The sequence below is a fragment of the Cyanistes caeruleus genome, chromosome 16, assembly GCF_971803275.1.
Source record: "Cyanistes caeruleus chromosome 16, bCyaCae1.hap1.1, whole genome shotgun sequence".
NCBI classification, from domain to species: domain Eukaryota; kingdom Metazoa; phylum Chordata; class Aves; order Passeriformes; family Paridae; genus Cyanistes; species Cyanistes caeruleus.
In genome coordinates, this window is record NC_141716.1 from 13,005,750 (window position 1) to 13,064,673 (window position 58,924).

Consider the following 58,924-nt stretch of genomic DNA (forward strand, 5'->3'; position numbering starts at 1 on the left):
AATAGTCTGGATTAGCAGATTGAGTGAGCTGGTTAATGAAAAAAACTTGCAGATGACATTTATATGTGACCTATGCTCAAAAGGTGAATTATCTTTTAAAATCTGAAATAACTTAAAATTGCTCTGACATTATTTACCTGTTTCCTTCCCCTTAAATGATACCTGTCCAGTATCAGGTAAATTAGAATTTGCAGTGTTCCCTAAGATAAGGTGGGGCAGAAGGGACCAGAAATTTCCAGGGTGCCTGAAATCACACAACCTTAACCAGGAAAAAAAATCCTGCCAAAGTAATCACATTAATATTTAAAGTTTTAATCAGGAGCTGTGTGATCCAAGCCAAGGAGGAGAAAACTGAGCACATCCAGTTGCTGGGAGCCTTTTTATCCATCAGTGAGAAATATTTGCTGAAGGATTGATTTTCTTCCTGCTTAAAATTAAGAGACTGTATTTTAAATGGACAGAAAGAGCCCAAAACTGTAACATTTCTCCTTGTACAAGCATTAGGGCCAGCTTTAACTTAAGCTAAGCTCCAAGTGGCAGCAGCTGGGCACAGGCCAGGTGTGCAGAGGTGAAGAATGGCTGGGAAATGGCCAAGCCACTCTGGCCATGAGCCGGAGCTGGGGGGGAAGAGCTGCAGGAATTGGTGACCCCCTGTGGCACCAGCTCCAGGCTTCCGTGGCAATTTGGCAAAATCAACATGTACTGCTTTACTTAGTGAGATTAGAGTGTTTCCAATACTGCAACATCTATGGATCATCCATTTCATTTATTTCATGTTGATGCCTTAGGATTTTAGCTTGTAAATTTATCATATATTTGTAACCCTGCAATTCTTTAGTGTATAACTCAAAACTCCACATACAGTGCTAGCTGCTGTCTTCACAATTCCTCTCCAGGCCTGGCAATCAAGGACACCTCACTGCCTCAGGCCCTGAGAGATGCAAACCAAAGTGAATGGAGGGGCAGCAAACCTGGGGTAAATGACTTCATTACCTGAAGCTGTAATTAGAAGATTAACCCCCAATGTGCAAAGGGACCAAACTTATTTGTCATGAAGTCCAGCTCTAATGCAAACCATTGATCAATGCTCAATGTGTCAAAGCAACCCTGAAACACAAAAAGCACCTTTCTAAAGTTCTAATAAAAACAACATGTTTCCAAGGGTTTTTTTTTACTTCTTTTTCCCTTCTTTCTCGCTTATAATTAATTCAGAATGTGACAAAACATGAGATAATACAGCTCAGTTTTAGAAGTGACTGTGTTTTACCAGCTGAACTTCCTTCCAATTCCCTGCTAACAAAAACCATTCTTTTCCTGATAATTGCAGGAATGATGTTTTGTGCATCTATGAACTCAGAAATTCCTCTTAGGAATGGCTTGGTGACTTTGCTTGCTTGGAGTATTGCAAGTGTCCACAGGAAGAGAAAATATTCCCATAACCACAGGTGACTTTAATACTTGGGGGAAAATCCACTGAGTGAGTTTTAGGGGTGTTTCTCTGTAACTGCCAAAAATATCTGTTGCCAAATCTGACAATGCAAATGGAATAAAAGCTTTATTTCTTTTTAATAGAAGCTGTGCCCCCACTAGTGGTTAAAAGGAGCTGTTCTGTTCTGTGAGCCACCCTGCAACCAGCCAGTGACTGCTAATAAATATGTCTCTGATGCTGTTTGGGTTTTGTCTTTTTTTCTTTTCTATGTTCTCTGTATTCTTCACACATCTATTTGTAACTCTGTCACCTATTGTATCATTGGCCAGTTTTCCCAGCACTTTTCCATGGCTTTTCCCTAAGCAAAAAGACAAAACAAATTCCAGAGCTCCAAGCCCTGGAGGGAACAAGGCCCCTGTGCTGTCTTGGTTCTTCCAGGTTACCGAGGTTGAGAAGAACTCTCCAAGATACATTTCATGGGCAAAGTACAACTAGAGCCAAGAGGGGGGCTCCAGAGAAGGGGCTTGACCTGGGGGGGAATTGCATCACCACTTGTGCTCCTAATTGTTGCTTTTTATCAGCTATGCTAATTTCCTAAATCCTATAAAAATGTACTCACCCCTGGTGGGGGGGAGATGGGTTTTTGTGGTCATCTTTCCATAACTGCTCCTGAAGGCCTTCAAATAGAGATCCTCTTTTATATTACCTCCTTACTAAAATTATCTCGAGTTTCATTTCCAAGCTGGGCAAAAGGCAACACTAAGTTAATTAATTGTGTTTTTCCTGTTGTAGTTCTGACTGCTGGCCCTGGAGGCACTGAGAGATCAGAGGGAGGCATTGACATTCACTGCATTTCTCTGTATTTCTTCTTGCCTAAGGGAGAGAAAGAAATGACAGAATCTTTCCCAATTAAAAAAAAATGTAAAAATATATACAAAACAAACAAATAAAAAAACATAAAGGGGGAAAAAAGTTGAAGTGGTTGAAATAAGAACAAATATCTGAAATTACAGCAATGCTCCACATTTCCACATTTCCATCCTTATTACAGATGATTTCTTTGATCCTGCTTGCTCTCAGCTGAAGCCTGACAATTGGTGCATCCCCTGCTCCCTCTGGATTCTGAGTGTTGGAGCTGAAGACCTCCCAGGAGCAGATGGATTCACTCAGTTTTGTACCTTCATGGAAGGGACTGTGCCATGGAAAGATTTTATCTCTTTGCATTTTAAACTGGCCAGCAGAAAGGGCTGCACAGCTGCACATTGTAGCCCCTCTGAAGATCCATTAATGGATTTTTATTCCTGTGTTCAGACTGTGGCATTGTTACTCTGTCATCCAGCACAGCAGCAAGGCCACTTGAAAAAAAAATCATAATCCCACTGGATCCCAAGATTAAATGAGTAAGAATTGTTTTCTATCATTGTCCTCAGCCCTTTCTATCAGATGTAACCAGATTGAAGCCAGCCCTTCCATCAAAGCACTCGAGAAGGGACTGAATTAACTTACTTAAAACATTAAAACTGCTTTGTTTTTTGGAGTAAAACCAGAATTTATAAGCAACTCTGAGTTTCATAATAATTAGTTACATTTGTTTTCACTGAGCTTCTGTTCATGGGACTCAGAGTTCCAACCTGTAACTGGGATGTAGCTGTGAATCAGCAGATCCTGCTTGTTTCCACCACTGAATTTCCACATAAAGGTCACTCCACTCCTTTTTTGTAGTGAAGCTGATTCCTCTGTGCAAAGCCTTTGGCAATCTGAGGGGTACAGATGAAATATGTGCAGGTTATTCTTAAAGCTTTAGTGCCACATGTCAAAGAGTCAGAGAGGGATGCAGTGTGGTGCAAAACGGTGATGGAGAAACTACAACCACACAAACCAAGGGTGGCACACTAAATAGCTTTAAAATGAGCAGTCATAAAATCAGAATCATGCACAGTTGGAAATGAAGAGCTGTAATTCTGGCCATATTTTCATTTTCTTTTAAGTATGTAGACTGGGAAAGTATAAATCAGGATGGAGGGAGAGGGACAGGGGAGAAATAATTGGTGCAAGACAAGATAGGGCTGAGAAAAATCCATCAGAGGTGGTTTTAGAGAGCTGAGCACAAATCACCTGCGTGATCAGCAGGTCCCTGTCTGTGCAGGACACAGAAGAGCCTCTCAGAAAACCTCAGCACTTGTCAGACATGAAGATGTGGCACTGAGGCCTTGGCAGTGTTAGGTTTATGTTTGGACTCAGTCTTAAGGGTCTTTTCCAACCTCAGTGGTTCCATGATTCCAACCCAAATGAAAATAACATGGGAAAATTACATAAATGAAACACAAGACAGAAATAGGCAGAAGAATACACAGGGCCCTTCTGAGAGCTTGGGGCCAGATTGAAGCAGTTAGCAGAGCTTGTAACAAAAGTTTTACACAGAAATAAGGAAAGTCTTTATATGGAGCCTTCAGATTTAATTACAGTTGTTCCCAACAATAACAAAACTGCCTTGGACTTAAGAAATTAAACATTCAGATGCACAACAGTCACAGACAGGACTCTGCCAAAAGCCTGCCCAGGTTCACAGGGATGATCATTTAGCACCTTGGGCATTGCTACAAGATGAGCTGGAGCAGAGCAAGAGCAGGTGACAGAAGTTCTTGGTGGAGCTGCAACAGCTGCGGATTGGATTGCTTCTGCACAGAGATTAGGATGGGTCCTAGAAAAAAAGATATTTTCCCTAAAAGCCTTTTTATGAAGGGGGAAGAAAAAAAAAAAAAACGGCAAAAGCACCATCACCAAACAACCAGTCAAACATTTCAGATCACTATTCCACAAAAAACACAAAGCCAAGGTAAGAAGATATCAAAAAAAGCAGGCAAGAGCTCATCAAATCCTGGAAGTGCTTTGGAGAAAGTTCATTAAGATTCATATATTTCTGTAAAACTTTTTGATTTTATGAAGAAGTATTTTCTGATTTATACTTAACTGACACAGTATTCCCTAGTCCTCATGTTCAGCGCATCCAAAAAGTCAAACCCTGTGCTTCAAAATTCTTCATTATAAAAAGCATAAAATAAATCTTTTGAAGTATTACTGCTTGATTCAATAATTCCACACACACAGGTTTTAAAACAGAACCTAGAAAAGAATAGCAGAGTATAAAATTGCATCAGAAGACAAAGAGATATGGTGGCAAACATGCAAAGTGTCCTAAGATTGGGAGTGGAAAGGAAGAACAATTACAGATTATTTCTGCAAGTCCAGAGAGTCATAAACACCAGAACTGCTGGCAGTAGAAGAAGCAGAAGATTTCTAAGAAACCAAAGACATTTTAAACTGGGGGACTTGGAAATAGTGCTCCTCAAGTAGTGTCATCATACTGGTAAGGGAGTAGCCAAAAAGTTATTTATAAGTGCCTGCAATAATGTGCCAAAGTGCTTTTTTTGGCAAGGTAATAACAACCACAGGAACAGCCTCAGTGTTGGCTTTCTTACTAGTTCTCTTTTCAGAAAAGACTCCAAATCCTTGTATGAAATGTGCATGAAACATAATACCTATTTCTCTTTAAATCTGGCTAACATGTGCTTTTGAGGTGACCTGACCTGGACAGTACTTTTAAAAAAATTTGCCTTACAGTGACAAAACTCCATGCAGGCTGCCGGTTTGGATGAGGGTGGGTACAAACACCATCCCTCCTTTCTTCTGTTCCTGCCTCAGGAAGCCAATGAAGAATTTTTTTTCCTTCCTTTACTTTCCTCACAGTACTTGAAATAAAACAGCATGAACATGAGTCCAGTGAAACCTATGCCACATTTTCTGTGTTCACAAGGAAGAATTAAACTTAATGTATTTCTTCCTCCAACACCCATTCTTTCAGTAAATAAACAAAAATAATATAAACTATTGAAAAAAAAAATTAATCTACCTTCCTAGCCAGGAGGGAAGGAAAAGAAATAAGAGCTACATCAGTCACAGACTTTAATTTCTAAAATCCAATGAATTAACTAATAACATCAATGCAGATCTACTGGAGAAAACCTAGCACGTGTCTCCAAACAGAATATTTCACTTAGAGACTTTACATCCCCAAATTTGCTTGCTGTGAACATCGTAAGCCTGGGGGGTGTGGGTGGGTTCTGGAATCTGCACAGCAGTGTCACTCTGCCTCTGTGGCATTTAAAAGAGTCATTAAAGGGCACCACTTTAAAAGCCAACACCTTCCAGCATTACATCTCATAATTCCATCCCACAGGGCTCCAGATCCTGTCTGTCCATGTCACAAGATCACTTACAGAGTCCAAACCTTCACCTCTGCCCTGCCCCATCTGCCTTTATACTCCTTTATACTTTATACTTAATGAAGACAGAGGTTTTACCTCCATTAATGATTGCTGTTAAGATGCTCCTTTGCTTTCCCATTGCTGCATCGATGGCAGAGCCTTCAGAAGCAGGGGCTGTTTCAAAAGTATCTCCTTGCTGCTGAAATGCTGTTCAAAAAGCCTATGATTTCACTGAATTTTGAGCTGTTTTTCCCTTGAAGTATCGGATGGATAATTGTATTAACACTGCAGACATCTGGTTTTATTCGCATTACCTTGTCTCTCTGTAGCAGTAACTGCAGACTTTTACCTATCCCTCACCCCCAGTTGTCTGACTTTGATCTTGAAACTGCAGTTGTTTCAATGCCCACAGTCAAGTATGTGGGATGATTTTCTTGTCTCTTTGTATTAACCCAGATAAGACAGAGAGAAGACAGAAGATAAATGGTTAGGTCAGAAATATAGCTGAAACACAGTCATGGACTGATTTCTGCACAGCTGGATGCCAGCTCTGCTCCTGACAGAATCCTTCCTGAATGAAAATAATCCAGATTCTTCCTCCCTGCACCCATGAGATTGGTATTTTTGAAAAAGGGTTTCCTGGGAACTAAACCACATCCACAGCTCTCATCACTTGAGCCTTTACAGTGAGAAGCATGCAGAAGAATTCTAACACATTCGGTTCTCAGACCTGAAGTTTTCTGTCTAAGTTTTAACCAGCCGATTGGATTCTGGCCACAGACGTCCTTCTCCCCTAATTACTCCTTGAAACAATGTAAAAAGATGTTTCTGTGAGGTTATTTAGGATTAGTGACAGATGCCATGGACCCAACATTCCTGACTCCATCCCCCACAGATGCAGAGGAGCCTCACCCTGCCCGCCAACCTGGGCATTTATGAGCCAGCCCTCAGTAACCCCTCCAGTCATTAACTGGGCTGCAAAAATCGAGACACAACTCTCATAGTTCCAACAAGAACAACTTAAGGAACACACCTTTACAGTAAACAGCATTTTCAGTTTCACAGAAGTAGATGATATTTGATTACAAGCTGGACTACCAAGAGGAAAAAGAAAACTTTAAAACCAAACACACAAAAAAGCACCTGTCTTTGGAAAGGAGTCACCAGAGCCACTTTTAGACATGCAGTAGACTCATCATCTTTTTAACACATCTAGGCACTCAAATGGATGAAGGGCAAACTGCTTCTATGTGGCAATACAAAATCATCCAACAGAAAGACCTGTGGTTGCAATGAACAGTTGGTTTTGTATCCAGGTGTGAAAGAGCAAGGTGTATTCTTTAAATTATCCTTGTTTGATTTACAAGAAGAAGTGGAGTTCAGGTAATGCAGACATTTTGTTTTCTTTCTCTTAAAAAAACCCCAACAAGCCAACAAAAACCCCAAACCAACAAACCAACCAAAATTTCTCCACCAGCAGTCAGGCAGAAAAGCCTGAAACCAAAATTTAAGTGTACACTAAAGCCTCGAAATATAGAAGAAAATAATCCAGTATTTTTTAAATTCCCAAATTTCTGCACAAAACCATCACTTCAGAGCCAGCTAATAATGTTTGCTCTGGGTTTCTTGTCAAATACTCCCTTAGGAAGGAGCTCTGCAGCTTGTAAGCCTCAAATGCTATTGAGTGCAGCTGATTCACTTGGAGTTGCAAGAAGACAGAGTTGATTGAGCTCCAAATTCTCTCCATGGAAAATAAGTGGAATCTGTGATAAAGATTCACTCCAGAGCTGGACCACTGTGAGTCAGTGAGAGAGGCAAGGGCAAGGCATTAAACTGCTGGAATGGCTTTGATAGATATATAGAAATTAAATACACCTTTGTGGTAACAGGTGATATATTAATGCATGTGAGAGAGGCATCCAGCTCCTGAAGGGGTTTGAGGGACACATGTGGGGACACATCTGGCTTTGGCTTGTACTCAGCAGTCCTGAATAGAAGTTAATTGTATTAGGAAGGGGAGAAATACAATAAGGTGGAATAAAGCAGTGTTTTTATACACTTAATCCTTGATGAGGCCAAGGATTAGTGTCACACACAGCTGCCACACACAGCCAGTGATTGCCCTGTTATGCTCCTGCCAGGCTTGCCCCTGCTGCCAGCTCCAAATGCCAAATTTCCTATCCCCACATGGTGCTGTGGCCTTTTCAGAAGGCACAAAAAGCCATGGTGATCCCAGATCCCTTTTCTTTTCCTGTAAGGATGTCTCAAAATGAGTCCAGCTTTCTTCATTGCCCACACCCAGTAATGTGTCTCAGCACCAATTAATTTTATCTTCAGCACCTTGTGATAAAGACATTCCCCCCTACCTCAAAGCTATTTTCATTCAGCATTAGAGCTCTACCTATGTGTGAACAAGACCCATTTTTCTCCATGGAGATCAGGCCCTTTCTGAAGGTAGAGACTGCCAGAAATACCAATCCCAGCCCATGCAAAAGCATTTCTGCCAACCAGTCATTCCTTGGAAAGGAAGTTCTCTTCTCTTTGTACTGAAGAGACCATCAGTTTGGCTACTTGGAATCACAGTCTGCAGGCTGTTCTAACCTTCATTCTGAATTCCACTTTGTGCACAGCTACCATCACAAAAACCTTCAGGTCACAGAAAATCCCTTCAAGGGCTCTGAAGTTCCAGGAAAACAGATAAAGTTCAGATCAGGCAGCTGGAATATAATCACTGTTGTGTGTCTGATTCAGGATATTGAATTGTGGGGCTTGTATGGATGAGAGAGAGATGAACTGGGTGTATCAGTTAGTTGGGGTTTCTTGGATGTACCTGAAAATCAGCCTAATAGGTGAAAGGGGCTCCCTTGGGACACTCATGACTTAATTCCCAGTTCTCTTGACTGTGAGCATTTCAGCACCTGCTGGTCAGCACCAGAAGGGAATTTCTGTGGAGAAGAGAGCTATTTTCTCCTGACAGGCATATTTTTGTAAATGACTATTCTTAATTCTAGCAAAATTTATGGCATAGTTCAATTTAAGATGGGGGAGGGGAAAAGAAACCAAAAAGCCAAGCAAACCAAACATCCCCTCACACTGGAGTCTCACAGAATCACAGAATATCCTGAGCTGGGAGGGACCCCCCAGGATCCCCCAGCCCAGCCCTGGCCCTGCCCAGACCCCCCAACAACCCCACCCTGGGCATCCCTGGCAGCGCTGTCCAAACGCTCCTGGAGCTCTGGCAGCCTCGGGGCCGTGCCCATTCCCTGGGGAGCCTGGGCAGTGCCAGCACCTCTGGGGAAGAACCTTGCCCTGATATTCAAGCTAAACCCCCCTGGCACAGCTCCAGCTGCTCCCTTGGTAGCTTAAACCACTTTGTCCTGACAAACAAGAACTGAGCTGGTGGCAGCAGAGTGACTGTGAGGCTGGGATTGAGGAACAATCAGCAAATGCTCGTGGCTAAATGCTCTTTTTGGGATCAAAATTTGAATTCTGTGAGAGTATTGACCATGGGCTGGGGTGAGAAGGCCAGTATAAATGTATAGATTTTTGGTTGAGACTTTTTCCTTCTGCACTGCTGGAGTCAAAGGAAACTGAAAATTCAGACTAAAAACTTGTCCCATTGGTTATGCTGAGAGACCCTAAGCTTTCAAGAGGACAGAAACACGAAGTAAAGCTTTGTGCCTACACAGCCTGATTTTTGGAAGGGGAGCATGTCCCCAGCAGCAGGTTTACAGCAGTTATTTGTCAGGTTTGGGCAGAGTGTTGCTGGGCAAGTCCCACACATTTCAGCTCCCACTATTTCATTTCAACCCTTCTGCCGAGCCTCATTCAAGTGCAGCTTCTCAAACACACCAGAAAGTCTTTCCATTTGTGTTTGGAGACAGAAGGCTTCGTAAATTATATGAACTTCACTCATCCTCAGCAGTGGAAAAGCTGCTGGAAAACACCAAAAGGTTTCAGGGTTTGCTCATTTACACACAAATGGGCCAATGGAAGAAGGGTGACAAAAACAGTCCCAGCACTGAGCAGTTTTCCAGTGACACATTCCTTGCACAGATACCATACAATCTCATTTCTCACAGGGAGACTCAGCACGTGTCACTTCCAGATGTTGTTCTACTGTGGTCCATGTTCAGTTCTCAGTTGTCATCCACCAGCAGATGTTTCTCTTCATGCTACAGTCTGTAAACATTTTGCCTTCAGCAGAAATCTATTTAAGCAGTATTTTTGAAGTTCAAAGAACTGCTTGATTTTGATCAGCAAGGACAAGCAAATAACTGTAATTTCGTACTCTTTTAGTTCATATGTCACCATCAAGCCTCTATTTATCTCTCAGCTCAGCCTGGGCTTTACCACAAAACTGATTGAGAGGTTACATTTTCTGAAATTGCAGTCAATGATCAATTTTCAAAATGCATATTTAAAACCCCTTGAACTTCTCTCCCATTGAGGGAGCACACAAAACAGCAGAAAGCTGATACTTGAACATAGAGAAATAATACAGGAGCATTCCTTGATGCTACTATCTGCATCTCAAAACTACCTTAGGAGGTTTTCTATTTCCTTGAGAAAGAATTTCTTTCACAATTTGATAAAAAACAGGTCTTTAATAAAGATATTAGAAGACAGATGTTATTTACCCTGCTATTTTTATTCTTCCTGAAGTTAATTAAACTTGCTTCGGAAGGTTTTAATTTACTTTTTATTAAAAAACCCTTCTAATAAATTATTAGAAGTTTAATAATTTATTAAATTTTAAACAAGTTATTAAACTTCTCATAAGTTATTAATATTATAAGATCTTATTAAAAATAATAGGAATAGAGGAGGGTAAATAAATAAATCAAATAAAAATTTACTAAATAAACTTCCAGTGAGTTTAAATTATTAGAATTCAATTTATTTCCCCCTGCAATTCTTATTATTTCAGAAGTTCATTTTCTTTAATTCAGCCAGAATTTTCTATAGAAAACAATACATTTTATTTCACCAGAAATATAAATGTATGACATATTTTTGTTCTTTTTTCTTTTTTGCATATTATTTTACTATTTCTTTACAGATAAGTTTGCATAATAAATAAAGAAGAGATGCAACAAATTAATTTATTGTTATTTCTAAATGGCAGTTTTTGCTGTTCTTGATTATACAGCTGGTTCTATATTCATGGAAATACTGCAACCTCTCAAGCTGTAATTTTGAAAAGTTATAATTCTGAATATTTAGGCTTAAACCCAAGTCATTATTTCATATAATCAAAATTGTTGTTACAGCAACAACAAAGTTATGCAATGAGAAGAAAATTCTAGAGGCTGCTGAGTTCCTGCAGCAATAAATACACAGCTACAGTTCCATGGGCAGCCTCTTTGAATCAATCCAACATGGGGAAACATCTCCAGAGATTTTCAGATTTTTGCTGTATCTGCTCTTGCTTTGGGAGCTGAAAAGAGTTGGTTTCATGCAGTCTGAGAGAAGTCAAAGACAACTTCCCTCCAAAAATAGTTAATATTTGAAATATTTACCAATAAAAGGTGTTGCACTGAAACACACCTGGAACAAGTTGGAGAAATCATTACCTGTTTGTGGCTCCTTTAGGAAAGCAAAGGAAAAAAAAAACTAACACACAGTTAGTTAGTTCAGCTGCTGCTCTAATTTTGTTGACAATTTTTTAAGCTCTTTGAAGTATTTCTCAACCTTTCAGGGATCTTCCTTAGGTCTGTGCTGACAGCCTTGCTGGATGGCATTTCTGGCCTCCTTTCTTGTTTTTATTTTCCATTTAAAGTTTTTGTGTCTGAAGAATGTCTCTTCTTTCCAGGTCAATACACTTAAGCTGGAACAGGAATTTGCAAGCCTCTTTCTCTCCCTGCCTGAAGGCTATACTAGCAAACCACACCAAGGCCTGTATGTCAGTGATGCCCCTCCATCAACACTGAAAACAAATTTGCGTATTGGTCTGTGGTCCTTAAATTCACTTTTTACAAAAGACAGAGGGAAAAAGCCACAAACCTCAATATTTCTAGCAAAAGCAGAAACATACAGAATCACAATATCATAGAATCACAGAATGGTTTAGGCTGGTAGAACCTTAAAGCTCATTCCATTCCACCCCTGCCACCTTCCACTATCCCAGGCTGCTCCAAGCCCCGTCCAGCCTGGCCTTGGACACTGCCAGGGATCCAGGGGCAGCTCCAGCTGCTCTGGGCACCCTGTGCCAGGGCTTCAGCACCCTCAGAGTGAGGATTTCATATTCTCCACTGAGAATGTCTTTTTAATAGCCAAATGTCTTTAAATAGCCAAAGCTGGCAGGAGCAGGAGGGACCTTACCTTGCCACTCACTCTCATTTTGACCTGCTGGTCACCAGATCAGGGTAATATTATTATGTATTATTAATTTGGTTGGATTAGTTTCAGGTAGCCACACTCAAATTATTAATAGAGACTCAGGAAATAGGAATCAGGAAGTTGATGTATGTGGGTAAGGGAAGAGCAGAGAACACTGACTGCCACAGCATCCTTGCATCCAGGGGAGGACATGAGAGCACACAAGTGGTGCTGGCCCCCATGTGCCCTTTTCAGTGACTCAGGATTTCCCTCAGTTCAATGCCCATTCTCAGGAAAACCTACACCCATGTGGAGCAAGAGACACAACCTACACAAAACAGTGCAGCATTGCACAAAATGGAGACCTTAAGGGAGGAGAAACAAGAAAAAAAATGTGTCACTTATTAAAGGAACAACAATAAGCATTGGCCTCTGCAAAAAAAAAATAAAATACAAGAACAAAGAACATTCTTAACGTGGGAATTATTTCTTGAGGACTCACCAGACTTTTGCCTTAAACCTTCCCTCAGCCCCAAAGACTGTATTATTTCAAACTGACTATTTCAGGGAGATGCTGCCAACTGAAAAAAAAAAACCTTATGGAACATCTGGAGGGGAATGTGACCTTCCCATTGCAGAATTTCAAACACTAGAATTGATCAGTCTAGATCTAAGAGGATATCAAGGCCAGATGCTGCTATAGATAGTGCCTTAAGTAGTGATAGTGTTTTCCTTCCATTACCCGTTTCAAGCACGCAGATCTTTAGCCAGCCTTGATAAATCAAGCCTTTCAAAACCTGATCCAAACAGATAAATGAATATTGTTTTCATTTTAAGTCTTAAAAAAATGGGGCAAATCTTATTTTGAGTCCTAGAAAACCTGCAGAATCAAGAAATGGCATGTTAATTACATGCTTGCTAAATGTGTTCCAACAGACCCACTATTCTGTGTCTGGACACTCAGCCTTTGAAGTTTTTCTTCAATTCACTCACTATCTACATTGTCAGACACTCAGAGTTTGAGTTATTACAAGTTTCATAATTTTCACAGAAAGCCCATAAGCACAGATGTCTTCCCACACAATGGATCATTTTACTAGATGCTGTCCTAGAGAACAGATTAAACTGCTTATTGCTCAATGTCTGCCCAACAGAAACCTCCTCCTAGTCTTGTTTATTCTTTCTTCCTTAGTGAACACATATTCACTTAGGCTTCCCAAAACATTTTCTGACAAAACAAAAATTTGTGCATTTGTTAAATTGCTTCATCACTCACTTTGAGTAGTCTTGAAAGATCCCAAGTTTCTTTGATGAAAAGATACTCTAAGTGAACCATTTTCTGTCTTTGGACAGTAAAACAGGGATCCTTCCATTAGATCAAGTTGGTCCAAGCCCCATCTCTTGAACCCTTCCAAGGATGGGGCAGCCACACCCTCTCTGGGCACCAGAAAAAATAACTCCAGGATATAAGTTACAGTCCTAAGAAGTCATATATTTTTAGCATTTTTTTCAGTTTTTTTGCTGTCTAACAGACACTTTGAATACAATACAATGCTAAACATAATTGCTATAACTGAAAGCATAGTAAAATATGTGTATTCTCTGAGTAGGATGATACAATTATAATTACCTGAGTCTTTGGCACAGGTAAGTCATGGTGCAGTATAAAAATGCCACAACATTCTCTAAACATGTGACAGATGGAGCATTGCAGCTGAGAAAACCAAGTTTGTGCTTTAAAACCACACTTGGGGCAAAATGAAACTTCTGGTGAAAATACCAGGTCCAGTGGAACTTCTGCTAAGTAAGGTATTTTTGACAGGTCTGTGGGGCTGCACACAACCTATTCTTCCACTACAAGTTGAGTTCAGGTAGCAGATATGGAAGAGATGATGAAGAAATTGGGTGGTTTCCATGGATTTCCCAGAGCTGGCAATCCCCTCAGAGCAGTAGCCATGCTCCCATCTGCCACCCCTGCAGCCAGGGAGATGCTGAGCCTGTGCCATCCATCGACAGCAGAATGATGTTGTGTGCTGCTCAGGAATGCATTTGTGGTGGAGCACTGGCAGGAACAGAATGTCCCAGGCACCAGAGGTTCAGCTGGAGCTGGAGAAGTGTTGTGGCTCAGATGCCAAAACCAGGCAGAGCCCTGTCCATGCCAACTCTACTCAAACCTCCTACTCCCTCTGTGTTGCTCCTAGATGTTTGTCCAGGATTTATGGACAGGATACAGATGCCCTGTCCTAAACAAAAAGAGAACAGTAGCTTCAGTCTGCCCACTCAGCAGAACTGAAAAACCTCCCTTCAATAAAATCTGCCATTTTGTTGTAGATAATATTGTAGTGTTTGTGTCTAGTCACAGAAAGGGAAACAATGTGCTCCACAGCTCAGTGACGTGTCCCAACCTCGAGCGAGGCTTTTGTTCTTCCCAGTTCCCAAAAAAGCACCAAGGGTGCCCCTGGCCATATAAGCATCATCTTGGCTATGATTAACATTTTTTCCATAGGCACAAAAGAAACTGAGCATCCATTTCTTTTATGCAAAACCTTTCATTAAATGCAATCTGACTGTATAGATGACACTGGTTATAAATAAGACTGACAACCACAGGGATCATATGGAAGCTTGGAGTAGTACATCCCACTCACAGGGCACTTCTGGGAGCACATCTTTTACTCAGGAGTCAAAGAGGAGCTTGTTTAGCTAAAGCCAGACAACACACTTCTTAGAACTCTTCTTAGAGGAGTTGGATGGCAAATAGGAGAGATAAGTGTGGGAACACTGCAGAGAGGTGTTTTGTGCCTGCTCTTTCTGGAAGACACATCTGTGTGGGTCCTGCAGAGGTAAAGGGTGATCCCTTCTGTGTGTCAGTGCCATCAGGTGATGCAGAATCCACCAAGTGTCTCGTGTTCTGCAAGCACCACCGTGGTCATTTCTGGTCCCCCTCCAGCCCCACAGCCACACTGGAGTGGGGCTTCCCCAAAATGTGGCTCTTCTGCTTCTGTCTTCACTGTCCCACCAGTTCCAGCCCTGCAGAGGGGTGGGGGACAGGCAGGACAGAGCTGCCACAGGCACCCCCAGTCCAGCCCCCTTTCCAGGCTGGCTGGAGCAGACATGGGGCCCTACTGGGAACACTGGGAAGGTGGGGACCCCTCAGCACCCTGGCACCACAGGAATTTAAAAATTATGTGACAGGAAGTTCGTGCAAAAATGAGAAAGGTTTCTTGCCCACTTTTGCTGTCATACCAGAAGGACTAGAGGAATGGGATATTTTAATACTGAGATAAAATTGATGCAAGCAGGAGTGGAAAGTTAAAAAGAAATCTCTTTACTCCCTGGATAAAGCAAAGGAGAACATGTTAAGTAAAGAGAGGGGAGCTGTGAGCACCAAGTCTTTGCTGCACTGGGAGCAGAGTGCTGCAAGGTGCAGATCAGTGCTGGCACCCTGCCCTGCCTGTAGCACTTACACCTTTACTCAACTCTTTTACAACGCTTCATACGTTGTCCCTGTCCAAGATGCAGCTACTTTGGCTGGCAGTGTTGTGGTCACATTCAACTGCAGCCAGCTCTGATGGACAAACAGCAATTGTGTCTGCCAGTTGTTTGACATCATCCATTTAGGGAAAAGATCAAAACTGTGTGTCCCTGATTTATCCTCTCACTTTCCACATACTCATCTGAATTCTGTGCCTTCTTTAGGCTGATGAGAACAATCTGAGGTTTTAGAATAAAGCAGTTATTAACCTGCCCTCTGCTCTGATGCTGCTGCAAGCATTTTCAGATTTTCCCAAATATACAATGGCTTGGACAGCCACATGTACCCAGAGCAGGTTTGTGCCTTACACACACGTCAACTCAACAATGTCACTGTGACAGTGACTCCTGGTCCCAAAACAAACCTCTGAGCATGGCTAGTGACAAGGCACCAAAGTTTTCTCTGCAATATGCTGCCTTCACTGGGTGCACAATTGTTCTGATAGATGTTATTTTTCATTGTAGTGCAATCAGCCTAATTAGAAGGGAAATTAGATAAATCCTACAAGAAGAACTGATCAAAAAGGATAGTCAATATTGGCTATTGTCTTAATTCCAGATTCCTGTCCATCAAGATTTTGTCATTTAGCTTTGAAGTAAGTGCAAAGGTAAGAGCCTTCCTGCACATCTTGATGGGGCTGTGAAGTTAACTAGGACATCCTGAGAAAAGACATGTTTTTCCTTGATTCAAAGATAAGTTTTTGTTGCAAATTGGTCCTTTGTGCCCATTTGCACAGGCTTCTCAAACTGGTATTACTGGGAGTTTCTACACTGGCTACACAGGACCATGAGTCAAGATTTACAGGTGGTTTAAAATGACCAACCAAGCTGCACTTGGACCAGTTGACTTCAATCACCTGAAGATTTGGTTCTCATGATGAAATATATTTACTCAGTGCTGAATTTTATTTATCACTTCTAGGCTGACAGAAAAATTGCATAATAAAATTGTGTTGCTTCACAGGGGATGGTAGAAAAACATACAGCTTGAGAGAGAAGAGACTGAATCCTATATAATATTGTATTGTCTTATATTGCATCTTCAGTCAGAATTATAACAGTTTTAGGAAAAAGCAAAAGGATGTTTGTCTTAAAATAGCTTTACTCACAAAAAATACGTAATTACCTTTCTCAGATAAATTTTCAACTACTATGTACCTGAAGAGGCATGTTTGGTGAATATATAACCAAAATCTCTGGGGGGAAATTCCCTGTGTAATCACTGTGATAGGAAGCTGAAAGAATCAGAAGTTTTGCAAGGAAGGCTCCAGCTTGTTCTGGTAAGGTTATTTGTTAATCATATATAAGACCAGGCTCAGCCTGATGCAAATGAAAGAAACTTGAACAACAGAAATATCAAGTAAAAATACTGAAAAGGAAATAAAATTACATGGTTTCCCCTTAAAAATTAAATAAAGATTTTCTGTGGTTGCATCTTAAATTGAAGTACCCTTTCAATTATGAGGGCTTAACTGTTCTTAGTTTTCTATCTTGACTGCATACAATACAAGTCACTACAAAACAATTTCATAACCAGATAATAAACAATATTTTTATCTACTGAAAGCCTTTCTCTCAGCTATAGACCATCATTCACCCAAGGGCCTGCATTGACCCAAAAACTTGTGGAAAAGACCTTTGATATTTCTTCTCACTGAAATAATGCGAGACATTATTTCACCATCTTTTCTGTGGTTCCAATCTTTATGCTATTATCTGCTTCAAGGGGTTCTGTCTTCTTATTGCCTTCTTGGGAAAACTGGAGGGAGTGGATTGCTTACATGTGTAGCTGCAGTGCCCATCCTCAGCACTGACCAACGTGCTCTCCCAGCCTGTGTGTGGCACAGCTGTGGCTGTGAAAAAGCACAGCTCTCCTTGTACAATGCTTTCAGCCCAGCACTGCTGTCATGCTGCTAGCAAAAATAAATAGCCACAAGCATTGCATGCAGTAAAAAGGAGGAGAAGGGTTTTAAGGCTGCACAATACTTATTCATGCTTAGTAATTGCTTAATAAAAATTTCCATTTGAGTAAATGCCCTTAGAATTGAGAAAGGCAGAGCTGAGAAATGGAAATTGAAAAGAACCTACCCCAGGCCCTGGTGGCAGAGGTGATGATCAAGCAGGTCTTGTGGGAGCTGGGCTCACTTCAAAGTGCCCTGCTCAGGCATCAGGGAAGCAGGAATCAGTTTGGATGCTGTAGCTCCAGACTTTTTCCTCTCCCCTTGTCCTTGTGTCATCCCCTTGAGTGTCATCAATACAAGGCCCATTTGGTGGCTGGGAAGAACAGCCTCTCCTCCCAGTCCTTGACTCGCACAACAGGGGGTGATGACCAAGGGCAAGACAGAGGTAGAAGAAAGAACTAGAAGAGTTCTTTCTTCTAGTGTCATCTGTACCTTTCTTTTCTGTGGTTCATACAATTGGAACATTTCATCATTAGAGCACCTCTCCTATAAGGAAGCATTGAGAAACTGGGGTGGTTTAACCTGGAGAAGGCTCTGGGGTGATTTTATTGCAGCTTTCCAGTGCTCTGAGGGAGCTGGAGAGGGACTTTGTACAAGGACCTAAATTGCCAGGACAAGGGGCAATCAGTGGCTTCCCACTGCCAGGGGACAGAGATAGATGGGATATTGGGAAGGAATTCTTCCCTGTGAGGGTGCTGAGGCCCTGGCACAGGGTGCCCAGAACAGCTGGGCAGGATCCCTGGAAGTGTCCAAGGCCAGGTTGGACAGGGCTTGGAGCAGCCTGGGACAGTGGAAGGTGTCCCTGCCATGGCAGGGGTTGGAACTGTGAAGGTCCCTTTCAACCCAGGCCACTTGATCACTTTGTAATTCATGGAAGGAAGGTGCCAAACCAATAGACTTCCTTTTATGAGGAGGGCTTTGCCTTCAACATGTGATAGCTGCCAACACCAAAGGCACAAAACAAGCAACACAACCCACAAGCAGAACTAAGTCAGAAGTCTCTTGCTTCTCCAGAAGTGCCCGTGGGTGGGTCTCCTGCGCCCGACATACCTGATGTACAAACCTCTGTTGTGTAACTAAAGGATGGGATGACCTGGCAGCAGGATTCCCAGCTGGCATCGGACCAGAGAGGGAGGGAAGAAATTATAACCCTTCCAAAGTACAGCCCCTGCCAATGTGTTTCGGATATTCAATATAAGCAACACCACTCGCATCCTTTCTTCACTTCACAACTGATTTACAAAACCAGGAAGCCAGACCAGGATGTTCAAAGTGCAGCCAGAGGAAGGCCCATGAGACAGGTAAATGCACTTGGAGGTTCATCTCTAATTCAGCTAAAAAAAGATGTCCAGAGCACATCCTGCTGTGCTTCCCTGCCATGGGCTGACACCGCAGGGCCAGGAGCCCTCGCGCTTCCAGAGCTCTTCCCTTACCTCCTGTGCTCCCATGGCTCCTTTTCAGTAAAAATAAATCTAGATAGAGGCCTTAAAAGCTGAGTTACCTAAGAAGGTCTAGAGAAATCAAAGAATTTAGGAGGATTAATTTCACCTGACTTGCGGTGGAATTTCTTTCCATGAGAAAAACCAAAACTGGCAGTCAATGTGCAGCACTTCTATGACATTCCACTCTGGCTGGAAGTAGAGCTTCCTCAGCTACATTCCTGGGGTGAGTAAACTCTTTGTGGTGTAAGTGGATGTTTTGCTTTTATTTGTAAGTTACTAATGATTTTATATTTTTTGTTTTTAAATTACAACAAAATATTTTCAGAAGATACAGCAAGAACTCTAGATGTGATATGGATTGTTTAGCAAGGTTAAACAAAATTACAGGGGCCAGAAAAATCTGCAGTTAAAATATTCTGCTTATATGTAGGCATAAATAGATATATATTTTTTTACTTTTAAAAGTAAAGTTGGTTGAAACTTGAAGATTATAACTACTCATAATTTTTTTGGTAAAATATAAACGGAATGTATTAAAAAAGGTGACAAGTTTTCATTAAATTAAAGTATTATTTTCTGTGAAACTCCTTTATCTGCAAGACAGAGGTTTTTTTCTGCTTTTTAAATAAGCTTGCCTTTAGAAATGGGACAGCTAAAGTTCATAAACATCTTTGCATATGAAACATACATACTTTTATTTCTTACAAGGTTTTGTCACATTCCAGACTCAAATTCTTTATATTATGTGGGGGAGAATAAGTGGCTTCTTCACTGTGGAGAGTTTAGTTTTCTGTTTAAGGAGAGATTTCATGAATGTTTAGCTGGGTTGTTTCAAACCACTTCCAAAATGTTTTTGTTATTGTATCAACAACTCTTAACAAATTTATTAACATACTACATCATCATATATGTTCAAATTTACACAAGATGTTTTTATTTATTTCCCTACACAGAATTCTGAAACCTGAAAATACACTGATAACATTAACAAGGATCAGATGTCCACTGCTTTTCTGGTATAGAAAATAAGAAGATGGAAGTTCAGATTATTTGAATAATTCAGTGCTTCGGTCTCTAAATCCGTTGCTGGGTTTCATGTCTGCACAGTGTGCAGCTCTCGCACAAGTGCCGAAGAAGTTTTGCACTTTCAGATAAATTCTAGCAACTTTCTGAGACCTTTTTCTGCATTTGTTGAGGGAGGATGGCAAGCCTGGACAATATTTTTTTGTAGGGTAATTAGAACACTGATCTTCATTTCCAGTATTTTAATTTTTAAATGGTACGAAAGTAAAAGCCAAAATAATTTTTAAAATCAAAAAGGTATTGTGATGCTGGTTTTGTAATGGATGTTTTTCCCCTCCATTTCAAGCTTCATTGTCACAAAAAAATGTGCTTTATCTCAAACCATACAGCAGTACTACTGAGAAATATCTAATTCGGAAAAAATGGCAATCATTACTGAATATTATGTCCTTAAAATCCTTTTCTGTGATTAGTTAGAATATGGCTGCAGCAGAGCAAATAAATTTGATTTAGGACATTCAAAGATCCCAACAGTACAGCCTGTTTTAGTGCTCAGATACATCCCTCACAGCACAGTAACTCACTAAGATATGAAAAATGTTATGAACATAACATGAATTAACAAAGTTATGAATGATGGATGTAAATTAGCTGTTTAATTAAAACGTTGCTTTTCTTTTATTGAGTTGGTCATGGCAACCATTGTAGCCTGTAACTTAAAGTGCAAAGAATGTAAGAATTTCACGTAGAATACTTAAGCACTTAGCAAACCTCATTTTCTACCTATAGAATATACATACATAGAGAAGATTTTTGACATTTGAGCCATAGTGATGCACCAGGTTTTGCAGTGATGAAAAATACAGCAGGAACTTCACAGAGTAATGGAAATTCCTTCCCCAAAAACATTTTACAGTTTAAAGTCCTGAGAACGTTACTGACAATAAAAAGTACATCTTTCACCTTTCAATTTGCATCACCATCGCCCCTCTCTTCCTCTCATTGTACATAATGCTTCACTCTTGCTGCCTTTATTCTTCAGGCAAGTGAAGAAACTTTCTCTATGAACGCATCCTCTAAAGTTTTTCCTTTTTTTTCTTTTTCTTTTTAATGAAAGCATGATCAAGTGAGACAAGTTTATAACACAAATTTTAAAACATTCAACCCTCTGCTAAAACTCTTCCTGATTAAGTATGAAAGTGGAAAGAGAAGGTTAGGATTAACTGTTCATGGGCTGTTGTCATTATTAAGTTACATAATTAAAGGCATTATGGATAAAGCTTTCCAATAAATACTTTGCCTGTAATTGTTCCAATCCAAAAGCTCTGACATTTTCAGTATTTCCATCATCAATATGCTCTCTCCATTTCTCAGGGATTTAAAGTATTTAAATTACAAAACAAAATCTTATATTGACCACAAGGTTCTAAAAATGAGGGTGGTGGGTAAAGAAAATAGGTCAAATCTGGCTGAAATACTTGGCTGAAATACATGGCTGATCACCATGAGAGTGAAAGACAACTAACATTATGAATTTCCAAGCAATGAAAAGGAATGAGAGAAAATGGGGAAAGAGTAACCAGAATATCAACAGGGAGTGGGAGTTTGGGGGTTTTTATGATGCAAAAGCCCAGCAGTAAATCCAGTACCAGCCTGTAGCCATGTGGATTTCAGTCCCTTTCACTGTTTCTAGTGAAACAGCATCCCTTGATTTCACAAACTTTCAGAGCAACCATTGGACACCAGACCTCCTGAGCCTAAAGGTAAGACATTCTCCTGAGCTGTAGCATAATTACATCAAAATGCAGTACAACAATTCACAATATTTTACTCAAAAGCGTAAATTGGATTGGTTTCACTTTCACTTCATGTGTCACTTCTCCCACTGCCAACACTGAGGTTTCTCTAAACAGTCTCCAAACATGCCCGTCTTCTCCATTTAGATATTTTACTTACAATACTTATTATTTTACTTATTATATTTCTTTTACTTATCACAGAAAAAAAACTATACCAGTGCAACTCTGCAGAACCAACAGCATGAGATGTATCACTGAAATAACAAATGTCTTAAACTGCTTTCCACTGAGCTTTGCAAAGACAGATGTGCATAACCTGATATTTCTGGGATATTTGGTACATCTACTCCCATGCAAAAGCAAGAACTAATCAGATATAACCTTTTTAATCAAATTGGCTGCTTTCAGGAGGTATCAGGAGCTCAGATGTAAGAGAACGGAAGACCTCACTGAGTGCTGGTAGCTCTTCTGCAAAGGAACTCTCATGACTCATTGTGTTGTTCAAACCTTATCCTGACATAATGCTTCAGACACTTCATTCCTCTATTTTGATTGTTGTTATCCATTTTCACACATATGGATAAGGATTTGCTTGACGATGATAATTTGATCTCTTTTTAAAATATTAGATGTAAAATCTGCAAATTTCTATTCTGATGCTCCTTCTACTGAAATGCTTTTGCAGTTTGGCAGATATTTCACATGTGCCTTCCCAAACCTCTAACAAATGTCTGTTTGGCACGGCACTGACTTCAGCTGATTCTCAGGGCACTGCAACCCCCTTGGTCACTCATTCCTGTTGAAGATGGAGACAAAGAATGAATGATGGACCAGGGGGGTCTCTGAGTCCTCTGCTGGAGGACCATGATTGTGAGGTTGATCGAATCCCAGTTGACCCTGAAATTGTGTGGGGTCTACTGCCCCAGCTCAATCCCTAAAAACAGATGAGGCCTGATAGGATTTGTCCAAAAATCTTCAAAGAGCTGTTAACATCATTGTAAAGCCTCTCTTCAATGATTTTTGAGTGATTTTGGGAATCCAGAGAGGTCCCAGCCAACTGGAAGTAGGCAGATGTCCTGTTTTTCAAGAAGGGCAAGAAGGTGGATCCTGAAAACTACAGGCCTGTCAGTGTCCCCTCAGTGCCCAGTAAAATAATGGAAAAAGGTTATTCTGGGAAGTATTGGAAAAAAACATTGGAAGACAATGCAGCCATTGATCACAGCCAGCATAGCTTCATGAGGGCAAAGTCCTGCTTGTCCAACCTGATTTACTTCTATGGAAGTATGGAACACTTGGTCAGTCTAGGAAAGCCGGTAGATGTAATTCATTTGGATTTCAGCAAAGCTTTCCATACTGTCTCTCACAGAATTCTTCTGTGCAAAATGTCCATGCCACCACCGGACAAACACATCATGGGGTGGGAGAGCAACTGGCTCATGGGCTGGGCACAAAGGGTGACAATCACTGGGGTGACATCAGCCTGGCACAGGTCACTAGTGAGATTCCAGAGGGCTCGATCCTCATCCCTGTGCTCTTCGACACCTTCATAAATGACCTGGATGCAGGACTGGAAGGGAAACTGAGCAAGTTCACAGATGATGCAAAACTGGAAGGAGCTATTGACTCCCTTAAAGCAAGGGGAGGCCCTGCAGGGGGACTTAAACAAATGAGAGAACTGGGTCATCACCAACCACGTGAAACTCAACCAGGGGAGGTGCTGGATCCTGCACCTGGCATGGGGTAATCCTGGGTGTGGGAACAGACTGGGGAATGAGGTGCTGGAAAGCAGTTGCAGGAAGAGCTCCTGGTCAATGGCAAGTTGGATGTGAGTCAGCAGTGCCCTGACAGCCAGGAGAGACATCCCTGTCCTGAGGGGCATCAGCCCCAGCATCTCCAGGCAGGCAAAGGAGGGGATTGTCCTGCTCTGCTCTGCAGAGGCTTCACCTCCGGTCCTGGGGGCAGTTTGCTCACCACAATATAAAAAAAAGACATTAAGCCCTTAGAGAGCATCCAAAGGAAGCCACAAGGATGGGGAAAGGTCTGGAGGAGACATACGAGAAGTGGCTGAGGGGACTTGGTCTGTTCAGCTGGAGAAGAAGAGCCTGAGGTGAAAGCTCATTGGGGTTCTCAACCCTCATGAGGGGCAGCAGAGGCAGCTCTTATCTCTGCTCCCTGTGACAAGGACAGGACCCAGGGAGCAGCTGGAGCTGTTCCAGGGAGACTCAGGCTGGATCTCAGGGCAAGGTTCTTCCCCAGAGGTGCTGGCACTGCCCAGGCTCCCCAGGGAATGGGCACGGCCCCGAGGCTGCCAGAGCTCCAGGAGCGTTTGGACAGCGCTGCCAGGGATGCCCAGGGTGGGGTTGTTGGGGGGTCTGGGCAGGGCCAGGGCTGGGCTGGGGGATCCTGGGGGTCCCTCCCAGCTCAGGACATTCTGTGATTCTGTTCTATGCCTCTGTACCCAAGTATTTTAAGTAAAGGATTTGAATCACACCTGGGTCTGGAGCACAGTGCTCTGTGTGCATATATAGGTTTTATCTTTCTTTAGAAATGTTGCACAAAATAATTCCTGGCCTGCTTATTTTCTCCTATCATGTGATCTCTGGCTTAGACTGAACTGTTTCAGAGATGTGTTTGATCTCCACTACAGTGATTTAGATTTTTGAAAGCCACCAGCACAAATTCATCTCTTAAATTACCCACAGAACTTGTAGCTTCTGTCCTGCCTTGACTAACAAGTTCTAAAAAGTAAATTATCAGATGAATAGACCTTCTTAGATGGGGCTGATTGAGAAAATGGGAAGCAACTTTAAAGCACAAATGATTAATTGTCTCAAGAAACATAGGGGATCTTCAGGGGGGCTGAACCAAATTATCCATACCTTCTTTGGATAATATTTCAGGCCAATTAATTACCCAGAGTTTACACCAATCTGGGTATGAATTTCATCTAATTCTTATCAACTAGAACTTTTGTTCTTTGGCTTTGCTTATCTCAGCTGCAATGAATATCACTTCTGAGTTAATGCTGGGTTTATTTACATCACAGCAGACTCATTAGATGACCAGGACAAGATGCTTTGTAACTTGATATTGCACATTATTAATGCTTTCATTTAATATTGGAGGATGAAAGAAAATTATTACACAATACAGGTTTGAGAGCTTGTTCTTCCAGGAGAAGATTTCAGCCTGGATTTAAAAAATCAAACCAAACCGAATCTCAAAGCATGAAAATGCTGAAATTTGACTCTACTCTGCCACGGTTTCCCATCCAAGAGCAGCACTCTTCTGCTGCCCAAAGACTTATATTCTATTTCCTCTTAGGAGTGAGCAGCACTCCTGATGTGAAATCTGTAACTGTCCCTTCAGGTGGTCATTCCAGTAAATACTTTTAGATCACCTGCTGATATGGGCATGTCACAGAAGCAGAGTGAAACCTGTGGCAGACGTGTAAACAAACAGCATTTTAATTTAACTTTCTTATTTATCTATTATGAAAAAAAGACCTTTTAAGCCAAGATGGGAAAGTTTTCAGAACAGCAATGTTTTCCTAGTAAAAACATTTGCAGCTGAGATGAAAGTTAAAAAAATTATTAATAACATAGATTCTTGCACTGTACAAATGCACCAAACTAAGGTTTTTCAGCTGCTTTCTCTCACAGGAACATGACTCCAAAAATCAAAGACATGTTGCTGAGAGAAGTCAGATCTCATATATCCATGAAAGACATCAAATCCTTTTATATGATGGTACAAGGCCATGAAAACACATGATCTTTAACAACCCACAGACTCTTCAAAGGGCTTTGTAGATGATGGGTCCACACTCACCCTGGTGTGAACCAAACAGACCCCATATGTACCCAGATCCTTGTGGGGACTCTTTTTGTCTCAACCCATTCCCAATGCCACTAATTGCATTCATAGGGAGATGTGCACGGGGAAGATGCAGGGAGGAGATGGCACAAAGGAGTCAGAGAACAAAGAGTGATGAAGGGCAGCCACAGGAAATTATGGGAAGATGGAGAGGTTGACAAAATGGGGGGAATTGAGAGAGATCAAAAAGCATGGATAGTAGGAAAGATGAGGTGGATAAAGGAAAGTGCAAAAAAGCACCAGAAAGGAAAGGAAACTTGGCTGGAAAAATATCTTAGAGGAAAACATTCATGTACAGAAGAGAAGAAAGAAAAGCCAAGGTGTGCTACCTATAGAATAAGGGGAACAAGAAAAGGCAAAATACATGTTATTGTATTGCAAAAGGATGGAAAATAAAAACAAGAAGAAAATGAAACACTGACTGAGATAAAGCAAAGAGGCCCAAATGTGCTCACACACCAATTTTTTACAATATTGGTGAATGCAAACCAGATGTCCTGCATCACATCTGACAACCCAAACTACAGTCCACCATGACAGTGGAGTTTCTGTACAAAGCAGCACAGAACAAATCCCAGGGATTTCTTTCTCTTCTAAATGAGAAAATTAATTGCATCTCATAAATGTCTCCAATATAATGCGATGCAAATTCAGGGTCTCAAGGCTGGAAAGTAAGCTAAGAACAGAATTTAGCCCTAATTTAGATAACAGCAGTGTCTGAAAAGTGGGGGTTTGTAATAGGAAGTTTAGACTAAGCTTTTATTTTAAGGGGGATATAAAAAAATAAAATTTTCAACATGAACTTTGAAATTGCACTTTCAAAAGGAAGCTAATGCTGTAAAATCCCCTACAGATATCAGCACATAATTCTGTAATTGAAATGCTTTCAGATGAAGGACATGGTTGCTGTTAAAGTTTTTCATGTGATAAATGCCAGTTTCAGAAATGAACATCCCAAACCTTTGAAATTCAGCCAGTTCTACTAGCGTGCCCCATCTCTAACCCATCACCCAACAAAAGTGAACAAGGGAAATACATCTCTCAAGAACCCCAGAAATTCCATAAGTTCATGCAGGTCTGTGTCCCCCCTGCTGTTCCAGGTATCTTCACACAGCTCCTCTGAGAAGCTGCTCCGTGCACCACTCAGGTATTTTTCCTCATCAGCTTCCTCTCTACCTGATCCCTCAAACTTTGCTTCTCAAGCACTCACAGAAGTCCCATTTTGTCCCCCATATTTCTGGTGGCTGGACACATCTTTCCTTCATGCAGGAACTCTGTTAGTGGGCAAACCCTAAGTGTCCCAAGATCCAAGCTAATATTCTGGATGCTTTTTGAAAAAACACAGCCTAAGCACCACGTATCTCCCTTAGCAGATGTTCTGCACTCTAAAACACTGCAACATCATAAACTGCCAGTACCTTCAATCAGGAGTAGTAAAAAAGAAAATAACAACTTTAGATATTTACAGAATTTTCCAATCTGGGGGTTTTATGGAGTAGTTCCAGATCCAGCAATTCCCATGGATCCATGTTTCTTTTCAAGCCTTGTAAAATTAGCTTGTGTTACCTTTCTATCATCTTTCTCACCTGAACTGCCGCAGTTTGGGAGGCTGACTGAAACAAAAAAAGTAGTAAAAAGACCTTCCAAAGATGCATTTTTCCTACCCCAGAATAGTCCTGGTGAGATTCTCAGCACTAAAAGAAACAGACTTGCTAATAAGACAGAGGACTGCAAGGGGGCTGCAGTTTTATTTCATATCAGAGCTTCAACCCCTCAATCAGCTTTTATTATACACTCTTGAGGCCATTAAATCAAATTTTACCATTCAGCTTTCAAAACACCCATTTCCACTTTGTCATTTCTTCCAGTCTGAAGCTTTTGGTGCCTCAGGCTGCAAGCACGAGCAGCTTAAGAGCTCAAGCATTCCTTGTTTCTCTCTATCTCCTCGCACAGAATTTACCCAAGTAGGCATAAAAAGCCCCAAAACCCAACCCTCATGGCACACATGACATGCACTTAGCTGCAAAATGGTCAAAAAAAAAAAAGTATTAATATACCACGGAGATGTATAATGTAACCCTTGAAATTATAAAGGGACATTTTATAGGTTTTGAATAACTGCGCCCACATTCAGGTAAACTTATCTGGGCTTTGTACAAACCTTTAGCAAGCTTAAGGGAAAAAAAAAAAAAGCCTTTTTTCCGTGGCATTTTGACTTTTGGTGACTCCACAGAACTATCTCGTTGGAGTGGAGTTAGTCAGTGTAAAGCTCCCGGCTCTCCTACCCGGGAATGGCTGAGGAGCTGCCCAGCGTTTACAGCGATTTTCAGGGAGCGAGCCTGCCAGGCAGGGAATGTGCAGCAAGGAGCTCGAAACGAGCACTGTAGAGCACTGCAGATGGGGTTTTATCAGCAGGCCTTTTCCTTCCCTCCCTGTCTGTCCTTTTCTACCTGAGTGACAGGAAAATCTCAGCTGGAATCGCCTCTGACTGAAGACGGCGGGACCGGCTCTGTCCTGGTGGTTTCAAGTGGGAGGAAAAAGGAGGGGCTGAGGGTCAACTTTCCACTAATTTTTTTTTTCCCAAAGAGAGAAGGAGGTGGGGGGAAAGGAGTGGGGGTGGGTGGCTGCGAAGGGGACTAAGAAAAAGCAGAAATTGAAGCAGGATAGGGTGACCACCAGTGCTCCTGCTCTGCGCTCGGGACGCGGAGCTGCGGCGGCGGCGCTGGCCTGAGGGGCGAGGGAGAGCAGCGCCTGCTGGGCCTCAGGCCCGATGAGCAGCGACCTTCCCGCTCCGCCAGCAGCGAGCCCCCTCAGGCCGTCCCGGGCATCCTCCCCGGGCCCTGCTGCCCTCAGCGAGCCCACCCGCTTCGCCTGCCCCACTGCGCCGGAGAGATTCGCCTTCCTTTCCCTCAGGTCAGTCCTGCAGATCTCCCTCACGGCTCTGGCAAGCAGGAAAGTTTTTTAAAACTCTCTTAACTTTGTTATTTTACCATTTTGCTCTTCTGCATTTATTTGTTCCGCTTTTCTGTTCCGCTCCAAAACCTTGTTTTCCAAGCACTGTGTGCGATTTAGGTTGTTTTGATTCTGTTTGGTGTTTCTACCTCTTCAATTATTTTTTGTTGCAAATTTTGCTTTTTCATTTGGTCTACTTCTAAGCTTTTTTCCTAAAATTATTTTAGATATTATCCCTCTTCACTCTTTTATTACATTATTTTAAAATTAACAACCTACATTTCCCGAGCTGTATTTTTACAGTGTTCCAATCAATTAGCTATGTTACTTTATTCCTGTCTTTAGCCTTTATCTAATAAAATTATGATATCTTGTTAAAATAAATCTTTATTTTCCTGAAGCTTTCATAACTCCAGTAAGATGAATGATTGGATTTTATCTATTTTAGGACTGATACTATTTTTCTTTAACTGGAAGACCGTAACGATTTTTCTGACCTGCCCTGTCAGCTTTCTCTGTAGCACCTCACAAAAAGTAATCCTATACTACACATATCCCATTTTCCAGTCTTCCATTAGTATTCTTAATGTTCTTTAATTTTGTGTGAGTTCAGCAACCCATAGTTGCTTTACACAGTTAACAAGATATGAAAATGCAGAGACCATTTCTGATTGCTGTTTGCAGCACCAGAACTTTTCTTTTAACATCAATTGCTATGCAATTCCATCAAATTTATAGTCCCTGCAATCACCGGAAAATGAAAAATTTTATTGGTGATTGTATTGTGGTTGTTATTCTCCAAAAATTATGAAATTCTTTCTGTTGTCCAGATTTTTGTCTACTTTTCCCCGCTTTATTTCTCCATCTATACTTTACAGCTCTCTTCTACTGCCTTTCAGCCGCATCATGAAGGCAAAGGAGAGCTCACTGCGTTCTAAAGTGCCTTTGGTGCTGTGCCTGGAAATTTTGGAGTTTCTGGGCATCTTCTTAATGTGAGAAAGGCTCTGACCAAGCCAGGGAAAGCCCTGCAGCGGTATCACTGCACTGTCCCTTGCCTGCTCCTTAAAAATTCCAGGCATTTTACTTGGATAGTCTGAAGTCTCTCATTTTAGACAGTTTAATCAATCTCTTTTAGAAAGGTCTTTTGGTGCTTACTAGGGCTTGAGGGGGATTGTTGTTGTTTGGTTTTAGTGGTGGTTTGGAGACTTTTTTGTTGTTCTTTTAGTTGGATTTGGTTTTTCGTTCTGGTTTGGGGTTTTTTCCTCGAGAACATCCCATGTTTGCTTTCCAAATATCAGAGTTTCACTTCCTAGTGAATTTCCCACTTCACAGATTAATTATTTTTTTCCCCACTGAAGCAGGCTCAGAAAGCTTTCACAGCATTCTAGTCCAAATGCAAAAATACACAAATAACAGAGTATTTACCCTAATTATCTTCCCTTTTTCTTGTACATGTAAAACTCCCAGTTCAGTGAAAACTGAAGGATTGTGCCAGCTTAAATATATATTTTTTTCCTTTAGCATTCCCTACAATATGTTACACACAGATGCCGATACACATGAATCAGTCCCCAGTATTTTGCAGACTGAACACCTACTAAAACCCTTGAATAAATAATTAACACATTGTTAATTAATTGTGCATGCTCATGGAGGATATTTGCATAGAAGAAATATTAATTTTTTTATTTTAAAAATATTAATAACATTCCTTTAGAAAGGCAAATTTAATGGAAAAAAATCCCAAGTGGAATAGTCTTCTTTTTCTTTCAAATCAGATAATTTCTCTTCCAATTTCTCTTCAAATTTTCTCTTCAAAATTCTCTTACTCAAGTGGTTAAACTTTTATTTAACTTGCAGTGAGTGTATAGAATTTGAGTGATTAGGAAACAGAAGGCAGCACTCTCCACAGGGAACACTCTCTACACCTCTTCCATTTGCTTCTCTCTGTATTTTGAAATGCTCATGCCATTAGAAAAACAACCTGGGATAATGAGAAAAACATTACATTACAAATAGTATTGAATTAAGCATTTTGAATCCATTCAACATGATAACTTTAACTGTTTAGCAAAATATGAAGTATGGGTTTTGTCCTGACAGTAGAAATACCCCAATTAAAAATGTCTGTGTGCGCACATCAGCCTCTTCCTATCTGCCTGCAGAGCAAAATTTTAAACTAATTTTGCCATGAACTTTTCAAAAGTTCCCATAGCTGAGATATTTCCTGGCCAGTGGAAAGCAGCCCTGGAAGGGAGAGTTGTGCTTGGAGCAGCTGCAGGTCCCAGATCCAGCTGCTGATGGCAGCAGGGATGTTCTTGTGGGGGAACACTCTGGGAAGGCACAGCTGACACAGACATCCATGTTTTTTGTGGGTGGAAATGTGTTTGCTTAAAAAAAAATTCAGAAAGTGGCCAATTCCCAGTGGGGAACCATCCAGTAGCCCATAGTGAATCGTCAGATGTAACATATGTTACCACGTATAATATGTATATATAAATAATATCTATGTATGTATTATTTAAGATTCCCACTGAGATGGGAATATATGTTGAATTTCAAAGCTCATTCTTTCAGCATATTCGTAAGATTTTCAAATGGGCTGCTACAATACCTGACACTCTGGAGGTAACTTATTTTCCATGACCTAAAATGGTTTCAGAGATCTCAAAATGTAAGATTAAAAAAATATAAACAAGCAAACAACCCAAACAAAAAAACACAAACCCTAATCAAAACAAAGAAAAATCTAAAATGAAAATAAAAAAGAAATTAAAAAAAAAAACACTTGGAAATAAGTAAGTAAAGAGGTAGGTCAAGTTAGTAGGAATACTTGCCATAAGTGTAAAAGCAACATCTTTGTCTCCATGATTGTATGGGTCCTTAAAATTCTAGAGTTGAAATGAACATCCACACACCTGGCACAGCTTCGGAGACTGGTAAGATCATAAATAAAACTAACATTCAGTCATTAGTTAGCCCATAACACAAGCAAAAAAAAAAATTTCCAGCAATTTTTCTTAGAAGCTGTATTTCTTAGGGAAAAAAAAAAAAAAAATCAAGTTTCTGTAGCAGAAAAGCCAAAGGCAGAAGTTCTATAGTACAGTTGTTTCTGAACCAGAATGGTCCAAATCCTGGAAATGTTTTGGATCTGGCTTCTACTTTTGGCAGCTTCATCTCATTAGAACTTTGTCATCTTGCTTGAAAACTCATTTTTTCCCCATTCTCATTCCAATCCTGCCAAGCACACTCCAAAACACTCCCTTTTCCCTTTGGAATTTCAGGAATTGAGCTTTAAGGCTCTTTTAAGACACGCTTTTCAATTTCTTTGGTTTATCCAAGTGTTTTCCAATAAATTAGTGGTGTTCTGGGAGTGCCTTCTGGACACAGCCATGTCAATCTCAAATATCCCCCCTCCTATTGAAGTTTCTCCAATTTTCCCATTTGAGAGTTCAGTTTTCACTTTTGACAGCAGTGTTACACTGCAAACTCATTTCCACCTCAATCCCAATCCCTTTTGCATTCCTGCTTCCCAAAACAGCATTTCTCAGCCCAAATGCACAACACACTTTTTTTTTTTGGATGTTTGTTCATTGTTAGTTTGTTCTTAGATGTTTCTTGTTTGCCTGTGGGCAGTTAGTCCATTAATATGCCACTTCCAGAAATTTGCCTTCATCCTTACTTCCCACTTCTGGGCAACACATGTATTTCGCTCCTTCCCTGGAAAAGCTGTGCCTCACAGCGCTTTGCAGAGACAGTCCAGATCTCTTGCTGACCTTGCACAGATACCCAAGATTGCTCCAATATCTTCCTTCCACATGGGACACAACATCCGAGTCCCTGATCCCAGCATTTTCCACGCACAGACAAGAGCAACACAAAAAACCTTATTCTTACTTTCCTTTTCCTCATACCTAGCAGGGACACGTGGGCACAACAGATGAAGTTTGCAGCTACTCCGTGCAAATCCAGTAGCTCCAAGTGTTCTTAAATGTCTGTGCCACAGTCAGGATAACACAGCCTTGCCAGGATGAGGAAGGAATGTCCAGAAATCTCCTGTTCTCCCCATTAGCAGCCAGGAAGATCTCCCTTTCCTTTCCTGCCACTCAGCACTCTCAGCTGGGACAGGCCAACACGTGTCACCAATACACAAGTGGTGCCCTCAAGAAGCAATTGTGTTTACAAACCAAGAGTAATTTGAGTCAGACCCTCTCATGGAGGATGTGAAGGACACAGGCAGAAAAAAGGATATATTTAGAAACTCCATTATACATGGAATACAAATTAAAGATTTTTAGCATCCTCTTTTAAATTTAACCCTTTAGTCATAGCCCCTTCAAATTTCCCTTGGTTTCCCAGTGGGTGTGACTGCCATACACTGCGCAGGAATGCCTCCCTTCTCCATAGCATCCAAGGGAAGGAGGGAGTGCCTGGAGGGCACCTCCCAGCTCTGCCCCAGCATCCTGATCCCAGCTGGGCTTTATCAGAGCCAGCCCCACCACCTCGAGCAGGGAAGAAACACCCAGGGCCCCAACAAATCTGGGATGAAGCAGCCTGGATTGATTTCCAGGAGCTGCACCCCATCTCATGGGCAGGTGCTGCACAGTGGGAACCTCTGCCAACACCACAGCTCCTGTTCCTCCCTGTGCTTCCCACCCTCAGCAAATAGGCATCACATGAGCCTCAGCACATCTGTCAGCTCTGTCCTCTGACTATCAAGGAAGTTGCTTAAAACTGATCAGCAGGAACAGGCAGAAAATTCCTGTTGTTTTTACCACCAGATATAAACTGTTCTTGGTTATCACATTACTCCATAGCCAGAAGGACTGTTGTTGCTCAAAGGATTTCAGAGATGAATCCACCATCAGCCTCCACCAGTCACAGACCAAATATTCTATTAAAAAAACCTCAGTTTCACATTTTAGATGTTTTGATTGTAACATAAAAGGTGATTTGTTTCTGAATGTACAAACAGAACAAGCCACAAAACAACAGATGCTTCAAAGGGAATACCAACAGGAAATCTCACATATCCATGTCTGTAAAGCCTGTACCTAGTCATGAATTGGAAGAGAGGAGGAGGACATGTCAAAAAAGTAATGTCTTACAAGACAAGGCAAGCTCTTACAAGATAGCAAAGGGATAAGTATTTAAAATAGGTGTTTCTCTAGAAAATGAAAAATGGAGCAGCAATAGCTTGACAGCTTCCTCTTTGAAACAATATTCAAAGGTACTTCCTGATTTCTCTTCTTACATGCTCACCCTTCAAGAGACAGTTCCATAGAGCTGGAAAGCATAATATCTTAGACTTCCCCCAGCTGAGGTAGAAATATCTAAACATGCAGAAAATGAGGAACAGGAAAGAATACTTAAAGAATGTTAAAAAAAAAATCCCCTAAATCTCAGTATGAAGGGATGAGTACATTTTCAAACAATTGAAGAGTCCTGTCGCTCAGCTTCAAACAACCCTGGGACCAAGAACATGTGCCATTTTAAATGGAAAAAATATTATAAGAGGTTGATAGTATTAAAACAAAATATTAGAAAGAAAAACAGGAAACAAAATTACACTCTTCAGAAACAGCTTAAATTCCAAGTTGCACCTTGGAGGAAGGCTAAATAGCCATCTCAGATTATCTGCTAATTGTTAAACTGATGAAGCTGGGTGAGAAACTCACTTTCAGTAAGACAGGGAATAAACAGGTAATTTTCACTGACTTAATGACCCTGTGGATAATTAAGCTACATGGATTCAAGCCCTGTGGATAATTAAGCTGTTGTGTGGGCATCAGCTTGCCTCAAATCCTAGCAAAATTTTGGAGTAGAAGATAGAGAACTTGATTGAAGATGACTAGAGTGGAGTAAGGAGATTATTTAGCACAGTCAAGGTCACTACCTCTGCTTGTAATGAAAAATTAGCAAGCTGAACAGGAGAACCTTATGGATAACCAAAGAACTGGAAGAGAAGTAGTTTATATTTGGCAATTCTACAGGCTCAACCTATTCACCTGAGCTGGGAGATTATTAGAAAGTTACTTGCTCATTCAGGTACCTCTCAGGAGGGGAAAAAGAAAGTAAACACATTTTCCACAACGAAGAAGACGGTTTAGAAGGATTCAGTTCCTAGAAATTGAAATAAGACAAATTTAGAGCAATGAATTACCAGAGATGTTATCACTTGGTTCAACTAAGCCTGAAATATTGAAATCTAGGCAGGGTCTCCAGCCTGTCCTGGAAGAAATTAGACCATGTGATCCCAATGGTTTTGTTTGCTTTTGCAAGCTGCAGGTTCATTACAACTTTCCCCCTCCTATGTATTTAGCAGCACTTTGTTTACCCAGTCCTGTTCTGGGGATTTCAGGCTACTTTCTCAAGGTTCATCTAAATTATGGGTTCCGTAGTCACTTCTAAATCCATTGCAAACACTGTAATGAGCACAGTAGCTCTCATCAAAAGCCACATCATTCATCCCCTTCCCTGCAAAGAGGCTTTCGAATTCTTCATTCTCTGGGCCTTCTCCACCTGGGTAGAATGCAGCTCACATCAGAGTTACTTCCTTAGATATTAATTATATCTGAGTATTTATGTTATTAATCTGTTTCTAGTTTTAAGAGTCACTCCATCCTCAGTTGTGGCATCTGACATCTGTATGGAAAGAGAGACAAGGATCCAACTCTTGATGGTGCTTTATATGTGCCATTACACTGGATAGTTCTTGGGAGGGTGCAGTTTTCTCTGCTTTGGGGGCTCTTCTTGAATCTGTGTTAGTTTTGAATATGAGAAGTGTCAGAGCAGACTGACTGAGAGACATCCAATTCATTCCTAAATTTCCCTGAATTTGGAAACTGAATTATCTCAAGGCAAGAATTGCAGTGATTCCCTATCCTGCACATGGCAAAGGTTTCCCTTACATCTCCTCTGAACCTGTCCATCCTGAACAAAGAACAGAGCATTTGAGCAGGGATGGCTCCAAACAGCCAGTAGGAGAAAGGAGAACAAGCAGAGCCATTTATCCTGAGTTGCAGAGGCTGTGATGGACAAGTTTTTCTTTTAAGAGGACTCTTCAGTCTTACCACAGCTGTCTCTGAAAGCCAGTGAGTCTTGGCTCCTCACTGCCATAAAGTGGGATTCTCACCTTTTTTACCTGGAATTTGAGCTATGATGGCACAGAGAACTCAGCTGAAGATCCTCCAGAGGGAAACTTGTTTTCTTCATTTCCAGCCTATCCAAGCTCAAGTGGTTTTGGTCTAAACATCCTGACATATGCCTAATAAACTGTGAGAGAAAAATACACACAGGATGTTTGAAAGAGTGTGCTGAGCTGTCCCCTCCCTCACATACACACACACAGAGTTAAAAATGGTTGCATTTATATTTATGTACACAATAATATATACAGTGTCTGTAAATCAGAGGTTTTAAATATATGCAAGCCAAATTATGCCTGTCATTGCATATTCCTGCACGTGGCAAATCTTTTTATATTATCTGACCTTCGTAACTGCTCTGTAGGCATCAAGGAGCCCCAAAGATTTGGAAATCATAGGAAGGATTGATGCAAAAAAAGGAACTTTTGCCAGTGGAGTATAAGGAAATTGGGGGTAAAGCACAGGACTACTGGAGGTGTTGCTGGATCACTTTTTATCTCGGGCAGTTACTATTCTTTGCTGGCACTTGTTCTGACTTACACACATTTTTGCTCCACATGGGTGACCACAATTGGACATGATTCTATAAATGAAGACCAGTATGTGCATACAATATTAAACACTTTCGTATTTCAGTTACAAGATACTTCTCTAGACACCCTGGATTCAATTGCCTTTTTATACACAGCTGCATCATATTCTCATTCTTGGTCATGCTGTGAACAATACAGCCAGTTCTTCCTCTATCATTTGAAATCCAGAAGTCATTACCTTCAGAAAATAATGTTTTTTTTACTCTAAAGCTAAAGTGTTTCAATGTGACCTCTGCACTGCTGCATCTCATCCAGTTTCACTGCTTCATTCCTCAGGATTATCCAGCTGGAGATGCTGAGGACAAAGGTAGGGAAGCAATAAAAGTGTGCAAAGGAAAAAGAATTAAATACATAGCAGGCAAGAGAAAATTTTCTAAAAGGAATTCTGTCAAAAGTAAGAGGGAACAGTGGATGTCTGAAAATGAAAGAAAACAGAAAGTAGGACTAGAAAATTGAAATAAAAGGAGCAAGAAGGGTAGATTGAGTTCAGTAAGTTAAAAAAAATGTTAAAGGTAAAATTGCACAGAAACAGCATATTGCATCAAACACTACAGAATTCTCTCTGGTGCACTTCTCTCTGTACCACAAACACAACTCACTTTAGTGAACTGATTGTGGGGTCAGTACAGAGGAATTAGAGAAGAGACAGTGCCTCTTGGGCCAGGCCCCTGTACTTGGGAATGACAAAAAAATACACAAAAGACCAGATAGAGTCTGGAAGAAAGAACCAAAGGAATGAGAATGACCTGACAGCAATCCCAGAGAAGCCTTCATCTCAGTCTGAGGGCAGGCTGTGTAAGACAACCTGTTTGGGTTCTCCTCCACCAACATAAATGGTGGCACAACTGCTGAGTGGAACTTGAGTAAAACATTAATAGATCCAAATGCTAAGAAAAACATATTTCCTGGTGTAGAATGATAAAATCATAGAATCACAGAATGATTTGGATTGGAAGGGGCCTTAGAGATTATCCAGTTCCACATCCTGTCATGGACAGGGACACCTCCCACTAGACCACGTTGCTCCAAGCCCCCTCCTACCTAGCCTTGGACACTTCCAGGCCTGGGGCATCCTCACACATTTTAACATTAGGGAAATCTGAAAGTTAGAAATTCCTTTCATTTTTGTTCTTTTGGATGTGCTCAAGAATTTGTCTTTTCAATTGGATTTGAAGAGCATGAAAATTTAATTTCCAAATGGTGTAAGAACTAAAATCAAAACACAATGGGGAAACAGAAACATCCTGTTTTTTCCCTTCTCATGCTTCCAAGGATCCACTTCAACAAATAAAGGGCAGATCCCACCCTAACCCAGCTGAAATTGAGCATGTGTTGAGTGTATTTCCAATCTGCAGTCACATTTCCACATTAAGGACTTTCTCAACTTTCCTCTTATTTTAATAATTTTTAAAAAAAAGGCAGATGTGCTGTGTTGAGATGGCAGAACTTTTCAGGGGGGGCATGGGAGAACATGGGGAGGGGATTGAGGAGTTCAGGTGTCCACCCAAACAGCAAAAACTCTGCAAGGTGTATCACTTTTCTCTCAGAGGTGCCCAGCAGGCCTGTGTCAAAAAGGGGCATTTGAGATTACCAGCCCAGTCCCCCAGCACTGAGCGAAATAACTGAAATTCAGTGAGATTCAGGTCAGAATCCAAACAGAGCCACCAGGTTATTATGTGGGGACACAATTTCAATCAATTTCAATTGCACAATTTGCATAAATTTAAATTTCAATTATTTTGTGGTTTAAGGAGGAGTAGCAGCTATTTCTTTGGTTTTCCTCATGTGTTTTCACATCTTTACAGCCTTGAAGAAGCGCCTGTCTTCTCTGTGCATTCTGTGCAGTCAGTCTAAGCTGTTGTTAGGAAATTTGTAAGGCAGAGGAAGCCCTGTAGCTGAGTCAGCAGAATTCTGCCTGGGGCTCTGGTGATTCCCATTTTTCTCAGGAGGATCCATTCCTTTCCCTCCAAGTGCTCCTTAACACACCCTTTCCCTTTTTACTGCTATTCCTTTGCTGAAAGCTGATGGTTGAGGTGGGATTGCTCTGCAGAATGGATGGGACAGTTCTAGCTGACCATGGAATTCCCTCAGGAGATCCTCAGTCATCCCATTAACTTCCATGTTTCATCTCCCAAATTTTTCAGCCCCTCACCCTCTGAAAATCTCAACACTTTTCAAGGCAGACACTAATTCTTGTTTTGTTTTTTTTTTCTTGCATTCCCTTTTTTTCTGTCCTCTCCTATGGTTTAGTGGGCATGGTGGTGTTTGCTCAAAGGTTGGACCTAGTGATCCTGGAGCTCGTTCCCAGCCTTAATGATTCCAGGATCCTTTTCAAAGCAGAAGCTCAGGAGCCCAGTGTAGGTGAAGATTTACTCAGTGCTGAGTAAGATGGTTTTCTGTATTTTTATAGGTCTTTGTTCACCTACTCTAACATCTCATTTTCCCAAGCATCTGTTTTCAGCTCTTTATAAAGATACTGATTGATTGGTGCGTCAATCTGAAGTTGTCAGAAAATCTGTCTAAGAAAATTTCAACTTGTCCCTTCCAGTGTTCATGGCAGACTTTTTGCATGAATGTCTCATATTCTTCACTCTGTTGGAGATGCAAATAAATCTCTGAACAGAGTGAAATCAGCTGTGACAAGAAATGAGATCTCCTCAAAACTGTTGAATATACCAGGGTGTTTCCAAGCAAATGAAATTTCCATTAAGACTTTTAATATGTCATCACAAAATAAATAAATAAATAAATAAATAAATTATTAGAAAGAGAAAAAAGTTGTTTCCCATCATTTGTCATTTTCGAAATTTACATTCAGGAAAAATGCTTGTGAAAGACAACAATTGAGGAAAAGATTTATTTATATATTGCTTTATTTATATATTGAATATAATACTCCATAGCAGAGAGACAATGGCACAGAAAAGAGTACTGTGATCTCTAATGACAGTCAACAAACTTTCAAATGTCTGGTTTTGTTTTGGTTTTAAATAAAATTCTGTCATTCCCTTAACAATCAAGACCACTGCAACATGTTAACTATTTCCTTACATAATTTTCTAAACTGCAACTAAAGTTCACTGCTTAAATTTCATTGCTGGGCAAGACTGTGTCTCCAGAGCCAAAAATTGAAAAATCCTCTGTTAAAGTTTTCCTCACACATTTTAACATTAGGGAAATCTGAACCCTCCTCTCAAGATTCTGCTATTAAAGCTATTCTAAATTGTTAGGGTCTCAAAAGGAAAATAAATTTTCAAATTTAAGTACTCAGACAGAAACAGATGTCAAGATAGCTAGAGGTGAGAAAAATAGTTTGATTGCTTTAATCAGCCTTTGATTAGTCCCAGAAGGAAAATAATGGGAAAAATGGAAAAGTAATCCTCTCTTTAATGTCAGGAAATAAAATTAGGGAAGGGTTTTGCAATTTGATGCAAAAGAGGAAACCCAAGACTAATCATAGAATCATGGAATATACTGAGGTTGGAAGGACCCACAAGGAACTTCTGGCCCTGCACAGACACCCCAACAATCCCACCCTGTGCCCGGGAGCATTGTCCAAACACTCCTCGAGCTCTGGCAGGTTTGGGGCCACAAACACCTTTTAACTTCACTTCTGATTCCCTTTTCCTCCTCTTTCAACCCTCCATAAACTCGGCCACTCACACCTCCCAGACTCTGCTGTTCCAGGAAGCATTGCTTTTCCAGCTAATGGATAAGAGTTTTGCAAATCAAATGCATATTCCCCAAACATGTGCAATTTCTGGGTTCAAACACTCACCCCAGGGCTGTAGAATCCCTACCATCTGAGTGCTTGTAACTAAAAACCCCCATGTGCACCAGGGTTCAAAACAAGCCAGGTTTGCATTTCCACCCAGCCATCATTGGTGTTGCTGTTTGAAGTGAACAGATGTCAGCTGTAAAATTTTACTGTTTGCTCAGACAAAATCACATCCATTGTCAATTTTTCTGAGCTAAAGACAAAGAAATACAACAGAAACAACATTTTGGGGTGTGAGCTTGTTTAAACAGTACCTTGGGGGCAGCTTTGTGACAGCCAATATTCCAGGTGGGCAGCACACGCTGACCTGAACACCACAGGTATTTTACAGAACATATCCTGCAACAAGGCTAAAAAAGTTGCTTTAAAAACCAAAATCTGCAGCATGAACAGCACTACGTGCAAAGTAAAACAGCTTCAGCTCACAGCTTGCTCTCTTCGCTCAAGTTCAGGGCAAGGAAAGAATTAGAGCACAAATCCACTTGCCACAAACAAGCCCTGCATCATGGAATCATGGAATCGATTGGGTTGGAACTGACCTTTAAAGGTAATTTAGTCCAACTCCCCTGCCATGAACAGGGACATCTTCATCTAAATCAAGTTGCTCAAAGACCCTCCAGCCTGACCTTAAATGTTTTCTGGGATGGGGCATGACCACCTTTCTGCATAACTTGTGCCAGTGTTTCATCACCTTCACCCTAAAAAAATTCCTTTTTTCCCTTTAAGCTTAGAGCTGAAAAATCAGGAAACTTTCGTGTTTTGCAGGTTAAGATTTGTAGGCAATATTTTATATTTGACCAATGTATATTTGGAAAACATGGACAAGCTTTTGGGCACACAAGTCATTATTTAGTTCTTGGATGAGTTGTAAGCATCTGCCTGGGATATGAAGACCACCAGGGATACTCAGGTTGGTAAAATCAGCTGGATCAAAAGAAGTTCCAATTACAGCCTGAATGGTTAAGACCTAATGGTTATTTATGCATGTAGGTATGTGTTAGAGCAGCCTTTAGTAAGCATTAAGAAATCTCAGTGAGGTTTGGACATCTTTTGTGAAAGGAGATGAGAAAAAGCCAATAAAAGGGCATCTCTTCTGAAGATAAGAAAAAGATCAGGGTACGATACTGTCCTAGCAAATATTTTCACATACTCCCATTATAAATGGGCAATTGCCATGGGCGAGGGCTGAGCTGCTGTTTGCAAGATCAGAGTAGGTAAAGAATTAACACAGAAGTGTCACCTTGTTACTTTGCTAAACTGCAGTAGCTGAAAATTCAAGCCCATGACTTTACCAAGACAACAAAAAATCCTTGTGGCAGGATTTGTTCCTTTTGGTTACTGGAATCTTCTTAACAAGAGGCACCCTCTCCTCTTGGAGGTGATTCAAGATCAAATCAAAGGCTCTTCACATCTCAAATGACAGAATTTGAATCAGCTCATTCAAAGGGGACTCCTACCCACAGCCTCTGATCCAGCCACGGTCTGAACTTTCACCTCTGCTTTGAATGACTCCAGCTGTGCAGCATTTCAGGTGCAGACACAGCAGCACTGCCTCCTCAGAGGTTAATCCTCCCCTGTAAAACTCCAGGCTCAGATACATCTCTTTCAATTGCAGCTCATGCAGATGTATAGACCACAAAGGATGCAGCAAGTGTGTCCCTGCAAATCCCAATGGAGCCCAGACAGATCCAGGAGTGAATTAGGGACTGTCAGATTGGTTTGGGTTGGGAGAGACCTTAGAGGCCATCCAGTTCCAGCATGGACAGGGACACTTTCCACTATCCCAGGCTGCTCCAAGCCCTGTCCAGCCTGGCCTTGGACACTTCCAGGGATCCAGGGGCAGCCCCAGCTGCTCTGGGCACCCTGTGCCAGGGCCTCTCCACCCTCTGAGTAAAGAACTTTTGTCTCCAATCTAAATCTCTCTCTTTTAATTTAAAACCACTTGGCCTTGCCCTGTCACACTCTGTCTGGATAAAAAGTTGCTCTCCTTCTTTTTGGTAACAGCTGAAGGGGTTCTCAGGTCTCCTTGGAGCCTTGTCTTCTCCAGGTTGAACTCCCCCCAGCTCCCAGCCTGGCTCCAGAGCAGAGGTGAGTGTCCTCATGGCACAGCTACAGCCACCAGTGGGAGCAGCCTCGATTGCCCCAGCACTGATTTGCTACATGAGCATGGTCTGCAGAGCAGACAATTCCAGACCTGATCCCAAGCACTTGGAATTAGAAGCATAATACTGACCATCTCCCGGGGAAGCATGGGTCAGTGGGGCTATAAAAGCAGGTGTGGAATAGACTTGGTGTAGCAGCAGTGACCGGATTGAAGCCCTCCCAGTGCAGAAACTCTTCATCATTTAACTCCCCAGTAATGAAGTTATTGCAACCAGATTAATGGCCCAAAACATTTGGTTTCACTCACTCTTTTTACTGCATCCAGTAGCTTTTCGCTGACACAAAGACACCCATAAATCTGGAGACTGAGAGTGCCTCTGGGGGAACAAGGCTCCCATAACCATGACACTGCAGAAAACTGATGCACATTGAAATAAAAATCAGCTTTAAAATACAAGAAAGTACAAGAAAAGGAGTCCAGGCTGGTGACACAGTCTGTGTACCCTGCAGGGGCTGTCATCTCAGGTGAATGGCCACGCTCCACAGCTCAGGTGGCTCCATGAATATCCCCAAATCCCAGACTTTGCCATATCTTGGAAGTTACTCAGTGCATAACCCCAAGGCACATAAACACTTTACGGCACTGGCCTTTTATAACTCACATGAGTTATGGCTGTGATTTATATGGGATTAGAACAGCCACTTGGAACTGTAATAAAACAAGATAACACTTCATGATTTATTTTTAAGACCAGAAAATTAACGAGAAACACAATTTTGAGGGGTGGAGGGGAGAGTTTAAAGAGTCATTATTTTTCTGTTTTCTAGCACAATTTTGTGGACAAGATTTTCTGGGTAAAATTTGATGATGTGGTTGAGTTTCTGCCTTTGGCCATATATTAATCATTATAAACCTCCTCAGTTGGGAGGACCATCACATCTTACGGGAATAAACCTTTTGAGAAAAGAATCAGGAAAAAAGACCATCTCAGGGAGTTGTATTTGAGACATTGAGCATTTTTCCACTCTTACAACTACAATCTGAGGTATTCCAATACCAGAGGCAAGGTGCTGGAAATAAAATAATTGTTAGAGATTTGTTGCTAAAGCTGCACAATGTGACAGGAAACCATTGCTGAGATTCATATCCCTGCATCACTTTTACAGGTTTTGACCAACTTTGGTTTTCGTGACAATGGAATTTTTCCTCCCCACGATGGCAAGAAAGAACCTCTTCCTCAGCCTCCTGCTCTGCTACAGCCTGTTCAGAGCTGCTGATTCCCACTTGGTCATTGAGGAGAAGACAGAATGCAACCTGTCCAGAAGGAGCAAAATGGACCTCTCAGATCTTCCACCCATCTCCATAGTAGGTGAGTAAAACCTGCCCTTTGGTGCCAAATTAACAGGATTAACAGGAAACACTGCTGTTGATTATTCTGGATTATTTGGATAACTTTGCTTGGCTTCATAGGATGCAGATCTGTGGTGGCTGCACCACCCAAGAATGGCAATGTAGTAAACCTCAGTTTAGAGGAAAAAAAAATGATACATTTTATTTTAGTTTTACATGTTTCACTTCACCTCCTATCACACTATAAGCCTTTTTATATTGAAGTAAAATTGTTTTGTGCTAATATAACCTTCCTTTGAAAAATCTTATGCTTATAAGAAAAAACATAATATGAGGGTTGGTTTTAAGGGTCTGCTCTTGTGGCAGAAAAATCAACAGTATTAACAGGTATTAATATAACCTCAGATTACCTGGCCTTTAAACAGGGGAAGAAAAGAGCACTGTAAGGGTAATTTATTTACCTATCCAAGACCAGACCAGCTCTATCCCTACAGTTACTGGCAGATAACCACCTGTCCTGCTTGGGAAGAGCCTCTTTAGGGTGATGCTTAACTCTTCACAAAATTCTTTCTTCATGTCTGCCCTAAGTCTTTCCATGTCATTCACACATTATTATTACACATTATTTTCACATTATTATTATTTACACCAATTTCTTCTCTCAAGAAGCTCACAGCTGTTTGGAGATAATCAACTAGAGAACATTCATAACTGTGTCAAAATGCTAATAATTAAAAAAAATAAAGCTTTTCTTGTTTAGATCCTTTCTTCAGGTTTTTAGAGCTTTAGTTTTAAGCAGTCTGTTTTTTACCCTGTTTCCTGTATTTTTTACATGCTTTTGCTCAGGACAGCTTATCTTTAAGGAGAAACAGTTGCCCCACACATGCATTTCCAAAGAAATCTGAACCTCTTAATCCATAGCATTGAGTTTAAACAATGTTGTTTAACTGGGAGTTTAGCAAAGCTTGTGCTGTTCTGCAGCCTCCCAAGCTATATCATTTTGTGGTCCTTGTGATCCTTGATGCCTTCCCTGTCACAATTCCAGTGGCTTTTTTACCCAATTAAAATCAGGGGTATGAAATACAATCCCTTCCACTGATTTCTCCATCTTCTCACAGAAATGAGCCCATGCTTTAGATGTGGTAGATGGGCTGAGCTGTGACACAATTCTCCCCACTGCTTCTTAGAGATGCATCACCCTAACTTATAATAATACAAGATAAATAAATGAAACCCACCCAAAGCAGCTCAAAATATTTATTCTTCATTCTGCAACCCTGTAAATCCTAGCAATTAGCAAATATCCAAAAATATATTTATAGAGGATCCTGGAATAGGTAAGGAGCCACCATTCTCCAGTGGGGATGTGGATGGTATTTATCTCAATCATCCATTACATACAGGTAGTGCTTATTACAAAACTCACACCCAGAATAAAGGTATCAAAAATACCACAATGGCTTGGTGAGCTGGGAAGTGTCTTGCACTTGAACAGTGTTGCTGTGTTAAGCTCAAAACAGTCCCCATGGAAATTACACATATAAATTATATGTGTAATTAAAGTTATAAATATCTAAAATTAGAAGTGGTGACAAATCTATAGAGAGAGCAAAGCTACAGGCACAGGAATGAAACACCTTTGCAAGTAACATTATGTAAAATGAGGTCATGGGGGGGAGAAGGAATAAAGAACTGCAGAATGAATGGTGGCATCACAGTTGCAGAGCTTATGCCAAATAAGCAAAGTTTTTGCATGTGGAAAGCAGTGTACACTTGTTAATTCCTTCCAAAATTATTCGTGTAGCACCACCTTTTAACAAAAGAAATTATGGAATCCTAAAGATTTTTCCTATTTTTGTTCGTGTGACTACTGTGCATGTGCACCTCAATCTTTTTACAGAGACCTTTAATTTTATTTCTCTGAAATAATTCACTCTTTGCATCTACCAAACAATGTGTAAAAATCCCTTCTAAAATACAAATATCAGTTGTTCTTCTGCTTTGCACAAGCAGCAGTGACAGAGTTCAAACACTCTGAACTGAGATGAACATCACTGCAAAACTTGCAGCCATGTGATTGCAATGGAAGTTACCTGTTTTCTCTCACACAAAAATAGGATTATCTCATTGAAATAACATTCTGTAACATTGATTCCACATTTTGCTGTGCTATTCTCATTGAAGATTTAACTAGAAAATCCCAGAAAGTCAGCAGGAAAGAGGCAGAGAACAAGAAATCTTCCAAGGTATGTGGTTTTTCAGAAAACTTTGTTGGATTAGAATAGTTTGTTGCTTGTAGAGTTTCCCTTGGTGAATTCATTTGCAAGGCTTTTACTGTCATTCCCTGATTTAAATAATTTACCTACAGCTTAAAGCTCTAAATATATAAATAGATGTGAAACAATGCTGGAAAGAAAATTAGAAGCTGTGGCTGCCCCATCCCTGGCAGTGTTGAAGGCCAGGCTGGACAAGGCTTACAGCAACCTGGGATAACAAAAGGTGTCCCTGCCTATGGCAAGGGGTGGGATGAGATGGCCTTTAAAATCCCTTCCCATCCAAACAATTCCATAAGTCTGAGTTTCAGAAGTACACAGGGTGCCTGCAGCTGCTGGGCTCCAGAGATCTCTCCCAGGTCCCAAGTACATGCTGAACAACCTAAAATTTTCCACCTCTTCAAGTCCCCAGCAGAGAGGCTGCACTCCTGGGGGAGATGAGAGGTCTTTTTCCACTCCCTGAACTCTGTGTGCAGCTCAGGATTCCCATTGATGGAGGACCACTGGGCTCATGAGGTGGAGCATTTCCAAGTCACTCCCCTGCTCTCTCAGTGTCACAGCTCAGCAAACAAGAGAATGTCAGGGAGTTTTCACTCATCTGAAAAGCTGGGAGATCCAAACATAACACCTTCATTGGTTTTACTGATAACTTCACCACCTGAGTACATTTTAGCACCCCTTTCTTCGCTGCTGCCACGCTCTCTCCTACAGACCCTTTCCAAAGCTCCATCCAGTCATGGTCAAAATGAAGTTTGTCATTTTGCTCAGAAGGTTGGTCTCAAGCCACCCTTTCCCATTTCCCAGCCCCACCACACCTCTGCACTGCTAGCACAGCTCCCACTGCCACAGCCACCTGCTCATTCCCCCAGAACCTCCCGCTGTTCCCCACCCTCATTTCACCTGTCTGTGAATTCTCATGGATTTTTTTTCTTCCAGAAAAATGCTAAACGCAAGGTATCTCCAAAGCCAAGGCCCCCACCTGCTGCTAACTGTGTACCAACCTTCAAAACCTGCAAGCCACACTTGAATTCCTGCTGTCACTACTGCGCTTTGTGCAAATGCCGAATTTTCCAGACGATCTGCCAGTGCCTGATGTTAAACCCCAAGTGCTAAGCCAAGTCAGAAACACAACAAGCCTTCTGTCTTTCATTAGCTTCTCAAGTGGATATTTCAAATTGCCCCGTGTGTATAGTAATCAAAATAGAGAGCTCTGAAGCTTGAATTTTCCCCTCTTAAAATTCAGTGGACAGTCTTTAATATGGGGTTAAAGCTAGATGTTACTTCTGGGAGCAGATAACCAGAGAGATAGGCATTGATTAGGCATTTTTAGCAAAAGAGCTGTATTTTCTGATGAATTCTGGATTCCTGTGGGTTTCGAGGGTTATTTGAAGGGTCATATTAATGCCAGTCTGCAGAATTGTCTAACCAGCACCACCAAACCTGCCCCCAGGACACCCAAATGGCCACTAAAACAGGACTGGTTGGGCCAGTGGGGGACTAGAGCTTGGCTTTGCCTGCAGGGGGAAAAAATACTTCAGCACAGCCAAAGTATCAGGCTGAAAATGCAGGGTTTGGGGTTAAGTCCATTTTCACATGTCCAACAAAAATCAGGACAAGAATAACAATAACAAGGTTATTCCACCTGAAAAGAGGGACCCAAGGCTATAAGCACATTTTTTAGTCATTCTCAGCTAAGCATCCACCTTCAGGGGTTTTGGTCATTCTGCCACCAGGCAGTACCTCCTGGGGGTATGGCATGCTTATATTCTTGAAATCTAAATGTATCTGTGCCTTGGAATATAAAGATTAGATTTTTTTTTTCCACACACCCCCCCCCCCCCACCATATCTGTAGGAATCAACTCCTCAGCCCTTCTTCTCCTGCTGCCAAGGACGCTGCATGTACAGATCCCAAAAGCAGGAAGATATATCTGGGACTTTGAGGAAGAAAGGAATGATCAATAAAAGATGAATGTATATCCCACATGTATATCTTGAAGCAAACCACTCCAAGCAATCAATCCCTTTCTTTGCCCTTTCTTGCTGGAGGAACTTCCAGAACCATCTCCAAGGGTGAATTCAGGTGAGAATGTCCAAGTGCTGCAGAAACCAGGGGAAAAAATACATCACGTGCTGTATCAACACTTAAAGGCTCAGAAAGAGATGGCTGAAGCTCAAGGCAACAGAAGATTTCTTTCTCTTGTTCTGAAAGCTCTTTGCCTTAAATTTGAGGTACAGGAGGAAAACCCTTCTTGGTTAAACTCCCAGGAGAGCAAGGAGGGAGCAGACCCAGAAAATGTCCCTGACATCAAGGACTTTTTATCTACCAGACTCCAGCTCTTGCTTTTTACCTCCTCTGTTCTCTACCTACAGTGTCTCTCCCCTGCTCCCTTACGCTCCTTTTTCTTCTGTGCTTCTTCCTTGTTTTTAGCCATTTCCCTTTATCCCACTGCTATTCTTTGTTAACACAGGAGCACTTGAGGCCTAACCCACATCTCCTGTGTTCTCTCCACCTGCCTGCACCAGGATCCCTTCCAGTGCTCTTTAGTTTTCACAACCAGATTTTTTCTAGCCATAAATTTCTAATCCAAATCAAGAATTTTCTAATCCCCTGTGCAGGTCTGTTTGAGAAGACAGTTGCTTCCTAATTTATTTCTAAACACAGCTGAGGGCTCCAAACATCTTCCAGGCAGAAAAAGATGACACAGATGACACTCCAGAGGGGCTCAAGTCATATAAAGGTGTTTTTTTTTAGTTCTAATTATCAGTCTAAAGCCCAGAACTCTAAACTAAGGTCAGATATTGACAGAAATTTTTGTTCATACTAGATTATATATATATATAGTTGTCAGATTAATCTAAGAAAGAGCCCTAATAATGACAGAATGTCATTGTGTTCCTTGCATTTTATAAGGCACATCAATTGACATGTCTGATATAAGCTTGAATTCTTGTAAATATATGTGTGTCTTTAGTCAGATTTCTTGGGTCAGGAATCTGGAAGCCACTCAGTTATTATGAAAAAGAAGATGAGAAGGAACAACAATACATTATAATGGAATTTAGAATGTGGCTCCTTCTTTTACTAAGTAGTTTCAAAACTCAGATTGTTTCAAAATTCTCATAACTATAACAAGCTGTTGTTGATTGATACTAAAAACATACCAATAATCACACTACTTCTTATGTGGAAACGAGATAATTTGCATACCAGGAAGTGCAGCTGGTCATAAAAATTATATTTTACCATGGTCAAGGGGAGTGGGAGCAAAGGGAAGGAAGAAGAGCCAGAAATCCAACAAGCAGCTGCTCTCGACTGCAGCTCCTACTCCAGCTTTGCAGAACCTCAGAATGGTTGAGGTCAGCAGGGATCTCTGGAAGCCATCCATCTGGACCTGCTTGCCCAGGACCACATCCAGGCAGCTTTTGACATCTCCAAGGAGGGAAACCACCACTTCCCTGGGCAACCTGTCCTGATGCTCAGCAACCCTCACTCACCATTAAAACCAGAAAAAGAAATGTTTCCTAATGCTTGACTCTCTCCAGCGTGCTCCTGTCTCTCTAGCACTGGGGAGCCCAAACTGGACACAGCAGTCCAGGGATGAGCTCCACAGTAATGAGCAAGGAGGGATCCCCTCCTTGGCCTGCTGGTGACAATGTTCCCAACACAGCCCAGGGCACAGTTCACCTCCTGGTGACTCTTGGTCAGCTTGGTGTTCACCAGGTGCTCCAGGGCCTTTCCTGGCTCCCTGCTGGGTGTCCCCTGGAGTGTCCTGGGTTTGCTCCTCCCCAGGGGACAGGACTCTGTGCTCCTCCTTGTTGAGCTGTCCAGCCTGGCCCAACCCCTCTGGACAGCAGCACATCAGCCACTCCTCCCAGGCCTGTGTGCCTGGACACCTCTGAGGGCGTCTGCCCCATCGTCCACGTCATTGATGGAGATGTGGCACAAACTTGGGGCTCTCAGACAAGGGAATCAAAGTGCCAAGATCCACCCAAGGACCCACAGACAAGACAGGATGGTACATGTAGGCAACGAAGGAAAAGGAAAAAAGCTGTCAATGACTGTAAGGGAATTTGTTTTTTAGCATATATGCATATACTTTTTAATACAGCATCTATCTGTAGAGTATTTTTAAATTTGATTTATTAATAAGTCTTCTTTGTAACTGGAATTTATTAGAAAGAGGCTTTGCTTTCTTTGCAGTTCATCTATCACACCGGAGAATACATATAATCAAGTACTCTGAAATTGTTATTAGCCTTAGTGACTTGACTTTTCTGGGTAAAGATCACATTGCATGAGGTATTGACACAGGATGCAGAAATCAGCAAAATATGTACACCAAATATTTGCTTCAATGTATTTAGTTTGAGCAGTTATTTATACTGAGGGGATGTTTGTCAGTGCAGGAGTCCCCCCAGGGTCCCATCTGAAATGTCATCAGCACACAAGATGATAAAACATGCACATGACAAAGATGGAGTATGTCATTTTTACCTGTCACACACCAAAATGTCTCCACTGAAAACTTACTGGAATTCAAGAGTAGGGACTGTCCCAGGAATGCTCTGTGACAGAGCCATTGTCCTCCTAGAGACTAATGGAAATTTTACCCCAATTACAGGTTAGTGGGATGAAACAGAAATAAATCAGTTAGCTTCTCCACATATTGTCTGCCTTGTGTAAATTTAAAACAGATACTGTATTTTCCTGGCTTGATAGCTTATTGTCACATCCAAGGCCCATAAAATCCAAGTTTATCTTGATGGGTAAAACAAGTGGTAGAATTAACACCTTAATGGCCAAACTACCTCTAAACACATCATAGTTTTCCAAGCTAATTGCTCAAATTCTCTGCAAGTCCCCAAAAGGAAACCAACCAAAGCCTGTAGGAATTGCTGAAAGAAGGGAAGATTTGATGGACTGTAAAATGACTTTTTCCAAGTTCTAGAAGAGTCAGCAGTATCTGTGATGCTACCTTGGCTGAGGGTGGTGAAAGACTGAATGAGGCCCCTTTGAGATGAGGACAGCATTAAACCCATGATGAAAAGAATGTTTGAGCAGCAACAGGAGATTTGTATAACCAAACCAAGGGGCCAAGGAAGAACTCGTGCGTGCTGTGTCACAGCTGTGACTCTGTGGGAGCTCTATTCCACAGGGCACAAATGACATCCATCCCAGCAAAGAGGCCTCTCAGAGCAGCGTGGGACACGCTCCTCAGGAGGTACTGCCACCTCCAGCTCACTCCCTGGCTGGGTGTAGACATTAAACGGTACTGAAAGCCAATGCAAAAAACCATTAAATCATAACATAGTTCAACATAGCATTTTAAGATTAAATAGACCTTTCTATGGCCAGAAGTGACTCTATAAACACACTAAACAGACCAATTCAACACTTGTCCACATCCAGTGATCTATTTAACTCCAAGATGTGCCTTTGAGTTGTACAGTCAGACCTGGAAAAGAAAATGATCAATGATGGATTCCCCTAACAAACCCAGGAACAGGTTTTTTTCTGTCTCTTTCCAAGCTCCAGCCTGCTCTTCTGGACAGTGCTCCCCACACAGCAATCTCCAGAATCCAGCAGGAAACACATGAGATGGTCTGCTGTGGTTACTGCACTCCAAAATCCCAGTTACCCCTGCAATACCTGCATCAGATTTGCCACAGGCACCTTATTTCCAAAACCAAGAATGCACAGCAAGCAGCTATTCATTGCCAGCCAGAAATATAACCTTATTTTTTGTAGTAAATTTAATAGTTGGAAAGAAATAATTGCTTCCTGGGCCAGCTGCAAACCACTTGAAGCACTACAAGCTTTTCTAACTGGGGGTGAGAAAGTCACCTGTCACTTTTGGCAAGCTGTGGCCAAAGGCAATGAGTGAAGTCCCCAGCCTTATAAATGTGGTCATAAAAACACAACTGAGGACATCACAGGTGAGCACACACACAGGCAGTGCTGAATCTTGGCATTCCATGAACAATTCTTTCCTCTCTTTGTACAACTTCCACTCTTTCAGCTTTCATTTTGCCGGAGTCCAGATTCCAACAGGTATTTTTCAAAGGCATCAGCAGCTCCTGGGTACCACAAAGAAAAGGAATACACACAACAATCCCACAGTGCATTTCCTCGTTCTTAGAATCACAGAATGATTTGGGCTAGAAGAGACCACACAGTTCCACCCCTGCCATGGGCAGGGACACCTTCCCCTGTCCCAGGCTGCTCCAAGCCCCGTCCAACCTGGCCTTGGGCACTTCCAGGGATCCAGGGGCAGCCCCAGCTGCTCTGGGCACCCTGTGCCAGGGCCTGCCCACCCCCAGCAAAAAAAGCAAAATCTTTGTATCTACTTTAGATCTATATTCTTTCAGTTTACAACCACCACCCTTCTCCTGCCACAACAGGCCCTGCTGACGTGTCTGACCCCATCTTTCATAGTGGCTCCCTGAAAGTACTAAAAGGTCACAATTAGATCTCCCCAGAGCCTTCTCCAGGCTGAGCACCCCCAGCTCTCCCAGCTCATCTTTGTGGCCTCCTCTGGAGCTCCAAAGCTCCCTGTCCTTCTCCCTGTTCAGCCCTGTGGCGGGGTGTGCTGAGAGGGGGGAGAGAGGCAGGGTCCCCTGGCTGCCCACGCTGCGGGGTGAGCCTGGCACACGGGGGGCTCTGGGCTGCCCAGTGCATGTGGCCACCCACAGTAATGGCTCTGAGAGCTGTAAAATGGAGTTTCACAGCTAGAAAGGGGTTTGGTGGGATATTCTCCCCCTTCACCAGCAAATTACCCCTGATCTGGGCACACAGACATCCCAAATGTCAGACGGGCTAGTTCAAGGTTTCCTGCTCCTTCAGAATCAACATGAGTATTTTCACCTCTTGCAGTCACAGCAGGGAGGGTTGGAAGGGGGAGATGAAATCCTGCCCCTTGCCTGATTTCCACAAAGGCCCAGGAGCGGCCGTGCAAGGCCAGCAGATGTGAGGGGGGACCTGTGGGACACCATTCCCACCTGGAGGAGCAGCAGCAGGCCAGGGACACGCGGGAAAGCACAATCACCCTCTCTGCAAGGGCCCTCCGAAATCTGTGGGGCCTGCACATGAGGTAATACAAAGATTTTATTGGCAAATTTCTCAGATGATATGCAGATGGCCAACATATGGTCAAGTCACTCTCCCAGAAGGAAAAGGAGGCTTCAGTAATTTCTGCAAGTTTTGGGGTTTTTTCAGTGAAATGAGAGAAACTATTTCAATTGTTGCATGGCATGTGCACATATCTTTCCATACAGGAAATCCTTAAAGATGAAACCCTGCCTGAAATATGGGAGCCCTAAAATGGCTGTATTAATGTCATAACACATTTCACATGTGGCTTTCATTTAATACAGATAAAGGCAGGAAAAGACTAAAATACACCATTCCCTGGTGATCCACTGCAGAGCCCTCTGAATGAGTGGAAATCATCAATTGACTTTAATATACTCTTTAATAACACCATCACTCTCCACATTTTAGCTAATCTATTAGATTTACTTAACAGTGTTCTTGTGGTATCTTTGCCATTTTGGGAAGTTTCCTCAGCAAAAATGTCATTTGGAATCTCATACTGGCTCCCCTTCACTGTGCACAACTGTCTCAAGTAGATGAAGGACAGTAGTATGTGACTTACAACAGTGATAGCCAGAAATGAACTGTGAGAGTCTTCACTCTTCCTTGTGTTCCATAAGAAATAAGAGTGGCATTTAAAAATATATATATTATAAATATATACTTAAATTCATTGAAAGAATGTTCTTTCACTTGTTGATGAAAGAAATCAAACCTTAGAGTCTTCTAAAGTGAAAATAGGAGCATTCAAAATAATTCTACAGCCAGGGGTCCTTCCTCCTCTGGAAAGACCTCAGAAATACCTGATGGAGCCAGACCACTTTAAACACAAAGGTTTTAGTATTTCAAAGATTTCCTGGCTATAAAACTCTGATACAATTCATATTAATTTCTCCATTTGGGAAGCAAATATTTGGAGCACCAAGTGAGCAGAGTGGGTGGTTTGCTTCCCTGTGTTCCTTTCAACATTCTCCACCACTGCTCCTTTCCCCTAAATCTGGAGTGTGGTCAGAGATGTTGATTTTTATTTCCAAAACGACATCTCAGTGGTAGGACAGACCCCCAAAAAGGATCAAAGGAGTCTGCAGCCAGTTGTTAATAAAATATATATAGGATATAAGTTTTGGAGAGAAGGAAGAACAGGGCCACCAAATGTTTGTTCTTAGTGGACACAAGTTAATAAAAAGGCAGGTGGAGACAGAAAGCCCAGGCTCAACCCAAAACCTCATGCCCAATTAATAAGGAGTTAAGGAGTGCCTGAACCTCTGCAATCTGTTCAGTTTACTTGCAAACCGCTGCTGCTCCATCAGGGAAAAAGAGCACAGAGCTGTGACTGTAACCCATTAAATACTCCCTTACAGAAATGATTTTCCAGTTAATGAAACCAAAACCAGGGTGCTACAGAAAAGTACCAGGTTTGCTGAAAAGTGTCTCTGGACTCTGCAGATGGAACAATAAGTGAAAACTTTAGTACAAACTTTTTAAGTATCCTAAAGTATTTAATCTTTCTGCTGTGCAGTTTCAGGGAAGTAGACAAGAAGTTGGTGTGTCCCCATCCCATAAAAAGAATGCTGTAGAACCTTAAACCCATTTTATTTAATCCCATCCACTTCTAGAAGTACTTTTTCACAGGGATGGAGTTTTTTTATTATTATTCTGACAGTCAATTGTTTGTTTTGGCTTCCCCTAATCTGGTGTGCAAACCACAGGCATGAAGGGGACTTTAAAAGAGAAGAAAAATAATTGTAATTGTTACAGTGGTGCAAAGCTGTCCAGTGGCAAGCAATGCTACTGCAAGCCCTGCTGAGGTTTCCCAGGCTACATTTACTACATTTGATTTGTCTTAGAAAAAAGCTCCACAGACTAAAAAAACCCCACAATTAGCTTCTGGGAAGCTTCATAACATCTGCAGGAAGAAAGACTGCTATGAAAACAAGCTCAGTCATGAATCTCAGATTCCTCAGTGCAACATCTATTCAGCCATGCCTTGTTTTCCTCTGCAGTGATCTGTACTTCCCAAGGCAACCTGTGCATCTCCATCAATCTCCATGTCATAGAAGCCTTGCAAAAAAATAAAGAGCAGGGCCTAGGAAGACAATATTGCAAATTTAAAACTCAGAGTCTGGCATTTCTGATTGAGATAAATAGAGAAAAGTGTATGGCCTGTGATCTCTCTTATCACTTCTGACTCAACAATGGAGGGAAAACATGGGCAGGAGGTGCCTTATGTACAAGAGAAATGTGTTTTCACTGGTAAACAATAAGGAAAGCATTAACAGAATCTTAGTCTGGCAGACATTTGAGAAATACTTGACTACTTTTGGCCAAATCAGAGCTGTCTGAAGAGCAGGAGTATGGTCTTTCATCATTGACTTCATTTGATCACCAGATTCCATCAATTTGCAGGGACAGATTTCCCAGGATGACAATGCTTGTAACCCAGAACAACCCAGCCTCACTGAAGGCAATGGGACAGTGAAAACTACTTGAAGGTGCTAAATGACAACCTGAAATTGGACACAGCATGAAATAAAAGCTTTTCCCAGTGAGGAAATGGATCTGGTTTAGCACTACTTTACTACTGAGGTTTTTTCCCTGATCAAGTAGAAACAGTAGGAAAAGCCCTGTTAAATTAATAGCCTCTGTTATAAATGCAATGGCAAAACAGGGTTAATATAAAAAGCAATTTATTATAAAATAATTTCAATCACCAGCAACGAGACAAAAAAACCACAATAAATAGATCAGCGCAGCGCCAGGTGGACAGGAGTCTGTACCCAGAGGTACCGAGTTCCCAAATCCACACGGAGGGACTGTGATTCGGGGTTTTTATAGGGATTTTTGTGTCCTGAGGCCAAACCCGGGATGGGCACAGTCCAACAAAGTCTAGATGTGTGGGTGAATAGACTTCCCGGATCCGTTGAGCTGAGTCAATGGTCGACACAGCAGAGTCCTTTCACATGTGAATGGCTCTGAGTGTCTTCTGATTGCATCTCCCGGGGTGGAGTGGCCAGTTTGGGTTCGGAGGAGATGGATATCTCTACTGGGCCACTCTTTTTGTCCGGTTTGATTGCTCATGTCCTGCTCTTTATTTTGTGCTGATAAGTGTCTCCTTCGATCGTTACTGCCTGACTCGGGAAGGAATCTCTGGATTATTTTACATTTTGTATCTTTACATTATTATAAATATAACATATAATTCTTTATTCTCTTTCACGAATTTTTATCCAATGTTATATTTATCACAGCCAGGAACAGCTAAATCTAAGGAACAGCTAACTAGAGTGGACTTACTATATCCCAGTTCTCAGCCAGTGGTTGCTGGTATTGGGGAGATCAGGGGTGGGAAGAAGCTGCAAATCTGAGCTAGTTGCTACTGTATGAAAGAGAGCACACACCAGCTCTCCTCATTCCCAGTGCCCACTTTCATAAACTTACCTTTTTTGGGCACACATGAAAATCTCACTTCTTGCATTTTTGCTCCTCAAAATGAGCCTGCAAACAAGGATGGGGGGAAGGAGCTGCTGAACTGAAGGTAGGGCTGCATTGGGACTGTTCATTTGCTCAGCCAGGTTGGGACAGGGGCCTGAGGGCTGCTCTGGGACAGCCTCTCACTTTCCACAAGGAGCAAATGCACTGTTCTGTGCATCCAGGCCCTGCTCACCCAGACACAACACGGGCTGAGCTTCCCCAGTCTGAGACTGAATCTCACCTTTGCTCCCTGCCAGCCCTGCCAGCTCACTCTGTGCTCGCAGTGACCCAGCTTCCCTTCTCCAGGATCCCCTGGCTGGATCCAGGGAGCCCATGGCTCACATCTCGCCCCAGTGCTGGGACATCTGCTGTGCAGAAAGCCCAGAAGTGAGAAAAGCTGGAGCCTGTCACTGTCCTCTGACTCACCAGCCAGATGTGGGATGCCAGAGGAGCCCATCTGAGGGGTTTTGGTGCTGGGGAGGGAACACTCCCCAGCCTGGGCCCCTACAGATGCCAGGCTTTCCTCAGTGCTATTCTTCATTCATTTAGCTCCTGCTAAAACCACTGTAAAGCAGCCACAATGGGTCTGGCAATCTGTATTTAGGCAATCTACATTCTCAACCTCAGGCTAGAGTGAACTCTGAATTAATTGTGTGTGGATTGAAAACAAAGAAAAGAGCAAAGAAATTAGGTGCGAATGATTTAGCAAAATGCCGACATCAGAGTTGCTCTTGCCACTACAGAGCAAGCAAGCAACAAGGCTGAGTGATTTTAGTGACAATGAGGTTGGAAAAGACCTTTAAGACGGTGGAGGTCCAACCATGCCCCAGAACCTCTAGTCTGCCACTAACCCATGTCCCCAGGTGCCACACCCATGCAACTTTTGAATCCCTCTAGGGATGGAGACTCAACCACTGCCCTGGGCAGCTGTGCCAATGCTTGGCCACCCTTTCCATGAAGAAACTTCCTTTGCTATCCAGCCTGACCCTCCCATGAACAACTCCAGGCCATTTCTTCTTGTCCCATCCCTGTTCCCTAGGAGCAGAGCTTGACCCCCCGCCCCGGCTGTCCCCTCCTGTCAGGATTGTGCAGAGCCAGAAGGGCCCCCCTGAGCCTCCTTTGCTCCAGGCTGAGCCCCTTTTCCCAGCTCCCTCAGCCCCTCCTGGGGCTCCAGACCCTTCACAGCTCTGTTCCCTGCCCTGGACACTCCAACACCTCAATTTCTTTCTTGTGAGGGGCTCCAAAACTGACCCCAGGATTTGAGATGGGCCCCCAGCAGTCACTGCCCTGGTCCTGCTGGACACACCAGTCCCGGGACAGCCCAGGTGCCCTTGGCCTCCCTGCCCACCTGGGCACACTTTTGCTGTAATGTGGATTGTACACGTTAATGTTATAAATTTGTATTGTGATATTGGCTTTCGCAGATGAATATTATATATTGTTATAAATGCAACGGCAAATTAAAGATTAACAAAGATTAATTTATTATAAATTAATAAAGCAACAAACAGTGAGGAAAAAAAACCACAATAAATGGACAGCGCAGCGCTGGGTGGACAGGGTCTATACGCAAGGTATAGGTGTTCCCAAATCCACGTCTGAGGGTCCTCTGGCCTGGGGTTTTATAGGGATTTTATGTCCCCAGGCTAGAATTCCAACCAGTTTCCATTCACCAAATGTCCCTGATTGTCTGGTGAATGGATTTCCTGGCCTAGAACATTGAGTCAGTAAGTATCCGGGCAGAGTCTCCTCAAATGTAAAGTGAGTCTGTATGTATTTTAACATATTTCATCACAGCGGGATTGAGAGATCCGGGCTAGTGCCGATGGATATCTCAGAGGAGTAGTCTCTTCTTTGTCTTTCTTGATTGAGTTTCTGTAGTATGGGTTTGGCGGGTGTGGTGTTCGATTCTGGCAACGACCATCTTCCTGAGGCTCGTCCCTTTTGTCTTGCTTGATGGTCTCCGGCCGAAATTGGCCGGGTGTTGCCTTTCTCTGGAGGTAGACTTTTAGGCTGGTTCTTTTGTTTCTATGATGGCCTGTGTCCTGTCTTTTCCTCCGAGTTGATGAGTCTGCTGAAACCTGTTATCTGGGGGGGGTTCTTTTGCAATTCGTGGTTTTTGGAAAAGGAATTCTATCCCGACCGGGAGGAGAATTCCTTATTCCATACTTACATTTAGTTATAATTATACATACTTTATTTAAACTTCTTATTCCGAATTTTTATTTACTCAATTCTTTATTACAGTCCCCCACCTAATAATTTGAACACATTAAAAATTCGTGTTTTCATACTTTTTCAGAGGAATATCAGGTTAAATAATGTCGTTTCCCTCTTGGTCTAATTCTTCTATATTTTCTGTGGACAACATATGTTTATTTTCAAATTCTCTCAATGCCTTAACCGCATTTCTATTCTCTTTTTCTTCCTCTAACTTCATGATTTTTGAAAGAAGGGTAGTGTTTCCTTGTGCCTTTTCTGGGTCTATTGGGAGAGAGGCAATCTGCATT

At 41.8% G+C, this 58,924-nt stretch overlaps 1 protein-coding gene and 1 long non-coding RNA gene across 4 annotated transcripts; one reads left to right on the forward strand and one right to left on the reverse strand.

Annotated features, from left to right (window-relative positions):
• Positions 1-27,932: 27,932 nt before the first annotated feature.
• On the forward strand, positions 27,933-50,513 carry ASIP (agouti signaling protein). 3 transcript variants are annotated; one of them, XM_086853436.1, is made up of 5 exons: positions 27,979-28,563; positions 38,594-38,726; positions 43,392-43,594; positions 45,760-45,821; positions 46,785-50,513. In XM_086853436.1, the coding sequence occupies exons 3-5, from the start codon at positions 43,420-43,422 to the stop codon at positions 46,959-46,961; spliced, it is 414 nt and encodes a 137-aa protein (XP_086709562.1). In that variant the 5' UTR covers positions 27,979-28,563; positions 38,594-38,726; positions 43,392-43,419; the 3' UTR covers positions 46,962-50,513. The 3 variants fall into 3 exon arrangements, with proteins under 3 accessions (XP_023795866.1, XP_086709562.1, XP_086709561.1); XM_086853435.1 differs by lacking the exon at positions 38,594-38,726 and adding an exon at positions 42,126-42,209 and having other exon boundaries at positions 28,240-28,563; XM_023940098.2 differs by lacking the exon at positions 38,594-38,726 and having other exon boundaries at positions 27,933-28,563.
• On the reverse strand, positions 30,043-34,198 carry LOC111938387 (uncharacterized). The gene is made up of 3 exons (XR_015277123.1): positions 34,026-34,198; positions 31,440-31,538; positions 30,043-30,586 (listed from the first exon to the last, which is right to left on the reverse strand). It is a non-coding gene; the product is annotated as an uncharacterized LOC111938387 (long non-coding RNA).
• Positions 50,514-58,924: the final 8,411 nt, after the last annotated feature.

Bases quoted from the DNA above. Each gene is read 5' to 3' on its own strand.
- ASIP (XM_023940098.2), top strand. From the start codon at position 43,420: ATGGAATTTTTCCTCCCCACGATGGCAAGAAAGAACCTCTTCCTCAGC. The intron at 43,595-45,759 runs GTGAGTAAAACC...TTCTCATTGAAG, and splicing joins TCCACCCATCTCCATAGTAG to ATTTAACTAGAAAATCCCAG. The intron at 45,822-46,784 runs GTATGTGGTTTT...TTTTTCTTCCAG, and splicing joins AGAACAAGAAATCTTCCAAG to AAAAATGCTAAACGCAAGGT.